The following is a 72,089-nucleotide window of genomic DNA, read 5'->3' as shown; positions in this document are numbered from 1 at the left end:
AGATTGGCATTTATAGTAGGACAGAACTTGAAGAAATTGTCTTAGTTGCAATTATGTGTGAGACAATATGAACATTTTTAATTTAGACAAATTTATAATTTATGGGTCTAATCATGAACTGAAAAATTCAAGAATCAAATTTTGAAAGGGGAGGATTATTTCTGAAATTCAAATCTGAGGCTGGAAGATGAGGGTCATTGGGTATCTCAAGGTATGTAGCTAAAGATAATGAAATGGAAAAAAATTAAAGAAAATAAAATAAGGGGGATAGAATCAGGAGGCATGATATGTAAAGCCAGTAGTTGTTCCAGAAGCACAAGAAGGAACTGATTTAATTTAAATGGCGCGACATGGGAGCAGAGGTGGAGAAAAGTATTTTAAAGATTTCATCTTAATTGTTGGGATAAGTAGGAAGGGAATGGAACATATTGGTAAGGAAAATAGTGTTATTATATTAAAAAAGAATAGAGCAATGTGTCACTGGAAAAGGGATAGTGGCCATGAAAAGAATAGAAAACTATGGTAGGACTTCCATGTCAGCAAGGGGGTAATGTATGAATACAATCTTATACCAGCAAAATTTTAAGATGAAAAGGTTTCCTCTTTTGTTGATGACACATGATTATAAACCTAGAAAACCCAAGACATATCACTAAACAACTTCAGAATGTTGTAAGGTGGCTGTGTACAACAGAAAAAGATAAGTAGCTTTTCCATTTCAATGCGTTTCCTGTTCTGTGAGATCTTTTTCATGTAGAAATTAGGGAGTATAAGTTTCTGTACTTCTGGTATACCACTCCTTAAAAATTTTTTGGTGCTTTGTTTATGTATTCCCCTTCTAGATGTACCATAAAGCCCAAACTAAATCTGAGGTTGTGTGAGAACATGATTCCAATGATTTAGGCATGGAAAAGTTTCTGGGGCTAGTTCTCTGTGACTCGAGCACAGTATAAACTCTTCACTCTACAAGGGCAAGGTGACCTTCAGTTTTTGACACCTGGGTCATTACTCCATAGCCAGGATGTCCTTTTCCATTTGAAAACTTTCCCCCTCCTCGTGTGCTCCTCAGGTAACAGTAACTGCAGGGTCATCCTTGCACTTGAAGTTGATGGATGGAGGAAATCACTCAGTGGTGTCTGAATTTGTGTTGCTGGGACTCACCAGTTCTTGGGAAATTCAGATTCTCCTTTTTCTGTTCTTCACGACATTTTATGTAGCAAGTATGCTGGGAAACCTTCTCATTGTGCTCACGATCATCTCAGACCGTCACCTACACTCCCCAATGTACTTCTTGCTGGCCAATCTCTCCTTCATCGATACAGGCGTGTCCAGCATCGCCACTCCAAAGATGATTTATGACCTCTTCAGAAAGCACAGAGCCATCTCCTTGAAAGGCTGCATCACACAGATGTTCTTCATTCACACCGTGGGAGGGACGGAGATGGTGCTGCTGACCGTCATGGCCTACGACCGCTACGTGGCCATCTGCAAGCCCCTCCACTACCTGACCAGCATGAGCCTGAGAACGTGCACTTCTCTCCTGGCTGTGGCCTGGACCATTGGACTCATCCACTCTGTGGTCCAGCTGGCTTTTGTTGTAAACTTGCCCTTTTGTGGAACCAACAAAATGGATAGCTTCTATTGTGATTTTCCTCGGTTCATCAAACTTGCGTGTGCAGACACTTATAGACTGGAGTTTCTGGTCACTGCCAACAGTGGATTCATCTCCATGGCCACCTTCTTCATCCTGATGGTGTCTTACGTCTTCATCCTGGTTACGGTTCGTAAACACGCTTCCGGTGGTTCAGCCAGGGCCCTCTCCACTCTCTCAGCTCACATCACTGTGGTGGTCTTTTTCTTCGGTCCTTGCATCATTGTCTATGTGTGGCCCTTCCCTGCCTTACCCATAGATAAATTTTTAGCTATCTTTGATGCCATTATCACTCCTTTTATGAATCCTATCATCTATACCTTTAGAAATAAGGAGATGAAAGTGGCAATGAGGAGACTCTTTGTTAAGGCTTTAGCAAGTTTTAGGAAAAGTTCTTTCATGCACAGTCCAAGAAATTCAGATTAATAGTAACTGTTCCTGGAAATTAATCTCTTTAATTGAATATTCACAAGTCTTCATTTTAGTTCAGGTTTCAATATCCACTATGAAAAGTCTCCTCACAGAGGCTATCCTGATATGGTCGGTTCTTCCCAGGGAATTGCTACTCTAAGGATTCTGAAAATATTGAAGAGGGAATAGGGAGGACCTCAGGTAGAGCACTGACCTAGTGTTCATGAGACCCTGGGTTCCATCCCCATCACCACGAAGAGAAAAAAATACGTCTGTGCTGTGGGGGAGTGAACCCAGCTATGGAACGTCGAGTTTGCTCCTGGAGATAGTTTCTGTCATTGAAGACTTTGGGGATGGTGATGACTGAAACCTCACATCCTGGACGCATTTCCCATTGATACTTGACGTTGGCGGTTCCTCTCTTTGACACTGATTCTAAAGGATCTCTCTCTTCCAATCCACGTGTGTAACTCTAGTCACACCCTCTGAGTTTCTCAGTGTCCTTACACATGGAGAGGAATAAACAAAACGGAGATAATTACCAGAGAACTTTGAGAATTGGAGGCTTTTTATCAACTAAGTTTATTCACCCATCCTGACATTGAGTTCGTGCTAAGGTTTTTAGATTTAGTTAGAATTGAAAACTGAAATTTAGTGTAAATCATAAACAGTTAGGAAAACTTTAATATTATTAATCAATATTTTTTTGAGGCCGGAAGATGTACATTTCCATACCGTTCAATGTATATTATAATTATATTTTACCCTGATAATTTCTAAGCAACGATTTATTTTTATAAGGCAAAGAAAACTATGTGACTATGAAATGATTGTAAATGTCTTTGAATATTTTGGAACTAAAAGATGAGAAATTGATTTATGAATTAAAAAAAACCCCAAAAATTCATTTAATGTGAATCAGGTTTACAACTAAATAAAAAAAACATAGAAATGTAAAAGAAAATTTATGGTGAAACTGTGTATAAATTAAGAGATATAAATATGTAATAAACACATTAAATATTTCATGCGATATAGTATATTATATAATAATGATAGTTTTTTATTTTTTTGGCAGTACTTGAACCCAGGGCCTGTGAATGCTAGGCAAGCACTCTATCACTGAGCTACTTTCTCTTCCCTCTTAAAAATTTTATTTTGAGACAGGGTCTTGCTAAGTTGTTGCTGGCCTTGAACTTGGATCTTCCTACCTTAGCCTCCTAAGTTGCTGGGATTATAAGTATAAACCACAGTGCTCAGCCTATGTAATTATTTTAAAAATAAATATATTATTCATAAATAGTAAAAATAATTATTCAAAGAGAATGTTTTACTGTTCTCTCTGTGTTACCAGATGAGTAGGAACAGGTATTACGTGTGCCCAATTCACGTGTAGGTTACAACCCAGCTGTTGGGAACCTGGTCTGCCATCTGTGAGCTCCAGAGGACTTGTAGCAATGCTTCTAAAGACACCCGTAGTAGACTGTTAGTAAAAGATGGGGAGAATAATGTTGAAGGCTGAAATTGATGTTTCTGATCAATCTTTATCCAGTTTCCTTCGCTGATTTGCAACTGAACCTCAGCAAAAAGATCAGATGCTCTTGAACTTGTATAGATTTGTAAACACTTCTGTTTTGTAGTTCTTGTTGTAATATATTAAATATTTCATCCGACCTGTTGCCTACCTCTGAAATATCCTTTCAAGTCACTGGTCTTGACTTTTATCTTGAACTCTAGACAATGTAATTTGGAAAAAAAATTCCATATATAACTTTGATTAAACTCGTAACCTTCCCTTAGAAACCTAGTTGTTCTGCTTTTCTACCCCAGCTTGGTGAAGCTTTCAGTCTTTTTAAGTTATACTCCTTGGAGATGCCTAGGTACTGTTCCCATCTGCTAAAATCCTACTTTGTTTTTAAAATTTTTTTTTAGATTTCTTTTTTAATTTTAGTGTTCTTGATTCATTGTACACAAATGGAGTAAGACTTTTCATTTCTCTGGTTGTACACGAGGTAGAGTCATACCTCTTGTGCAATCATACGTGTACATAGGGTAACAATGTTGGTCTCATTCCTTCTAATAATCTCTCCTTCTCCTACCCCTCCCCACCCCTCATTTCCCTCTACACAATTCATCCTTCCTCCATTCTTCCCTTACCCCCTCCCATCCTCTTTATGTATCATCCTCCACTTATCAGAGAAAACATTCAGCATTTGGTTTCTTTGGGATTGGTTTATCTCCCTTAGCATGATATTCTCCAACTCCACCCATTTACCTGCAAATGCCATAATTTTATTCTTCTTTATGCCTGAGTAATATTCCATTGTGTATATATACACCACAATTTCTTTATCCATTCATCTGTTGAAGGGCATCTAGGTTGGTTCCACAATCTAGCTATTGTGAGCTGAGCTGCTATAAACATTGATGTGGCTGCATTACTATAATATGCTAATTTTAAGTCCTTTGGCTATAGACCAAGGAGTAGGATAACTGGGTCAAATTGTTATTCCATTCCAAGTTTTCTAAGGAATTTCCATACTGCTTTCCAGAGTGTCTGCACCAATTTGCAACCCCATCAGTAATGTATGAGTGTAACTTTTCCCCCCACATCCTTGCCAATATGTATTGTTGCTTGCAGTCTTGATAACAGCCATTCTAATTGGAGTGAGATAAAATCTTAGGGTAATTTTGATTTGCATTTCTCTAATTATTAGATATAGTGAACATTTTTTCATATATCTGTTGATCACTTGTAGATCTTCTGTGAAATGTCTGCTCAGTTCCTTAGCCCATTTATTGGTTGAGTTATTTGTATTTATGGTGTAAAGGATTTTGAGTTCTTTATAGATTCTGGAGATTAGTGCTCTATCTGAAGTGTGTGTGGAAAAGATTTTCTCCCACTCTCTAGGCTCTCTCTTCACATTGTTGATTGTTTCCTTTGCTGAGAAAAATCTTTTTAGTTTAAATCCATCCCATTTATTGATTCCTGCTTTTATTTCTTGTGCTTTGGGAGTGGTGTTAAGGAAGTCTGGTCCTAATTTGACATGATGAAGATTTGGGCCTACTTTTTCTTCTATTAGGTGCAGGGTCTCTGTTATAGTGCCTATGTATTTGATCCATTTTGAGTTGAGTTTTGTACAGGGTGAGAGATAGAGGTTTAATTTCATTTAGTTACATATGAATTTCCAGTTTTCCCAGCATCATTTGTTAGATAAGTTATCTTTTGTCCTTTATTCTGTGCCATTGATCTACCTGTCTGTTTTGGTGCCAATACCATGTCGTTGTTACTATTGCTCTGTAGTATAGTTGAAGTTCTGGTATTGTGATACCTCCTGCTTTACTCTCCTATTCAGGGTTGCATTGGCTATTCTGGGTCTTTTGTTCTTCCAGATGAATTTCATGATTGCTTTCTCTATTTCTATAAGGTGTGTCATTGGGATTTTAATTGGAATTTCATTGAATTTGTATAGCACTTTTGGTAGTATGGCCATTTTGACAATGTTAATTATGCCTATCTGAGAACATGAGAGTTCTTTCTAGTTTCTAAGGTTTTCTTTCATTTCTTTCTTTACTGTTCTGTAGTTCTCATTGTAGAGGTCTTTCACCTCTTTTATTAGATTGATTCCCAAGTATTTTATATTTTTTTGAGGCTATGGTGAATGGGGTACTTTCCCTAATTTCTCTTGCATTGTATTCATCACTTATGAATAGAAATGCGTTAGATTTATGAGTGTTAATTTTATATCCTGCTTCTTTGTTGAATTCATTTATTAGTTCTAGAAGTTTTCTGGTCGAATTTTTTGGATCCTCTAAACATACAATCATGTTGTCAGCAAATAGTGATAGTTTGAGTTCTTCTTTTCCTATTTGTATCCCTTTAATATATTTGGTCTGTCTAATTGCTGTGGCTGGAGTTTCAAGGATGATGTTGAATATAAGTGGTGACAGAGGGCATCCCTGTGTTCTTCCAGTTTTTAGAGGGAATGCTTTCAATTTTTCTCCATTTAGAATGATGTTGGCTGTGGGCTTAGCATAGATAGCCTTTACAATGTTCAGGTATGTTCCTACTATCCCTAATCTAGTATTTTGATCATGAATGAGTGCTGTATTTATCAAATGCTTTTTCTACATCTATTGAAATAATCATGATTCTTAATCTTTAAATCTGTTGATGTGGTGGATTACATTTATTGATTTCCATATGTTGATGAATTTTGTTAAGAATTTTTGCATCTGTTTTCATCAGGGATATTGATACGAAGTTTTCTTTCCTTGATGTGCCTTTGTCTGAGTTTTGTATCAAGGTGATACAAGCTTCAAGTCCTTGTTTTTTGTGGTGCTGGGGTTTGAACCCAGGGCCCTGTACTTGCAAGGCAAGCACTCTACCGACTGAGCTATCTCCCCAGCCCTGATACTAGCTTCATAGAATGAGTTTGGAAGGATTTGTTCCTTTTCTATTTCATGGAACACTTTGAGGAGCATTGGTTAATTCTTTTTGACCGTCTTGTAGAACTCAGCTGAGAATTTGTCTGCTCCCAGGCTTTTCTTGGTTGGTAGGCTTTTGATGTCATCTTCTGTTTCATTTCTTGAAAGTGATCTGTTTAAATTGTGTATGTCCTCCTGATTCAGTTTGGGGTGGATCATAGGTCTCTAGAAACCTGCCAATGTCTTCAAGATTTTATATTTTTTTTGAGTATAGATTTTGAAAATAGCTTGTAATTATGTTTTCTATTTCAATAGTGTCTGTCGTGATATTTCCTTTTTCATCACGAAGTTTAGTAATTTGAGTTTTCCCTCTCCTTCTCTTTGTTAGTGTGGTGAAGGATTTATCAGTTTTATTTATTTTTTCAAAGAACCAACCTTTTGTTTTGTCCATTTTTTGAATTGTTTCTTTTGTTTCAATTTCATTGATTTCAACTCTGATTTTAATTATTTTCTGTCTTTGACTGCTTTTAATGTTCATCTGTTCTTCTTTTTCTAGGACTTTGAGCTGTAATGTTAGGTCATTTACTTGTTGACTTTTTATTCTTTTATTAATGCACTCCATGCAACAAATTTTCCTCTTAGTACTGCTTTCATAGTGTCCCAGAGATTTTGATATGTTGTATCTTTGTTCTCATTTACCGCTAAAAATTTTTTTATTTCCCCTCTGATGTCTTATTATCCATAAATCATTCAATAGTGTGTTACTAGTCTCCAGATGTTGGAGTAGTTTCTATTTTTTATTTTATCATTGATTTCTAATTTGATTCCATTATGATCTGATAGAACCCAAGGTAGTATCTATTTTTTTGTATTTGCTAAGAGTACCTTTGTGGCATAACTTATGGTCTATTTTTGAGAAGGTTCCATGTGCTGCTGAAAAGAAAGTGTATTCGCCCATTGATGGATGGAATATTCTATACACATCTGTTAAGTCTAAGTTATTGATTGTGTTGTTGAAGTCAGTGTTTTCTTTGTTAAGTTTTTGTTTGGAAGATCTATCCAGTTGTGAGAGAGGTGTGTTAAAGTTACCCAGTATTATTGCATTGTGGTCTATTTGATTCCTGAAATTGAGAAGGGTTTGTTTGACATACACAGATGCTCCATTGTTTAGGGCATAAATATTTATGATTGTTATGTCTTGTTGATTTATGATTCCCTTAAGCATTATGAAATGTACTTCCTTATTCCTTCTAATTTTGGCTTGAAATCCACTTTATCTGATATGAGGATGGAAACCCCTGCTTTTTCACTACGTCCATGTGCGTGGTATGTTTTACCCCATCCTTTCACCTTCAGTCTGTTGATGTCTTTTCTTATGAGATGAGTCTCTTGAAGGCAGCATTTTGTTGGGTCTTTTAATTAATCCAGTCTGCCAGTCTGTGTCTTTTGATCAATGAATTTAGGTCATTAACATTCAAGATTATTATTGAATATGATTTATATTCCTGGTCACGTTGGCTTATTTTTGGTTTTTAACTTGATTTATCCTTTGATTGGCTTTTCCTTTAGTGTAGTTCCTCCATTTGCTGACTTTCATTGTTGTTTTTCATTTCCTTTTCATGGGATATTTTGCTGAGAATGTCCTCTAGTGTAGCCTTTCTATTTGTAAATTATTTTAACTTTTATTTATCATGGAAGGTTTTTATTTTGTCATCAAATCTGAAGGTTAGTTTTGCTGAGTATAAGATTCTTGGTTGGCATCCTTCTTATTTTGGAGCTTGAAGAATGCAGTTCTAGGCCATTCTAGCTTTTAGGATCTGAGCTGAGAAATCTGGTGATATCTGTATTGGTTTCCCCTTATATATAATCTGATACTTTTCTCTTGCAGTCTTTAAAATCCTATCTTTATTTTGTATGTTGAGCATTTTCATCATAACGTGCCTTGGTGTGGGTCTGTTGTAATTTTGTGCATTTGGTGTCCTGTAAGCCTCTTGTATTTGATTTTTCATTTCATTCTTCAGGTTTGGGAAATTTTCTGAAATTATTTCATTGAATAGTTTGTTCCATTCCTTTGTTTTGTATCTCTGTGCCTTCCTCAATCCCAATAATTCTTAAATTTGGTCTTTTCATGTCATCCCATAATTCCTAGAATTTCTGTTCATGATTTCTTACCATCTTCTCTGTGTGGTCAACTTTATTTTTAAGATTAAATATTTTGTCTTCCTTTTCAAGGTTATGTCTTCCATGTGACCTATTCTGTTGGTAGGACTTTCTAGTTAATTTTCAGTTTGGTTTATTGTTTCCTTCATTTCAAGGATTTCTGTTTTTTTTCCCCCAGAATCTCTCTTTGTTGAAATGATCTTTTGCTTCCTATATTTGCTCTTTTAACTGTTTAATGGAGTGATCATTCATTGCCTGTATTTGCTCTCTTATATCATCCTTTACACACAGATCATTTTAATTATGTAATTTCCAAACTCCCTTTATGACATGACTTCTACCATGCTGTCAATGGATTCTATTATTCCAGCATCTTGGTTTGTTTGGTGTGCTTTCTTGCCTTGTTTTGTCATGTTGTTCATGTATCATCCCCTTTACCAGTTCAGATCCGAGGTATTACAGTTTCCCCCCCTGTAGGTTTATAGTGTCCCTGCAGATTTCCAATACTTCACCTTTAAGGGGGAGATCAACATTACCAGTGCTCAATACAAATAATATGGAGCCTTAAACCAAATAGCCCCTATTAAGACATTAACAGTATTGTCATAATAAACAGAGACGATGAGTTCAATTATTATCAACAGCAAAAACAATAGGTCTACAATTTCTAATGGTGGACAAAGAGGATCAGAAGGGGTGTAGGATGTAATGTTAATGAGATAACAAGTGAGTATATAGAGGTACTAGATCATAGGAAGAGTGAAAGTGACATTAAAAGAAGTTGGTAGCATGAGAAAAGAGAGAGAGAGACTCTAAGGAACAGATAAGAAAATAGAGTGAGAAAAATAATAAAAAACTTAGAAAGATAGGAATAATAAAAAAAAAAACTAAAATAAAACTGTAATATACTATTCAAGCCCTCTAGTTTTCAGTAGCCTGATGCATGAAAGGATAATGTGGTGTCCCAGAATGGGAGCTGCCCTAACTAAAGATGGTGGCATCTGGGTTGGGGATAATCCGTGATGGCAGACCGAGGCATCTCTACTTGCTGGTAGATGGGTTTCCCCAGTATGGCACTGATTGAGGTGGCACTGGAGATCCCTGAAGGTGAGCACCACTGTGCTGGCATTCCACATAGGCCCTATTTTCTTTTGTCTTTCTGTTCTCCTCTCCTCTTCCTCCTTTTCCTTCTTCCTTTTGGTACTGGAAATAAAACCTAGGGCTTCGTTCTTGCAAAGTAGTGCCCTACCACTGAATTAAGCTCCTGGCCCCTTATCTATTCTTTTTAATATTGCATATTTTTGTCCCTTTCTTTCCATTTTCAGAGTCTTTCCTTGGTTCAGGTCTCTCATTCCATACCTCTTAATTGATCTCTGGGTATTGAGCCTCCCACAAAGCCATCAGAGGGATTTTCTGTAGTGTAAATCTAATAATTTGACTGGTCTCTGTTACCATCTACCAGACAGGCTGAAGTTCTTATCCTTCTCCTTATTCTTAAATAGAAGCGATAAAATGTTGTGTTTGCATTAACTTGAATATCATATCATACGTTGGTGGAACATGTATACACTTGAGCACCAAAACCCGGAATCTCTGAGATGATTAGAGACCTTTAAGAACTGATTTTTCTGGTATACCTCATATAGCATGACATGGCCTCCGATAAATTACCGAGAACCGCTGCTTGCCCCAGGGCTGCTTCAAGCGGCTCCGGTTATGGAGGAAAACCGCGGCTTCTTTCCAAGCAGCTCCACTTACGGAGGAAAGCTGTGGCTTCTTTGTCTGGCTTGCTCCAAGTGGTTCGGCAAGGCTTCTTGCTCTTTTCGCTTACCTAAAACCGCCGCTTCTCATGCTTATGGCCCGACCAGCGGGACAGAAGATACATACACTTCAAAGGTTCATCAAGCAGCTTCCCCTTTATTCAAATAACACCCTCAATATATAAGCAGTCTCATGCATAAGCAATTGTAACCAAATATGTCCATCCAATCCTGTTAAAGGTCAAGCAATCACTCGAGCATAGATGTAAAGTATATCTGTCCATGCACTAGGCAGCTGAACTGATTATAATACAGCCAATTGTAAACGCATTCTGCCTTTCTCCATGCATAATCAGATCGCTGTTTGCTCTCTGCCAGTGGCCATCTTTGGATGCACGTGGCGTAACCCTGGGCCCCGGGTTCCATCCGCCACAATAAATTCAGATCATTGGATGTGACTTGGGAAGATGAACATAGAAAATTTGCTTTACTGCTTTTGGTGGGAGGTTGTATGGTTGTGGGAATTGAAGTGAGGGGCTTGCTGGTCTAGGAGGGCCCTGGGAATGCAGAAAACCAGAGAAGAGTTTTTGAAAACCATTCCTGTGGGCTGAGCTTGAGCTGACATGTAATATAATTTGACACCACTTACAGATGTCACGGAGTCAATAATATTATCCAAGACTTTTTTTTATCTACAGTGCTCTTTGGAAGGAAGTTGATCCCTCCCTAAAAGGCTACCAAGACTACTAATATTTATCAACTTTGTGTCTGAGTTTAAAATTTGAATTTGGTTTAGATATTATTTTTTCATGATTGTTTTTATAGGAGATGTTATTAAAATATCAATTTATTGATATCAAATCAGTGGATTTTCCAGTACTGCAAAAGTTATGGTCTAAATGTTTGTGTCAAAGAGCTTTTGGATTTTGACTATTTTTGAGGATTTCTTTTTATAGTAGTTTTCTATTATAAAAATATAAGTATTTTAAAGAAAATTAGAAAAATTTTTATCATATCTGAATAATATTTTTTACCAAGGACCAGAGGTAATTATGCAAATTATGTGTTGACTTAATGAAGAATAAAATCAGGAATATGACTGTATTTTCAAATAAAATTCATTATGATAGAGTGTAGTGGTACTAATAGCCAAAGTAGTTTCTTGAAGAAAGTGAAATACTCCTAATTCTAGTAGATTTAGATTTTGTTTTTCTGTTATGAACACTAAATACTAGCTTTTTCAAACATTATTAATTATATTAAATCATAAAATAAAGGTTATGTGAAGATTTATGAAATGTAGCTTATGAAAATTATATTATAAATCAACAGTATTAAGATAAAATATTCAAAAATTGTTTTCTACTGCAAAATAAATAAAATGAATTTTTTTTTTTTTTTTTTTTTTTTTTGCGGTGCTGGGGATTGAACCCAGGGCCTTGTGCTTGCAAGGCAAGCACTCTACCAACTGAGCTATCTCCCCAGCCCAATAAAATGAATCTTGAGACTTTATTTTCTAAGGAATTCAAACAATGTAATTAAAAAATAACTATCATGGGGCTGGGGTTCTGGCTCAGTGGTAGAGTGCTTGCCTAGCATGGGTGAGGCACTGGATTTGATTTTCAGCACCATATGTAAATAAGTAAATAAAATAAAGGTCCATCAACAACTAACAAAAATATAAAAAAAAATACCTATCATATCAGAGTGAAACAATAGAAGGCGTGCTTTGAAAATTCATGAATGATGTGAAAGTGAAAGATGCAGGATGGCAGAAAACCGCTACGAAAACATTCTTACAGACGCGCCATATTTAAGGATCATGGGTTTGAACAGGAAATGGAAATATGGGAAATTCTATATTTACATCTGAAAAACACAATTGCAGAAGCATAGGGCAGTATAAACAAAACTTTCCAGGAGTTTATTTGAAAGAATATGCATGGTTTTTATATTAGTGACAACCCATTATGTAGCTATATTATCTGTATCTCTTTAGGAAATCAAGTAGCATTTTAGCTATTATCTTCCTTAAAACAAATACACATCCAGACAATGGAAGTTAAAATCCCATTGTTTTGAGAACTGGCCAGACCACAGACAGAGATTGTGTCAAAGGATGAGCATCATATGTTATTAGACATACATTTAAAATTAAAAAAAAATTCTAAGCACTCATCATATATAATTGTCATAAAATATGTATAAATAATACATGTCATAAAGTTTTGATACATATATAAACAGATGGTCATTATAGAATATCAAACCACATGGAATGGTTAAAATAAAAGCAAAATTTGCCGATAATTACTTCTTTTTTTGGGGGGTGGTGTATTGGGGATTGAGTTCAGGGGCACTTGATCACTGGGCCACATTCCCAGCCCTTTTTGCTTTTCATTTTGAGACAGAGTCTCCCTAAATTGCTTAAGGCCTTGCTAAATTACTGAGGCTGGCTTTAAACTTGTGATCCTCCTGCCTCAGCCTCCTGAGCTGCTGGGATTCCAGGAGTGTGCCACTTGTACCCGGTCTGGATTATTTCTTAATAAAATTTTGATATGCAATTTCTGGGCAAAGAGTAACTGTTGAGTTTAAGAGTTATTTGTGCATTTTGGATAACAGCCCCTTACCACATATTTCTTCTGCAAACATTTTCTTTGAGTCTACGACTTTTCATTCTCTGGACAGTGTCTTTTGCAAAGGAGAAAATTGTATTTACTCATTTAAAAAATATTATTATTTTTTGGTACTGGGGGTTGAACCCAGGAGCACTTAACTCTGAGCCACATCACCAGCCCTTTTCATTTTTTTTTTAATTATTTAAACAAATGGGATACATGTTGTTTCTCTATTTGTACATGGAGTCAAGGCATACCATTTGTGTAATCATAAATTTACATAGGGCAATATTGTTTGATTCATTCTGTTATTTTTTCCCTTCCCCCCACCCCTCCCACCCTTCTTTTCCCTCTATACAGTCCTTCCTTCCTCCATTCTTACCACCCTCCTTATCCCTAACCCTAAACCTAACCCTAACCCTAACGCTAACCCCTCCTACCCCCCATTATATGTCCTCATCTGCTTATCAGCGAGATCATTCGTCCTTTAGTTTTTTGAGATTGACTTATCTCACTTAGCATGATATCCTCCAATTTCATTCATTTGCCTGCAAATGCCATAATTTTATCATTCTACATGGCGGAGTAATATTCCATTGTATATATATGCCACAGTTTCTTTATCCATTCATCAACTGAAGGGCATCTAGGTTGGTTCCACAATCTGGCTATGGTGAATTGAGCAGCTATGAACATTGATGTGGCTGTATCTCTGTAGTATGCTGATTTTAAGTCCCTTGGGTATAGGCCAAGGAGTGGGATAGCTGGGTCAAATGGTGGTTCCATTCCAAGCTTTCTGAGGAATCTCCATACTGCTTTCCAGAGTAGCTGCACTAATTTGCAGCCCCACCAGCAATGTATGAGTGTACCTCTTTCCCCACATCCTCGCCAACACCTGTTGTTGCTTGTATTCTTGATAATCGCCATTCTAATTGGGGTGAGATGGAATCTTAGGGTTGTTTTGATTTGCATTTCTCTTATTACTAGAGATGTTGAACATTTTTCCATATATCTGTTGATTGCTTGTACATCTTCTGTGAAGTGTCTGTTCATTTCCTTAGCCCATTTGTTGATTGGATTATTTGTATTCTTGCTGTAGAGTTTTTTGAGTTCTTTATAGATTCTGGAAATCAGCGCTCTATCTGAAGTATGAGTGGCAAAGATATTCTCCCACTCTGTAGGCTCTCTCTTCACATTACTGATAGTTTTATTGCTGAGAGAAAGCTTTTTAGTTTGAATCTATCCCAGTTGTTGATTCTTGCTTTTATTTCTTGTGCTATGGGAGTCCCGTTAAGGAAGTCTGATCCTAAGCCGACATGTTGAAGGTTTGGACCTACTTCTTCTTCTATAAGATGCAGGGTCTCTGGTCTGATTCCGAGGTCCTTGATCCATTTTGAGTTGCCTTTTCATTTTTTGAGACAGGGTCTCTCTAAAGTTGCTTAGGGCCTCGCTAAGTTGCTGAGGCTGGACTTGAACTAGCAATCCTCCTGCCTCAGCCTCCCAATTTGCTGGATTATAAGCACTGCACCAGGTAGAAATTTTTATTTTTAATTAAGTTTTTAATAATTTATTCCATTAATTATACCTTTGGTATTTCTCATTCCACCATCTTTCATACCCTCACTCTCTCCTCCCTCTCATTTCCCTCTACATAATCTAAAGTTCCTCCATTCTCTCAACCCCCATTATGTATCAACACCCACTTACCAGGGAAAATATTCCCCAAAAATCAAAGGTCAAATGTTTTCTCTACAGATCTTTCTGCTATTTACTTTTAGATTTTTAAAAAAAATTTTGGTTAGTGTCTCATGGATGTACATGATGGGGAGATTCACTGTGGTATGTTCATATATGTACATAGGAAAGTTAGGTTAGATTCATTTCACTGTCTTTTGTTATCCCATCCTTTCTTCCTCCCCTAGAATCCCCTTCATTTAGTCCACTGGTTTTTCTTCTATTTTGATGGAATCCCACCCTACCTTTTCCCTTTCTCTCTTTTCTTTTTCATCCTTACTTTGGACTAGCTTTGACATATCAAAAAGTCGAAGCTAGTCCATTCAGTTCTGAGTCTAATTTATTTCACTTAACATGATAGTCTCAAGGTACACTCATACATTGCTGGTGGGGTTGCAAATTAGTGCAGCCACTCTGGAAAGCAGTATGGAGATTCCTCAGAAAGCTTGGAATGGAACCACCATTTGACCCAGCTATCCCACTCCTTGGCCTATACCCAAAGGACTTAAAATCAGCATACTACAGAGATACAGCCACATCAATGTTCATAGCTGCTCAATTCACCATAGCCAGATTGTGGAACCAACCTAGATGCCCTTCAGTTGATGAATGGATAAAGAAACTGTGATATATACATATATATATATATACACACACACACAGTGGAATATTACTCAGCCATAAAGAATGATAAAATTATGGCATTTGCAGGCAAATGGATGAAATTGGAGAATATCATGCTAAGTGAGATAAGCCAATCTCAAAAAGCCAAAGGACAAATGATCTCTCTGATAAGAGGATGATGATACATAATGGGGGTGGGAGGGGGCAAGAATGGAGGAAGGAAGGACTGTATAGAGGGAAAAGGGGAGGGAGGGGTGGGGGGAAGGAAGAAATAACAGAATGAATCAAACCTCATTACCCTATGTAAATGTATGATTAAACAAATGGCATGCATTTACTTCATGTACAACCAGAGAAACAATATGTATCCCATTTGTTTACAATGAAAAAAAAAATTGATAGTCTCCAGTTTCATCCATTAACCACCAAATGCCATACTTTCCACTTTTCTTTCTGGCTGAGTAATATTCCACTGTGTATATATATCACATTTTATATGCCTTCCATTCATCTGTTGAAGAGCACCTGGGTTAGTTCCATAGCTTGGCTATTGTGAATTGTGTTGCTATAAAGATTGATGTGACTGTGTCAGTATAGTATGCTGATTTTAGATCTTGTGATTATATATTGAGGAGTAGGATAACTGGTTCACATGGTGGTTCTATTTCTTGTTTTTCTTTCTTTCTTTTTTTTATTTTTTTGAGAAAATTCCGTACTGTTTTCCAGAGTCGTTGCACTAATTTGCAGTGCCACTAAATATATATGAGTGTACCTTTTTTCCCACATCCTCATCAACACTTTGTATTCTTGATAATTGCCAATCTGATGGGAGTGAGATGAAATCTCAGTGAAGTTTTGATTTGCATTTCCTGACTGCTAGAGATGTACATTTTTCACATTTGTTGGTCAATTGTATTTCTTCTTTTGAGAATGTCTATTTAGCTCTTTTGCTTATTTATTAATTGGATTGGTTTTTGGTGTCCAGTTTTTGAAGTCTTGATATATTTTGGATATGCCCTGAGGAGCAGGTGGCATATATTTTTAAATCATAACTATTTTGTCTAACAAAACATGTAACAAATCATTAATGTCATCTAATATACAATCCATTTTCAAGTTTTCTCAATTTTCACAAAAATATCTTTGTAGTTCTGTCCCTATTTGTTTGTTATTCTTAGGAGGAGGTCAAATTTTTAAAATTTAAACTTGTTTGTTGACATGATTATCAAATTCAAGTTTTCTTAGATTGTGATTAGAGTGTTAAAGAATGTACCATTTCCGTTTTTGAAAGTTTATTCTGGTTCAATGTACACTCATCTGTGTTCTCAATGGGTTCCTGAAAACAAGAAAATAATCTCTGCTTTAGTTTTCGGACTATGATGCCACGTAGGTCGGCCTTATTTATATACGTTCTGTCTTTTATGTCCTAACATTTTTGATCTCCTCTCCCTCTACTCCCTCTTTGTGACTCTCGTACAGCTTCCTCCACCGGCTTGCCAGGATTCTGGTGACAATTCCCTTGGACAGATATCGGTGATCCCAAGGCTCAAGTTGGTGATCCCGTCTCTGCAGTGTCATTTGGTCAGTATTCCCCTGTGTTCCAATTAGTTCTATCTCCTACAAAAATAGCAGTTTTATAGAGTTTGTGCATAAAGTAATGCTAGATCTGACCAGGGGAAGGTTGAATGTGGTTAGGTTTTGGAAAGAGTTACACCTTTGGTCTTTAGATGAGTAGATGGCAAATACAGAAATAGCTTAGGGATATTGTAGCAGTGTTAAAGTCCCTAAGGGCAATTTTTATTAAATAGATGTTTCTAGTGACAGTATTATTTTGTAAAGAAATCAATTAGATATCACCTTGCACAAGGGAAGCAGCTTTAGCTGAGCTTAATGAGCAAGCATCAATAAAACAAGAAGAGAAAGGACACAGAAACTGGGATTTCTTTCTTGGTTTTTAGACATCGATATCGATTAGAGGTTGAAGTCAGAAAAGGGGGACTAGAATGTTAAGGAGAAAGTCTTGGAGCTGTGAATAGAACCTACTTGCATTCGTTCTGGAGTTCATTTTGACATAGAGACATGTTGTAGGTGTGCTAAAAACGTAAAAGCCTTAAGGGAAGTGAATATTTTAATACTTCAGTAAGTTCAGTGTGTCCATTGGGCTTGATGGGCATCCAGTAAATGTTCATTGATTGAGTACAAATTATTATAATAAATACAAAATAAATGATTCAGCATATTTGCAATGATATGTTAATTGAGTCACAAAATGAATTACAGAAAAGAAAGATTTGCATGATCAATATGAAAAGAGAGCCTTCTACGGGGTATGGAGACAGAGGGCCTTTGCTTCTTTATCCACTCACTAGAGAAGGTAAGAACTAAGTCTCTTCAGTGAAATGCTAAATGGTTCTTTGGGGATCAAGACATTAGGGTTCTGAAAGCACAGTCAGGATGCTCTGAACTGCAGGTAGTGTATGGATTTGCATTCTCCTACCATGTTTATTTAAAGAGCCAGAAAGAAAATCATGGATCCATTTGCAGTAGCTTAAGAAACACTCCTGGGTGAATGGTGGAGGACAAATCTGTCTTCTTTCTCACTTAGATTTGCCCAGTGTGCTGAGAGTAGAACACGGGCACCCAGAAAGGGTCTAAGGTATGTGGAACAACTGGAGAGTCATAAGAAAAAGCTGTCTATTACATGTTGGATGAGAGCAGCCAGGAGGATCAAATCAGGTCTACCACTCCCTGATCTGGCACCTCACTTCTTCTTGATCTTAATTACTGTTAACTATAAAAAGGAGTCAATAATATCCATTTTCATGGTTTTCATAGATATCAAACAAGATAGTGTCTGTAAAGGGGTAATTATAATGTCTTGCACATGGCAGTCACTATTTTTGTTTTTGTCTTTTATCATTATTTCCGTAGATAACTCAACAACCATTGTGGTAGACTGGGGGTGATTCAGCAACTTTTTAAAAATATTTTTTGAGTTGTAGATGGACACAGTACATTTATTTTACTTATTTATTTTTATGTGGTGCTGAGGATCAAACCCAGTGCCTCAAACGTGCTGGGTAAGCACCACTGAGCTATGAGCCCAGTCCCATGATTCACCAATTCTTTAGTAATCATCCCCCCAGACTTGAGAAATGATTTGGTAATTCTTTAAGCTTTGATATGATGCTGTATGTTGAACTAGATTAGATCCATCTCTTTTATTGCAGCACAGGTTATGATTTCGCTCTCAAGACAGCCCTAATCATCTAGATTCATGGGTATCTTTTATGTTTTAAAAATTATATGATCATATTACTCATTTGACATTTTTCTTTTTGTCCTGAGGATTGAACCCAGCAGTGTTTAACCACTGAGCTACATCCCCAGCCCTCCATAATTTTTTGAATTTTGAGATAGGGTCTCACTAAGTTGCTCAGGAACTTCCTAAGTTGCTGAGGCTGGCTTTGAACTTGTGATCCTCCTGCTTCAATCACCAAAATTGCTGGGATTACAGGTGTGTGCTACCATGCTGGGCCTTTTTTTTGACATTTTAAAATAGTTTATTTTATTATTTATTAGTGCAAAAGTCTTAAATGGTAGTTCAGGAAGTTCAGAGTGTGCACTTGGCATGATGGGCTTCTAAAAGATGTTTATTGATTGATTTAAATTGATTCCAATAAATGACAAAATAAATGATACAGCATATTTACAATCTTGTTAAATGAGTCACAGAATGAATTAGAGAAGAGGGAGATTAATTTGAAGAGAGGGCTTTCTATGGAATATGAGATATAGCCAACTGCAAATAAGGGAAAAGATGCCAATACAGTAGCAGTGGAATGAAGAGACTATCAACATTGTGGTGAGCTCCATTACATACTAGACTAGCACTGAATGATAAAATAATAGAAAAGTTACACTTGAAAGGATTCCTTAACATCACCTGCCTCAGCCCCTTTATTTCACAGATGATGAAACTGGGTCCAAGAAGTGAGTTGAGTTTGGAGGGATGGGAGAAAGAACTTGAGCACTTGAGTTCCCTCAGGTCAGGGTAGGACTTGTTCACATTCTTTTGATTTGAAATCTGAAGTGCTTTCCATCATTCCAGGAATCCTGGAAAGTTAACGTGGCATGGATGGTGATCTACAAGAATCATTCTTGTGTATTTTGTTCATTACCTTGTTTTTACTGCATCCAGGTTTAGATTCTGCATCATGAATCTCTTTTCTGACCTTGCACTTTACCAGAATGCTGTCATAGCCCAGGCTGTGTAATCCCTCTACGCCCTGGACTGAGCTACCAAAGTGGGAAACTTTAGGGCTTCTACATTATCTCCTCCCTCATGAGGAAAAAATGAATATGATGTGACAAAACATGAAGCTAACCATGAGAGAGTATAAGAAGAGTTAGAGTAAAGAGATGAGGAAAATCAAGGTCATGAGATATTGCTGGAGGCTTGGGAACTCCGTAAGCAGGAGTAATAAACTGTGAGGGAGAAATCAGAGTTCATTTCCATTTCCTTTTTCCCCTCATTGTATTATTGCAGAGAATTCCTAATCCTCCCATAATCTTGTGATTCATAATTTTTTTTTGCCTAATCTCTGTTTCAAATGTGGAGAATTTTAGGGAGTCTAGAAGTTAGAAGCAGTGACTTGTTTTTGCAGCTATAGGCAAAAACAAGTAGTTTTTCCTTGTAAGTTGAAAATCATGTAGTTTTGACTCCCCACAAAGCTTGATTTCTTTCTTTCTTTCTTTTTTTTTTTTGTTACTTTCCTTTCTCTTTCAGGTAATGTTTGAGACAGTTCTGCTCTCTGGGACAATGGATGGAGCCAACCACTCTGTGGTGTCCGAGTTTGTGTTCCTGGGACTTTCCAACTCGTGGGAGATCCAGCTCCTCCTTTTCCTCTTTTCTTCTGTGTTCTACTTGGCAAGTCTTATGGGAAACCTCCTCATTGTGTTCTCTGTGACTTCTGACTCTAACCTACACTCCCCCATGTACTTCTTGCTGGCGAATCTTTCATTTCTTGACCTGGGAGTTTGCTCTATTGCAGCCCCCAAAATGATTTATGACCTTTTTAGAAAACACAAAGCAATCTCTTTTGGGGGTTGTATAGCTCAGATCTTCTTTATTCATGCTATTGGGGGCACAGAAATGGTGCTGCTCATAGCCATGGCCTTTGACAGGTATGTGGCCATATGCAAGCCTCTGCACTACCTGACCATCATGAGCCCACGAATGTGCATTTTAATTTTGGCTGTTGCCTGGATCCTTGGCCTCATCCACGCAGTGGCCCAATTGGCTTTTGTTGTAGACCTGCCCTTCTGTGGCCCGAATGTACTGGACAGCTTTTACTGTGATCTCCCTCAGCTCATTAAACTTGCTTGCACAAAGACCAATAGACTGGAGTTCATGGTCACAGCCAACAGTGGACTCATTTCTGTGGGATCCTTCTTCATACTGATCCTTTCTTACATCTTCATTCTGGTTACTGTTCGGAAACACTCCTCAGGTGGTTTATCCAAGGCCCTCTCCACTTTATCAGCTCATGTCACGGTGGTAGTTTTATTCTTTGGACCATTAATCTTCTTCTACACCTGGCCTTTCCCTTCATCTCACGTGGACAAATTTCTTGCTATCTTTGATGCAGTTCTCACTCCTTTTCTGAATCCAGTGATCTATACGTTCAGGAACAAGGAGATGAAGGCAGCAATGTGGAAACTGTTCTATCAGCTTGTGGGTTACAGGAAGATGTCCTAAACACTCTAAAGATAAATCAAAATGCAACTCTGTCCTCGATGATGATTGGAAAAATAAAGTCATTGAAATTTTTGATCTCTCTTAATGCAGTGCACTAGGTTACATTTAGGTGTGTTACCGTGCTATTGTGTATCCCTAGTACCCTACCAAGTGAGGGGACGGGAGCTGGTAGTGGAGCTTCCTGTGCTTCAGACCTGAGCTGGATGATTAATCTAAGTCATTTAATATTCATGATAACTACACAGTATTTTTACTTGGATAGTTTTTAAACATAACTTAGAGATGCTTTCCGCTCATTCTCCTTATATTTCAATGTAAAATGTTTCAAACCAAAGCTGATTTTCACCTTTATTCCACTACTGCCAATATTCTTATACCTCAAAAGGTGCCAAGCAGTGCATTTAATTATTTAGCGTTAGAATAGTGTATTGCTTCTTTTCACTGTATGCTTTCCCTGTTTCGAATTGGTTAATGGTATTTGCTCAAACTATCTACCAAATTGCCATAACGACTAAGTAGTTGTTTTTTTCTTCCCTCCCTCCCTTTCTTTAGTATTTGCTTGCCTACCTCTGTAACTCTTGGTTCTATAATAGAATCATGGAATTTTAGAACTGTAGTTTGAGAGATCATTTGTTCCATGATAAATCAGGTGAAAATCAGGTCTGCTTGCTTTTAGATTAAAAAAATTGAAAATATATCTAAGGCTACTTGTTGATTTGAGTTCCTGAACTTTCTGCTACCAGATTGGTCCTCAGTTCCTTTTGAGTTTGTTTCTAATCCCAAGCAGAAATGACACAAATGAGGCTGTTGCTCTTTTTATTGTTATTAGTTTCATGTGATCACATTTCATTTCCAATTTCTTCTTTATTTGCAGCCCAATAATAAACTTCCTGGACTAAGTCCTGGTTATTTTATAACTGCAGGATTATACCTTATACATAGCATTTTAATGTCATCTACAAAAAATCTCCACAATTAACCAGTATTCCTCTGTCCATATTGCTTTTCTATTGAGCAAATCCTCTAAAGGGCATTCACCATCACTTTTCTCATTGAACCAAGATCTGTCAGTTTTCTGATAAAAGCTTCAAGAATTTTGGGTGTGTATGTTACTGCATTCATTTGTATGCTTCTGTTGGTGAATCGTGGTTTCCATGACTGAACAGCTGGGGTACTTTAGAAATTTTGGGACCTAAAGATAATATAAGGCACAGAGAAAGTTTGTTATTAGCAAACTCATCTACTGATTTATAATCTAATATTTATGATATGATACTAATATCAACTTATTTTAAGGAATCTAGAAAAATGTTACATTTACATCCATATCCCTGAATGTTTGTGATTTTATTTTTTTTGGCACTGGGGATGGAACCCAGGAGTGCTTACCACCATCCCCAGCCATTTTTATTTTTAATTTTGAGATAGGGTCTCACCAAGTTGCTTAGTTAGGGCCTTGTACTTGCAGTCCTCCTGCCTCAGTCTCCCAAGCCCTTGGGATCACAGGTGAGCGATATTTCTCTTTGGTAAAATTAGACATTGGGTAAGGATTGTCAATGGATGAAACTGTTCCTTTTCCCTTTTGTTAACTTTGTTTATACTTCTGTTTCTCCTGATAATCTCACGATAGCCCTCTTTGTGTATCAATGTAACAAAAGTCATGCGATTCTCTCACTTTCTGTTTGGTGGTTGGGGAATGTAGGTGTGCAATCATTCCAAATAAAGTTCAGGTCAGTTTAATCAACATTCTATTTGCCTTTAGCAAGCAAACCTAATTGAAACCGTCATAACTTTTTTCTCATCTGTTGGTATTCTCACAAGATATTTAAAGCCCATTTGTTGTTCTCATGGAAATACCACCAGCTCTACCACTGCTGCCAATTAGCAGTACCACCACCAACATTGACACGACCACCAACATTCATTGAACACTTATGATGTACCAGGTAACATCCTAGGTTGCCTACACACATTCCAACAGCAGTCAGTTAGATGATATTTCATTTTTATTTCACAGTTTAGGTAATAGGAGGCACAGAAATATTTAGCAAGTAGTTTAGGGACATGCAGTTGCTAAGTGATGGAGCAAAGATATAAATCGAGGTGGCTTCTGCTTCAGCATCTCACCTTTGAATCACCATATTATACTACCTCCCAGGATGGTGGGTCCTTTCAACTGTACTTCTAAAATCTAAATATTTTCCTCTTTACTTAACAGCATAAAATGCTCAAGATAAAATATGCATCAACTCAATAAAATATGCTGTTTGATTTTTTTTTTTTTTGGTATTGAGGATTGAACCCAGGTGCACTTAACAACTGAACCACATCCCCAACCTTTTAATTTAATTTTTAAAAATTTGGGACAGGGTGTCACTAAGTTGCTTCGGGTCTCACTACATTTCTGAGGCTGACTTTGAACTTGTGATCCCCCTGCTTCAGCCTCTCTAGTTGTGGGATTATAGGCATATGCCACTCTGCTGGGCTCCAAAACGTGATATCTGAAATTTATGTTCTGTCATTTTAATATATCATTAAAATATCCATGTATTTATTATTCAAAAGGGTTAAGATTTAGAGGTAATTTATGTAATAATTCCTAACATTTATATGTATAAAATAAATGTATAGGGTTTTCCTATCCAAACATCATTATGCATAAGTGGAGGTAGTGTGCTGTCTACCCCTTGTAGATACTTAGTCCATGATCAAGTCATGCCATTTGAAGAAAAGTTTGAAGCCCAAGTGGGCACTTCATGGGGTTTCCTTATTCTCATAGAATCAGAATTTAAATTAGTCCACTCATCAGTGGCAAAGAATGAGTCAATTTTCATGAGTGTTTGGTTCACAGCTGGAAATGACTGCCAGAGAGTCGCCTACACTGGAGCCCTCTGGGTAGCCCATTCTCTCTCTTAAGGGACAGATGCAGAAAATTGGAATGCAGAAATTTGGAATGTAATCAGAAGGTGAGAATTAGTCCAATTATCAATGTCTACAGAAATTAAGTAAGATTCAGAATAACTTGTTATGTGCCAGTTAGGGATGGAAATAATAATAAGAAAAATATACAATTATAAATTTCTGGGATATTTCTGCCTAGTGAAGGAGAAGGATAGGAAACAAATTACGCGATACAGCATATTAATGCCATATGCAAATGCATATCTATCCATGTATGTCTATCTCTGCATCTATTAATGTCTCAATCTATAATGGGGTATAGGCATAAAGGAGGAGATGAACTGCTCTGCTTAGAAGTCTCAAAAGAGAGAGTTAAGCTTGTTATTGAAAGTTGAGGAGGAAGATGAATATGTCCTGGTTCCTGAATATTCAGCATGGTGAATATGGTTAATAGTTATGTATTGTACCCTTGAAAATTTTCTGAGAGTAGATCTTATTTATTCCCAACAGCAATAAAGGTAACTACGTTATTTCATGTATAATTAATTAGAACAAGTAAAAAAAATTAAAAATGGTAACTATATGAGGTGATGGATGTGGTGACTAACTTGACTGTGGTAATCATTTCATTATGTGGATACCTTTATCAAGACATCCCATTGTGTACCTTGAGCATATACAACATTCCTTTCTCCATTATACTTCAATAAAGCTGGGGAGGAAGGTACATTTGCACAGGAGGTTGCCATCTAGCTGTGAGAGGCAATTCTTGCCAGGTGAACACCATTTGAAGGCGTGGGACACTGTGCCAGGGCAGGCCTGATCCATGAGCTCTGAAGGTGCTCTTCTGCTGCATCACAGCCACAGAGATGGGGTTGAGGGGTGGGCAGAGGCTGTACAGATGTAGTTGGCAGCTGGGACTAAGAGTAGGAACAGGCAAAGGGAGAAACATGAGCATGAGAGCAACATGAAATATTTCTTCTAACATCACTTTTATGACATGGTAGGGGGTGAACTTGAGGGGTCTAACTTGAAGTTAGAATGACTTCTGAGGTGCAGGCACAATTACCTGTACATGTGGCAACTTCACAGTGGAAATGAACTAAAGACAACTTTGACTTAGCAATGATTTCCATCAATAGTAAAGCAGTGGTGGTGAAGGTGAGTTCACCATTAATGCATTGTATGACTTAACCTTATAGTAGATAAATGATCAAACTGAAATTCTGTCTACCTGTTAATTGATTTAAAATCAGATATATATGAACATACTCTTATAAATGATGGCAAGTCTGGCAACTTGTGTCTTTCAAATTATAGTTTCGGAGTCTTGATTGTGGCAAGAGGGTTTTGGATTTATTCTAAAAGCATTTGGAGATATTTTGGCATGACCAGTATAATTAGAAATATCTCTTAGATTCTCCTGTAAAATCAGCATGTCACATTGTCAGAGTTCTTTTGATAAGCATTCTTAGGAATGAAGGCTGAGTGATCTGTAGAATGCTCCCTCTCATCTTCATTATCAGTAGTGGTACACTTAATGAATGTTTTCCATATACAAACTTATTGGTTCCTTACAACAATTCTGTGGAGCAGGCACTATTATTTCTTTATTTCTTTTCTTTTTGGGTAAATGGGGTGGGTAACTGGGGATTGAACCCAGGGATGCTTAACCACTAAGCCACATACCCAGTCCCCTTTTAAATTTGTTTTGAGACGGGTCTTGCCAAATTGTTTAGGTTCTCACAAGGTTCTCAGGCTGGAACTTGCAATCCTCCTGCTTCAGTCTCCAGAGTCATTGGGATTATTGGTGTGAACCACCATGCCCAACTTAATTCATTTTATTTTTGTGATAGGGTCTTGCTGTGTTGCTCAGGCTGGAATTAAACTTGGTACCCTCCAGCCTCAGCCTCAGCCTCAGCCTCAGCCTCAGCCTCAGCCTCAGCCTCCCACGGAGCTGGGATTACTAGCATGTTTCACCACATTCACTTTAGAAGTAAAAAAAAAAAAAAAAAAAAAGTAAAACTTGTAGAGAAAAAAATAACTTTATCATTTTAATAGCTTATCTGTTATGGGAGTTACATCCTTTTAGCTGCTGTGAAGGGTGGGACATGAGTTATGGTCATCTTTGTGTTCAGGTCAGCCTGTGCATCCCGATGGAGCATGTAACCCATAGATCTGAGATGATGTTACCTGCTGGAATCAAAGTTGTTTTTTTTTTTTTTTTTTTTTTTCTTTTTAAAGATTTGAACATTTTCAGAGTGATAATAAAAGTATGAAAATTGTACATATTAATGAAATATCATGTAGTGTTATGATGCAAGTACATCTTATAATGTTGGCTCTGTCCCTAAATTTTTCTTCCTATAGTACAGATATTACCATATTACACCTTGCTAAAACTCCAGTGCCTCCTTATAATCCTCAGGAGAAAGTTTAAGCTCATTAACATGGCTATAAATCTCTTCATCATCTGGCCCTTATTTAGTCTTGAACTTTATCTTTTCATATATCTGTCCCCCTTTCAACTCTATGCTGTTATTGGAAACCACTGAAAGGTTTCAAGCAGAGGAATGATAAGATGCTGTTGTCAACTGAGATTTCATGAGCCATTCTGATTTCTATCTGGAGAACAGAGTACTTTTATTTTTTTTCTGTGCCGGAGATCCAACCTGGGGCCTTGTGGGTGCCAGGCTATGCCATACCACTGAGCCACATCTCTAGCCCTGAAGAAATGATTTAAGGAAGTAAGAGTAGAAAAAAAAAATAAGACCTGTTTAGGAGGCTTTTGTAGTAAAGTAGGTGAAAATTGGTAGTATATTTGCCTAGAGTTGTAGCCAAGCAGATGCTTCAATATTGATAAGTTTGAGATTTATTATGAAAGAAGAGACAAATCCTCTGAGTGTGCACTGAGTATAATAGAATGGTCATTTATAAAGTGAGCCTACAATTGGGAAATGAACTTTTCCTGAAATCCTGATGAATTTTTATGGCTACAGTTAATAATCATAACTGTCACATATAATAACAAAGAGTAATCATGCATCTCTGTTGTATAAGGTATCTCTGTTGTATAAGTAGGTGGAATACATCAAATCTAAAATGAAAAGATACTGGCATGCTTTCTTCATAGTGTTTACATGAATGATGACTGCAAATGTTTTTGGCTGTAAATGAAGGGTTTTGTAAGTAAAACCTTCCCCATGTTGATTCATTCATTTTGTAAACTTAGTCCTTGAATATCTTTGGGTTGGTAAAGATGAAGAATAATACTTGGAGTAAGCAAAACTATTTATCTAGTTGTTCAACATTTTAACAAATGTTATGCTTCCCCGCACATTTGAACATAATCAGCACTGCCACTGGCCATGGCGTAGCGTTCTTCTTTAAGGACACAAACCATCTGTGACACACGGTTAGGGTTACTTAAACCATTGCCCGCATCTCAAGCTGCTAGCTGTGAGTTGCCCATGTCATGCTACCTGAAACCTTGTTGACTGCACTGGACTGTTAGCTCTTTGCTTGATTTTTGCTTCTCCTTTTGCCCTTTTCAGTTTTGAGTGCCTAGTTTCATAAGACTTTTCTTTCTATCACAGCCTAACCATCCTCCAAGAGTATGGAAAATTGTAAGAATCTGGGGCTGCGTAGGGAGGGACAGAAAGGCTGTTTCAGAAGGTGGTCATGCACACTTTTGCTCTGTTACTGCCTGTTCTGTCACCAGGTCTTGTTGCTTACTGTGGCTTATTCTGCTTGATATCTTATGCTTAACATCCCCAGCCCTTTTTATTTGTTATTTTGAAACAGGGTCTTACTAAGTTGCTTAGGGCCTTGTTAAGTTGCTGAGGCTGACCTCAAACTTGTGATCCTCCTGCTTCAGTCTCCTGAGTTGGTGAAATTATAGGGTGTGCCATTGTGTCTGGCAAGACATTTTCTTAGATGTATCAAATTTCCCTCTTTTGGAGTTTATATTGTCTATATAAACTTTAAGTTTATATAAATCTAATCTCATTTGTTGATGGTGAGAATTTTCTCTTCACAGGACCTCAAGCTCCTTTCAAATCAAGTTAAGTAGCTGTGTCTCTATTTCAGTGTTGCTGAACAACTTTGGCAATCAAGACACTGTTCAGTTCTGGGCACAAAATCCCGTAGGAGGTCATGGGACTGAGTTGAGATGCATGCAGTATCAAGATATAAATTCAATAAGAAAATAAGGCAAATAACTTTATAAAAATTAGTTGAATATAAGACAAAAACAGGAATGGAAGAGAGCTGATGCTCCTTTGAGTTAGTAAAATCTGGAATAATATCACCCTAGAGCTCTGGATAGACAAACATCAGGTCACTAAAGCAAAGTTTTTTTAAACTGAATGGGTGGTTATGGAATCTCTGGTTGTTTAAAAACATAGCTACACTATTTTATACTTCTTTCTGCCAACAGGTAGAATCTATTTCTCTAACTTAAATTTGTCTCAGTGTTGTACCTGGCTTTGACCAATGGAATGTAGTAAAGCCATATTTTGTAAGTTCTGGAACTTAGGCACATGTTGCTTTGCAGCTTCCACTTTTGCCCTCTTGTAGCACTCCCCACCACCATATAAGGAAGCTTGGGTAAAACTGCTGAATGACAATAACTCCTTTGAAAGAGAGGTCCAGTCTATAAGCTGCACTGACTACCTTAAACCCAAGTGAGGCCATCTTTAACTTTCCAACCCAGGTCAAGCTCCCAGGTGACTGACACCATTGGGGAAGCCCAAGTGAGACCAGTGGAAGAACTACCCAGCTAAGCTTAGCCTGGATTGCAGACTCAAGAGCACGTGAAATGTTACTAATGTAAGCTACTTTGTTATACACCAATAGAAAATTGATACAGAGTACTCTATATAGTTTATTAATGACCCTTTCATTGACTCTGAATACTTTTTGGGTAAATAAATAAAATATAACCAGGGGTTTTCTGTTCTGTTGATTTTTTATTTTTACAGAAAAAGAGACCTTAACCTATGAGAGGTTAAACTGTTAGTCATTTCCCGTATCCCAGCTCCACTAGCATTTTGAGTCTATCCCCTTGTGTTGCTCTTCTGATGCCTTGTTCATCTCTCCATATCTCATGCATAATAAAGAACTAAATAAAAGTTGAACAGACAGCTGTGCGTCTTACTACCTCTAATTTAGTTATCCTTTATTACTGGGCATGGATCACATTTAGATTTTCATGAAAGGACATTGTTCCTATTTTACTCTCCCTCCATTCCTTCCTATGGAGATGATATGCTTTATTTTTGCTTTTTGGAAATTATTTATTTTCATTTGTGTGTCATTTCTCCCCTCATAAATGAGAATAACAAATAGGCAAAAGATTAAAAAATATGTAATTTTCACACACACACACACACACACACACACACACACACACAATCCCTATTCTTTCCTATTTCCTCTCAAGTGCCCCTTTTTCTGTTTGATTCTGTGACCAAATTTCTGTGGTCCTTGGAAACAATTCCCTTGGGCAAATGTGCTCAAGAAGGCAATCCCAGGATTCTACAACAGCATTAAGTAACTTTTCAGTGCTGCTAATTAGCTACTTTCCCTCTATGGAGGTATTACATATGACTTTTTATGCCAGGCAATGATAACATTTCAAAGGCAAGAGCTCTGAATTTTGTGGTTTTCTAAGTCCATGATAATTTCAACGTTGGTCCAGGTAGGTTAGATGGATGGGAACTGCCTATGATGGGGATCAGAATTTCAAATTGAAACACAGCTATCTGAGGGAGAATTGATAAAACTCAAGTACAAAATGAACTCTGATTTAACAGGGGAATTACAGCAGATTTACCAACACTTGAAATGTAGAAGACTGAAGAATGAGTAGACTCAAGTCATGACTTTGTGGTCAATATTGCAGGAATTATTCTGGGGGTGTTTGCACAGATGTCATGCACGTAGATCTCTGGGAAAAGAATAAGAGTGGAAGATGTGTCTAGCTGGAATAAGTATGAACTTTGGACAATACTAAAGAAACACACACATATATATATACTTTTGGTTTTCTTTTTAAAAAAATTTAATTGACCTAATAATTGTACAGATTATCACAATGTGATGTTTTGATACATGTCTACTTGTATAATGATTAAATCAGGATAATTAGCATATTCATTACCTTAAACATTTGTCATTTTTTTTTGGTGGTGAAACTTCCAAAATCTTCTCTTCTTACAATTTTATAGATTTGGCATTTTATGGTTTCTTGGGTCACAGACAAGATGCAAAGGTTAGACCAATTATAGCAAAAGAAGATGGTATAGGAGAAATAACCTAGCCTGATGAGGCCAAGAGTCAAGCATATTAATTCTGGATTTGTCACCAACTAGTTGTGTAGCTTCATCAGAATAATTTCCCTCCATATAGTTTGTTTTACTTAATTCTAAAATAAAAGGATTTTACATTTACTAGTAAAATGTTATTTAGGTCATAGCAGTCTACAAGTCTTGCTGCATTGATAGCAGTAAGAACAAATATTTTTGAAGAACGTGGCTGTGTTTCCAGTTCCCATATATTGTTCTTATAGTTTGAGTAGGTTCCGAACTCTTTCTACTCATCTCAGGAAGAGCAAATTAGTGGACTAGTGGAGGAACTTCTATGATCATCAGACTGAAATGCTTCCTTGCAAATTTTAGTATTACCCAGGAAGTCTTGTTTTAACTAAACTTTGTTAGTAACTTGAGACCAAAGTTTAGAAAGTACAAGAGTACACATCTTTGTCTGAATGACTCCAAACACTGTTTAACTTTTTAAAAACTCTAGAATTATCAGCTTTGCTCAATTGGTGGTAAGTTCATGTGATTCATAGTTCATTTCCTCTTTATGCTGGCCTGCATAGGAATGAGCAGACCTGAGCAGAGGAGAGAGTCAGCTGCCAGTAGATGGTCTCTCTTTGTCCTCCTTCTATTCTTAGTAGTGGGAGTGTGGGCAGAGAAGGGTGCTCTGTGTTAAAACATAATCCTGGGGTTCAGGACATTGCAAAGGCTACTGGGCTTTAGTTGCTTATCCCCACTAATAACATATTTTCCTTTTCATATTACTGATCTAAATAGACAACTTCACTCTATATTCATTGAAAGCTCAGATTCAAAATGTGATTCTGCCTGAGTTAAAAAGGGATACCATTTAGCGAGGACTAATATAAGGTATGGTACTTAGATTTTTTTTTTTTCTCTTTTTGAGATGGAGTCTTCCAATGTTACCCAGGCTAGTCTTAAACTCGAGATCCTTTTGCTTCGGTCTCTTGAGTCGCAGGGATTACAGGTCTGTGCCACCATGCCTGGCTCAAAGTGTGGTAGCTAGAGACATCAAGTTTTTAAAAAATTATCTTTAAATTAGTTCTTTGTAGTTACACATAACATTAGGGTTCATTTGGAAACGATTATACAAATGTGGACTATATTTGCTCTAATTCAGTCCTAGTACTTCCCCTTTCACTCTCCTTCTCCTCCCCTCTGTTTCCTTTCCTCTACTTTCATGGACATATATAAAGGTGAAATTCACTGTGGTATATCCGTTTATATACATAGGATAGTTAGAGACCTCAAGATTTCAATATAAGTAGAACAGGGAAAACTGGCTAGAAAGCAGAACCACCCAGTATACAAACCTGTTTTCCAAATTTTTATCAACACTAATAATTCATCTAATTTGAAAATCTTTGTTAATGTGATATGCATGGAAATTCTAAAGATAAAAAAAGGTTTTGTGTAAAAATTAAAAAGGGTTTAGAATCGAGCTTGAAAGAATAATTTTCAAATTCTAGTGGAGTAATTCAGAATTCAATCACTTGCTTGGATCAACTGCTTCAGTGGGGAGGTTTCTGATGGTGACCACCATGAAAAGAATCTAACTCTAAGCCAAGCTGCTCTTTATGATGTGATTGTCATTTATACTGCTATGAGAAAGTCTGAAAAGGACTTTTTAAAGGCGGAGAGCCATTATCTACAGTAACAGGGAATTCCAAAGGGTCCTTTTTTGGAGCACTAAGAACTGTACTACTATTATTAGTGTTTTTGGTTTTGTTACAGAAATATATGAAAAATTGATGTCCATTTGGTGCACACAAAGGTAAGGGTATCAAAGAAGACTGAGGAAGAAGGAATTTTGCTGGGTGGGTGTTGAAGAGAATGAGAAGAACGAGAGAAGTGCAATGAGGGCAAGTGCGTTGCAGGCTGAGTGGATGGCGGGTGAAATGCGGCTGCAGTGTGTGGGGCGTGTGTGAGGGAGGGGGAAGCGCCACTCAGGAGCACAGCCAGTGAAGAGGAGACCCTTTAGCTTGGAGTGTGAGGTGTGAAGAGGAGTGGAGTAACGATGATAGGTTATGATTATATCTTTGGTCGTTCTGAAGATATGAAGGGTGTAATTTCAAAATTCACACACATTTACCTTGCTGTAAGAATGACATTGGTATATGCTCACTGCAAAATTTAAGATAGACAGAGTGAAAGGTAAAATTCTCTCCTCCTTCATTACTTTTTCAATATCATTTCTTAGAGACAATTACCGTTAACAGGCTCTTTTGTGTTGGCCTAAGTATTTTCTACCTATTTATTTTATTTGTGTGATTTTATTTTTAAAACTACATGGCAAAATGTAGTGTGGGAAACTACTGACCTCTCTTCTGACTGCCCTAATTACCATTAGGTCTGCCTCAGTGTCATGAATGGCTGCACAGCACTCCATGGAAAGTTATTTTCCTAGTCTCCATGTCTACACATTGCATTGCCGAGGTTTTGCTCTTAAAAACAATACTTGAGCAAAAATAACAAATACACACTATTTCTTTGCCCACTTTATTCACATGTAAGACAAATTTATACTCAGAAAAATTTACCCCTTTTGGAAGCAGAAGAGCTGAGTTAAAGTATCCTTAGCATATAATAATTCAGAAGGTGTTTCCAAATTGGCAAATGTTTTGCCAGTTTGCTTTTCCATTGCCAGGTATGAGACTGCTTGTCTCCTCCCTGCACCACAATACCCTGAATTTTGTGAAATGTGTAAATAGCTGTCAAACCAATAAGAAAAAAACCTAGTACCTTTCGATTTTAGTATGCATTTATTTCATGAGGTTAAACTTCTTTAAATACAAGTAGGAATATTTCTAACGCTTCTAACATTTTTATATTCCTTCTTACTTTTTCTCCTTCACTTGGATTTGTGACTCACTGCTGTCATTCTGGTTGCCTCTTTTACTTGATAGCTCACATTTTTCCTCCCCCGACCCTTAGTCAGGATCTCCTCCACAGTACCTATAATTGCATCATTCTCCATGGTGAGTGCCACCATCTGCCATCCTCTGCTCTTGAATTTAGCGCTGTCTTCTAAAATAACTCACTTTGTCCACTTTACAAATAAGGGTAATTTACGTCTCCAAAGGGAAATTTACATCTTAAAAATAAGGGAAACTATGACTTTAAAAATGCATAGAAGGATTTTGAAAGATCTTGGGGCAGTGGTTATACATATAGTATTAATATATTGAGGAATATCCAAGTTAGGAAACCCACTGTCACTTAAGTATTTCACATAGTTAATATATAAAAAGATTTTGGTTTGTATTTTTATATGAGCTATGACTATAAAATAATACTTAAAAACACAATGGAAGTTTCCATCCAAAGTAAGCGGAATTAGTTATTCTGTGCAATATATTTTTGGCAATAAAATATATAACAGAGGAATATGAATTGCTTTATGATTAAATAGTCTCCAGATGAATAAATTAACCATTGTCTGGTTTCCTGACAACTTTTGAATTGCCCATGATTTCACCAAGATCAGCGTCATTTGTCCTAAGAGTGTCTCCTTTCCTCTTTCAGGGAACATGAGCGACATTACTGCTGACAGAGGCAATGGATGAAGCCAACCACTCTGTGGTGTCTGAGTTTGTGTTCCTTGGACTCTCCAATTCATGGGCAACCCAGCTCTTCCTCTTCCTCTTTTCCTGTGTGTTCTATGTAGCAAGTCTGATGGGAAACCTTCTCATTGTGCTGACTGTGACCTCTGACCCTCATTTACAGTCCCCCATGTACTTCCTACTAGCCAACCTTTCCATCATTGATTTGATATTTTGCTCCTCTACAGCTCCCAAGATGATCTATGACATTTTCAGAAAGCAGAAAACCATCTCCTTTGGAGGCTGTGTAGTTCAGATCTTCTTTATTCATGCAGTTGGGGGCACTGAGATGGTGCTGCTCATCGCCATGGCCTTTGACAGATATGTGGCCATATGTAAACCTCTCCACTACCTGACCATCATGAGCCCACGGAGGTGCATTTTGTTTCTAGTTGCCTCCTGGATTATTGGCTTTATTCATTCAGTAACTCAGTTGGCCTTTGTTGTAGACTTGCCTTTCTGTGGGCCAAATGAATTAGATAGCTTTTTTTGTGACCTTCCTCGATTTATAAAACTTGCTTGCATAGAGACCCATACACTGGGATTCATGGTAACTGCCAACAGTGGTTTTATTTCTGTGGCCTCCTTTTTAATTCTGATCATCTCTTATGTTTTTATTTTGGTGACTGTTCAAAAAAAATCTTTGGGCGGTTTATCCAAGGCCCTTTCCACTCTGTCAGCTCATGTCACTGTGGTGGTTTTGTTCTTTGGGCCATTAATCTTTTTCTACATGTGGCCATTTCCCACATCACATCTGGATAAATTCCTTGCCATCTTTGATGCAGTTATTACTCCTTTTCTAAACCCATTCATCTACACTTTTAGAAATAAAGAGATGAAGGTGGCAATGAGAAGACTATGCACTCAGTTTGTAAATTATAATGAAATTTCCTAAATATACTGATGTTATATGAAAAAGCAAAGTATACTTGAATTTCAGATGAACATGTGTTATGTAAGCTGTGTTAAATTTAACTAGAATGCCACCATTTACTAATTTGTATTGTGCTCTGTCTTTTGCTTTCTGCCCATATCTAATTGTGATATCAGTCTATTAACTGCCTTATAAACAGACTTGAAGATGAACAGTTGTGGCTACTTCATCTCACTAATGGGCTTATCTGTATATAAGGGCAAACAGAGTAACTATAAATGTTAAAGTATCTATTTTTAGAGTCAGTATGTAGCTTATTATCTATTTTATATTCTTTCCATTTTAAGTAAATGATCTTACTGTAAATATAAATATTAATTTTTACTGACTCTGATTTGTCTTACTATTTAGCTAATTTGTTTTCATCTCTTCAGTTCATTACTTGTGAGCTGTTTATTTGTGATTTTTTTAAGGCCCGGTAAGGAGGCAGACCCATACCAATTTTATTGAAAAGAGAAATTTTGATGTAAAGAGTTGTTAACCAAGTATAATATTGTACTACATGATATTTGTGGGAAGCCATTGTTTTGGACTAGCTGCCTACACTAGGCCCCAGCAGACGAGACCAAACCAGAAAGGACTCATAGTGCTCAGTTCCATGCAATTAAACCTAACTTTGAAATGGGCCCGTTTTCAAACCAAACCAAACTGAACCCAACCCAGGAGATTCCAAATAACCTGAATCAGTGTAACAAGGAAATTCCCTCTGTTCTAATCCTGTAAGGAAAATAACTCTACTTTTTTCTTTGATTCTGATTTCTTCTAGCCTTTTTGCTTCTTGTAAAACCAACTTCCTCTGCTCAGCTCATCAGACATCTATTCTACTGGATAGAATGAGGTGTCACCAGATTCTAGAATCACAAATAAAACCCAATCACAGCTTTAAACAAAATTTGATGTAATTTTGTCTCTGACAGTTAAGTGGTTATTTAAAAAAGAATGAACTCTAAAGTCTTAGATGTAGCATTTGTAGCAAGCAAATTTTGCCTTATTTTTTAAATTTTTAAAAATTTTTACAGACTGCATTTTGATTCATTATACACAAATGGGGCACAACTTTTTATTTCTGTGGTTGTGCATGATGTAGATTCACACCATTTGTGTAATCATACATGTACATAGGGTAATGATTTCTGTCTCTTTCCACCATCTTTCAAACTCTCGCCCCTTCCCCCCTCTCATTTCCCTCTTTGTAATCTAAAGTTTCTCCATTCTTTTCTTACCCCCACTCTCCACCCCCATTATGTATCATCATCCACTTATCAGGGAAAAAATTTGGCCTTTGGTTTTTTTTGATTTAGCATGACATTCTCCATTCCATCCATTTATCTGCAAATACCATAATTTTGTTCTTCTTTATGGCTGAATAATATTCCATTGTATATATATACCACAGTTTCTTTATCCATTCATCTGTTGAAGGGCATCTTGGTTTGTTCCACAATCTAGCTATTGTGAATTGAGCTGCTATAAACATTAATGTGGCTGCATTACTATAGTATGCTAAGTTTTAGATTATTTTAACTCAAAGCCCCCAAACTATTAAATCCTTGAGGGAAGAGACTCCAGATATGAAACTCAAATATCTGAGGAGTGGATGCTGTCTGCTGGTGCAGATGTCTCTGTTTAAAGGAGGGCCTACGGGACAGGACACAGGCCTGAGGCAGAGGTGCCTCTGGTTGGTGTGGGTATTCTTGAGGAGGCTGTGGGATGTGTTCCTCTTACATTGGAAAAACTGCAACTAAATTCATCTACTGTTTTAAAAAGGAACCAAGGCTGCTGAGGTGAAGTGGGTGGTTGGGTGAATCTCAGGGGCACAGCAGAGAGGAAGTGCTCTGGAAGACAACAGGAAGGAGCAAGTCCCTTCTGCTTCTAGTCTTGCAATAGCACTCTATCACCCTCTAAGGGTACAGCTTAAAAAAGGAAGAGCTGGGAAAAAAGAAAGTTGACAGAATCCCAGTTCCTCTGCATCATAGGTAAGATACGTACCATAGAGCTGAAAGATTACATGCAGACATGCAGTTACTTAGAAAAGCATTAAACTTACTATAGATCATAAAGCTTTTGTAAAGTAAATTATACATCATCTCAGAGTTTTCACATTTTAGGAAGTTCGGCTACTGGAAAATTAAGTACTTAGCTCAAGATCTTAAAAGTAATGTACGGGTCAGGCCCAGTGGCACATGCCTGTAATCCCAGTGGCTCTGGAGGTTGAGGTAGGAGGATCATGAGTTTGAAGCCAGCCTCAGCAACTTAGTGAGACCTGTTTCAAAATAAAAAATGAAAATGGGCTGGGGATATGGCTCAGTTGTTGAATGCCCCCGGATTCAATCCCTGGTACAAAAAAGAAAAAAAAAAAAAAAAAAAAAAATAATGTATAGAAGGTCCAAATTTAGGATATAGCTTGACAGACTCCTGTTCTTTTGCTGTCTTCTATCATTTGAGAACATGTTTCCTTAGTTGGTAAGTATGGTGTTCCAACTGGGCTGTGAATTTTTCACTGACGTACACCATATATTATCCTTTTTGTACATTAAATATCTGTCAAGTAGCAGAATTTCAATAAATGTTCAAGCATGATTTTCACTTGATTTTGCTAATAGATATTTTCAGTTCTATTTTACATTTCTTTTTCTTATTCTATTTTTAAAATAAGACCTTTTAATGCTTTTATTAGTGCATTAGAGTTGAACAAATAATTATACGTAATAGCTGGGTTCATTCTGACATAATCATACGTGTATGGAAGTTCACTTCAGCCCCATTTCCTCCTTTTTTTGTCTCCTCCTCCCTCTTCTTACTGTCCTTCCTCTCCTCTACTGGTCTTATTTTGGAATAAACTTAGATTTACAAAAATAGTGCAAAACTGGTAGAGTGGATTCCCCTAACGTTATCATTTTACTTTTTCCCCAAACTGAGAAAGTAACACTGATACATTACTGTTAACTGAAGTCTAGACTCTATTCAGATTTTACCAGTTTTCCTTTAATGTCTGTTTTCTCTTCCAAAATTCATTCCTGGATACCACATTATATATAGTTATCGTGTCTTCTTAGTCTCCTCTGGTTTTGAGAGTTTCTCAGTCTTATTTTGTTTTTCATGGCTGTGATACCTTTGAAGAATATTAGTTGGGTATTTTTTAGGATGTCCCTTATTTTGAGTTTGTCTGAAGTTTTCCTTAAACATGAATTCTGAGTTTTTGTAAGGAATGCCTAAGAGGTAAAGAGAGCTTCTTATCACGTAATTTTGGGAAACAATATCCACATGACATCACTAGCGATGTAAAGTTGCCCTGTTGATTTATTATCCGATCTTAACAAAAGTGAGGTGACTTCTTAGGTGTTAGTTGTGGCATCTGCTTTCTTTCTTCCTGGTAAGTAGTCCTTCCCCCACAGGATACCTATGAGTTTGATGAAGGTTCATTATGATTTCTGCATCTATCACTTAGATATTTCTTGGGGTATAAACAAGGGTTTATTTCAACTCTATCCCCCTTTGGTCTGATTGCAAAGGCAGGCACGCTGGATACGTGAATGCTCCTGATCCTCTTCTCTTGGTTCTTCTTTGACTCAGTTACTTTTTGCTCCTATCCAGATGGAATGGAACTCTTGGCCTTTCTCTTTTCGAGTTTCCTAGTTTCATGCCTTTAGAATTGATACTTGAATCTCTTGACTATTGACTGTTAGTTTCTCCCAGAAATTTTTACTGAAGAATCTTTGGCTGTGTAATCACCTTGGCCAGCTCCTGGTCCCCCTATATTTTGCCCAGACCCTTGAGCCTAATTCTATTTGAGTGGGCATTTGCATACTCTGTCACAAATCTTTGACCTGTAAGTGTTAGCATGGTCACATAGATGAATTAATGACTGCTCTCCATGCCCTTACACTGGGATAAGGACAATGGGGGAGGAAGATGATTTTTCCCCCCATGATATTATTTCTAAGGCTGGAATTTGATCACCAATTTAGATCAGTCATTTGCATTATTTATATTATTTTTTCTATGTGATAAAATAGTGATTAATAAAATAATGATCACTGGTTCAAAGGGTCAATGCCTCATAGTGCTCTGAAATACACAACAGTAGTCATTGCGGATCCTCAGGGAGACATTCATGAAGGTAATCATTGCAACTTTGCTTTTATTAAAGAGCAAGTGTGATATGCAAAAGAGGAGACAATGGCATGAACAGATAAGGACCTCTTAGAACAGATGCTGGCTAGAGTTTGGAGCCGTCCTGAGAACTCCTGCTGTTCTAGGCACTAACTTTTATTTGTTGACTCATAAGGACTTTTGGGAAAAGAACTTGGGGATAGGTGAAACTCTAAGGGACTCATGAAAGTGACTGTTCTAACCAGCATACAAGTGTTAAAGAATTTTGACAAGTATTATTTTCCTGGTGTGCTCCAGGAAACAATAGTAACATTAGTGGGATGTGTGGGCTGAAGTTGGAGGCGGTCATCCAATTCTTCCAAAATCATATTGCAGTGACCCTGAAAAACTTGGAGGTAATGTGGGTAATCAGACATGTAGAAGGGGGTGCAGACCCACCTTGGAGTGCTATTCAGTAGAGGTGTACACAGAGCAACGTGGACTAAGAGGAAAAAAAGAATTCAAATGAGATGAATAAGATTATTGTATATGTGCATCAATACAAAACAATACATGTCTCATAATAACACACAAGACAATAGGGCATACTTTTAAAACACCAGTCTGGTTATCTTTGAGAGAAAGGGATTGGTAATGGGCAATGAGATTAAGGATTACAAACAAGTAAAAAAAAAAAGAGAGAGAGAGAGTGAGAGAGAGCACTTTATAAATCAATGCATATAATGAGACCTCAATAGAAAATATGATTACCTTAATCCTCTGAACATGAAGCAGTGATAAATGTTTAAGATGATGGATAACCTAAATACTTTGAGTTGATCCTTACACCACATATAAATGTATTAAGACATTATATTGTGCCCCATAAGTATGAAAAATTATGTCAATAAAAAATAAAAAAAGAATGTCCTGTAACTTCCTTTTAATATTTTGAAGCCAACCTTTATTTATATTATTTCTGTTTCCAAATGACAAGAATAATCAAGGGACGATGGAATTATTTTGGCAACTGGATCCCTTTGTTAAATTCATCAACTATGTTAGGTTCCTTTGACTGCAGGAAACTGCATAAATTTCTTTCAAAGTGAATATGAGTTAGATAAAGCCTGCATATTCAAAATGCTTATGACAATTGTAAAGTTTATAATTAAATAAAAGTCACAAGATAGTTTTAAGTTAACTTTTTGGTAATTTATTCTTTCACTTGTTTAGTTTATTTATGCACAGAGAAAATTGACATTTGTGAGAATGCTTCACATGATTTCTATAAATCTCTTGGGAAATGAATATAATCAGATTACCTGGAGATGTTTTAATTCACTATGCAAAGACTTAAACTGGCAGAGAAAGTGGTAGAGATTGATTTTTTAAAAAGATTTTCAGAGTCATCTTGTCCTCCTGTGACCCATTATCAGCATTTCCCCTTGTTGCCTTGATCATGTGAATACATTTTTAGGAGACAATTTCCTTGACTAATTGACTTTAGTTTTGCAGGTCATCATGGCTTTGTTTGGTCACTGGCCTCCAGCGCAGTTAATGAGCAATTTTTCATTTATACATTTGATACACTTAATGTCATTGAGATAACAGTCCATGAAGAGCTGTGAAGAACGCATGGCATGCTCAAGACAGGAAGATGTTAAACTATTTTAACTTTAGTACTAAGGAAGACTCAGGTAACAGCTTACCTTTTGCACACATCAACTAAGTTGGGGGCAGGCAGAAGCAGGTGGTGGTGGAGGGGGGCAAGATGATGATCACAGCAGAAAAATAAATATGAACTATTGTGCATATGAGAAGTAAGTTTAATTTTAAACTTGGATTTGGAAGTGATTTGGAGATCCAAAGGTGCAGCTGATGGTTGTTGGCAGAGGGGGAGTCCCCTTGTCTTGATTCAGGATAGGACAAGGATGAAGGTTAAGTTGTTAACCATACCAGGGATCTTTAGGAAATTGTATTAGCATTGAACATAAGGACAAATATGCTTATCGTCTTCCTAACAAGCTTGTTGTCTGCTTTGCTTTTCTTTAGAGGAGAGCTAAGACATAAAGAGGAGAAAGTTCATTAAGTACTATCAACAAGTACAATTTTAAAAAATAAAATCAAGATGGAGAAAGAGTGACTGAAAACTTGCTTAGAAGAAAAACATTGAGGGACCTAACTCACCCCAAAGTGAAATAATGTAGTATTAGTTAAAATGAGGTGATGAAAAAATGGAGAAAAAAGTTGGAAACTATATGTGCAGGGTTTAACAGCCAGGATTTCAATCTTCTGGTTCTTGTTTATGTTTTTAAAACATTTATTATAATTTTTTTCTAGGTCAATTCAATGAGAGGTTTGGTGGTGAAATGGGGTGAATAGGCAAGAGTGACAAAGGGAGAGAAGATGGAACCTATGAAGAAAACCTAAGGGAACTGAGATAAATAAAACTGGAGGTTACACAGGAGTGATCTTTATTTGATTTTATCAAGTTTAAGGATGTTAAACTCAGATAAATATCTCTCAGATAAATATCTGAGAGAGTTGCTGGCAACTTCTTTGTACCCACGGAGGATGAATTAAAAGGATGAAAGATTTTATTTTTGCAAAGGAGAGCTTTTTTATTATTAAGTTAATAAAAAGTAGGAAACCCAGGAAATAAACGAATTTTAAAACCTAGTTAACTGGGGAAGAGCTGACATGTCCTGGACGAAAAAACGAAAGAAAGGAACTGAGTCAGGATATAATTTTGTTTTCTTTTAGCTTAATTATTAATTAGGGATAATGAACATCTCTTTTTTTTACCCCAATTTTAAAATAAAAAGTTTTCATGAAGCAATTATAAAATGTTGCCCAATTCCATACCAATGAAGACAGAACTGGAAATCTCAGAGTAGCATCACTGCTGCTGGTAATGATCTTAGGAGGGGATGCACTCTTTCGTGAGGATGCGGAATGCCTTAAAGTAACCAAGTGCTCATAGCCCAGCATCTCCCTCTGGAAGACATTCAGAGACTGTCTCCCAGAGATGAATACTTAATACTCACAAGTTCTGAAGACTCAAAGACAAGAGCTGAGCAAGTTTCCAGGTATGCCAGTATTTCCTATTTGTATTATTTTCTCTTTGTTCTTTAAGGGATTATAAAGTGGTAAAATTTGTGTTCAGTTCCATTTCTCCTTTTCTTAGTTCTAGATGTCATTCCTGTCAAATGAATGACAGCCCTTCTGTTCATAACCTGTCACTAGCGGCAACCCATCCAAGCTAATCCTCTGTAGGTAATGACTCAGGCTTGAAAGGAATCACACACCCGAATTAGAGAATTCTTACGTCTTGCACGGGTAAAATCTCAGCTGAGGAAAGCCATCTGCTAACTTACTTATCTGTCTGTCACAGCTTAACCTTTAGCACTGTAAATCTAGGGCCTGTGATGTGTTAAGCTACCGGAATACTACTCTAGTCCTGGATGCTAATAGAAAATATTTTTGGGTTCTAGAGCTTTTAAGATGGCACATTTAGCATGTAAAAATATGTCTTAATGAATCCCACTATTATTTATAATCATAATGCACCAATAAAAAAGGTTTAAACATTTAAACAAACTCCCGTTTTGCCAGCTCTTCCTCTTTATCATAAATTTCCATCTAACTGATCATCTCGCTGCTTTCCATAATTCAACTTCCCTTTGTATTTCTTTTCTTCATTCTTCCATCCATTTCTTTCTGTTTTTATTTATTTTTTCTTTCTGAGTTTAAAAATACATTTAACTTTTAAGAAATATCTGTTTGCTCTTTGCCTAGGCTCTGTCTTTGTGTAAACTTTATATGGAATCTCATAGTTTTTTCCTCTGAATGATCCAATAAATTCTCTTTTGATTTTTCTCTTTTCCTTAGAAATTCATTAACAGTCAAGTGTACCATCATTTCTTTTCTTATTCTTATCTTTTTTTTTTTTTTTTGCTATCAGAATTTCAATTTGGAGGATCATTATTTATAATCCTACTTCATAGTTTATTCTCATTGTTCTACTTCATGGGAACCTTAATAAAATTTTGGTTAGAAGCATATTTTTTCACCTTAGTGATCAAAAGAGATTCTTTTACTTTGGCCCACTTTTAGAGATGTTTTGATTGGTTTACAGTTCATGACATAGAGGTGTGGATACAAATCATAAATTGGTTTTTACAGCTTTTAGTTAAAATTGTTCTGAAGAAGTCTAACCAATCATGCTATGTACATGTATGAATAAACCACATGAATTCTGTGTTTATATATAATTAGATGCATAAATTAAAAAATAGTAATAGAATAGAGACCAGTAGAATAGAGCAGGGGGATCAGGTGAAAGGAGGAGAGGAGGGAAAGGGAAGGTGCTAGGGAATGAGATTTTTCCCATTATGTTGTGTGCATATATGAAAATGTCACAATTAACAACACTATCATGTTTAATTATAATGCACCAATAAGAAAATAAATTGCTTTAACATCCTTAGGGTTTTTTAATTCTTACTTTGATATATTAAATTTCTTATTCCATTCATTTATTCCACATAACTGATATCTAGTTTTTTCACCTTCATATCATCTCAAATTTCAACACATCAGTTAGCACTTTTGTAGAAACAGTGTAAATATTTGTTGAATGAATGAGTGAATAAGCCAAGAAATATTCCCAGTGTTGTTCCTGAGTTGCTTTTCATTCATTCAGTACAAAGAATTATGATACATGAAACCCACTACTGGTGTTTCATAAATATATGTGGGAAGATTAAACCAATGCATATTTATTAGACAAAAATCACTGAAAAATTAGTGTAATAGAAGCTATCAATACAAGAGGTCATGTAAAAGAAGTCAGAGTCACCAAGAGGAGACTTCCTGAAAGTAAAAATTGACCTAGTAGCAAGAAGAGTGTTTGGGACTTCCTGGGTGTTGATGAATTATAGGATTTCTTCAAGTGTTCTTAACCTTTCTGGAGAAGGAAGATCTGTATGTAATACCAGAATTGCATTTTCTATGGTAACTGGATTACACAAATCAATAATTTTTGTCATTGGTATATCCTCAACTTCTGGAATTGTGTCTGGCATTCTGACTTTTCAAAATATTTATTGAATTAATGAGGAAAAATAATTCATAGAACTACTCAGGAGTCAATCATATAGCTTACAATTGCTTTTCTAAAAGATATTCTTTGACTTATCATTTATTCCTTATTGATGGGCATTAATGTCCAGTCTGGGTCTTACATGTAACTGGAGGCAAAGGTTATCTATATACAGTCACAGGACAGGAGTCAGGGCATACTACCTGTCTTTCATCGCTTGCTAGCTCTTCTAATGTCCTCTCAGGCTGCATGAAACCACTTTTTCAGATTAATTACTTAAATTAAGATCTAACTTTTCTTCTTAAAATACTGGGGTACCTAGAATGATGGCCTTCAAAGATGCCCATGTTCTCATCTCTGGATTTGTGGTCACCTTGAATGGCAAAAAGAGACTTTGTGGATATGATTAATTTAAGAATATTGAGATTTAAATTGTCCTGAATTGTCTGAGCCTGCCCAGTGTAGTCACAGGGTCATTGTAAGGAAGAGTCCAAGTCAGAGAGGAGATGCACTGACAGAAGTGGAGACTGGAATACGCACTCTGAGAGGGAGAAGGGGTCCATAAGCCAGGAGACGCAGTCAGCCTCCAAAAGCTGGAACAGGCGATGCAACCGACCCTCGCCTAGAACCTTCAGAAAGAGCACAGCTCTGCTGACGCTTTGGTTTTTAGCTCCAAAGACTCATACCGGTTTTCTTGCCTTCAAAAGTGTAAGATAATTGTGTGTGTGTTTTAAGCCATTAAATTTGTGGTGACTTGTTACAGCAGTGATAGAAAACGAATACAAAAGTTATTTATTGTAAAGAACTTTCAGTGGGAGTCAGGAGCTCTTGGTCTTAGTATCGACTTTTTTAACAATTACCTTTCTGATATCAAGAAGATTATTTCTTCTGTATTTTCCTATGTAAATTATTTCACTCGTGAAATGTAAATGTTGGGCTAAATCAGGAACACCCCATGGAACAGTGGAACTCTGTTGTTTTACCTCCAGCAGTTGCTCTTGATCCTAAAGAACTCTAACACTGTCTTACCTCCCCATGCTGGGCTCTAGTCTCCGCCCTTACTTCCGTTTATGAACTTTATCATTCAGTCATTGCCCTATCCCCACGGACAGACTTAGAAACTGTCTTGATCTTTTCACCCAATATTTTATTTCTGCCACTCTTTTTTCCATTCCAAATATATTTTGAAAAAAAGATTGTTTTTATGTAACAGTTTTTATCTTTGGGAGCCAAATGGGTGAGTCTCTCTATATTAGCGGACATTATTTGTTTCAGATTATATTTTATGTAAGAAACAGATTTTATAAAAACAGTTATACAATACATTGAATTCATTTATTTTTGAGACATACTATAAGCGCTTTATTGATTTTCACAAATTAATAATTGAGATTCCATATTTATTTTTATGACCGAATTTTCTTCTCCAACTATTTCCTTGTGTGGTTAAATATTTATAGGAATGATCTTGCAGTTTTGTGATGACTCTTTATTTACATAGTATTAATATAAACCTCACTGAATCACGATATACTCTCTTAACTCCAGTGCTATTCTTCAGTCCCACTGATTTATTTCTTCATTCAACAGGTGTGAAGTACTTATGTGACTGACTGTGTCAGTCACTGTTGGTGATTGTGATGGTGGTGGGGATTGCACATGTGGACCAGACCTGATTCCTGGACCCAAGGAGCTACATTTTAATTAGAGAGATGGATGTTTACATAATCATGAAAGGCAATGTGAATTGAATGCTAACAGTGCAGCCAGCATATTCAGCATATTCAGCATATTCAGGTAGATTGGGAAGATTTCACAAATGAGGGAGTTTTAGCTGGGATTTTGAAAATTGGATTTTGTGAGCTAGAGAATAGAATGAGAAAAAATTTGAAAGTTGAAGAAAGAGAAACTTTTGAAGTTCATTTGAGTAATATAAATAACAACAGAGAATTTGAAAACTCTATGCTGTGAATGAGTAATTGTTAGATGGCTTATATGACTGGTTGGTATCTGTCCATTCATAGAAAATCGAAGTCTAAAGCATTTGAAGATGACCTTAGATGTCATCCAGATAGAACATCCTGGTAACACTAAACAAAAGCAAAGGGGAATTTGGTCTGGAGATGGAACTAACTTAGCAGGGGCAGTTTTGAAAATCATAATGCCATTTGGGAGCCAGCCATTCTTCTAAGTAGAAGACGGTGTACATGTGATGAGGTTATTTTGCTGTGTGAGCTATTAATAGGATAATTATTTCCATGGTTAGTGGCTTGCTTTCTTGAGTACTAATACTTGTGCATTTTCTTTCTTCCCTTAGGGAACACAAAAAACTGCTGTTGTTCTCTGAGGCAATGGATGGAATGAATCACTCTGTAGTATCAGAGTTTGTGTTCCTGGGACTCACTAATTCATGGGAGATTCAGTTTCTCCTGCTTGTCTTCTCCTTGTTGTTCTACCTTGCAAGCATGATGGGAAACCTTGTCATTGTGTTCACTGTAACCTTGGATGCTCACCTGCACTCCCCCATGTATTTCCTCCTGGCTAATCTCTCAGTCATTGATATGGTATTTTGCTCAATCACAGCTCCTAAGATGATTTGTGATATTTTCAAGAAGCACAAAACCATCTCATTTTGGGGATGTATTACTCAGATCTTCTTTAGCCATGCTGTTGGGGGCACTGAGATGGTGCTGCTCATAGCCATGGCCTTTGATAGATATGTGGCCATATGCAAGCCTCTGCACTACCTGACCATCATGAGTCCAAAAATGTGTCTCTACTTTTTAGTCACTTCCTGGATCATTGGTGTTATCCACTCATCAGTGCAATTAGTTTTTGTGGTAGATTTACCTTTCTGTGGCCCTAACATATTTGACAGTTTTTACTGTGATCTTCCCCGTCTCCTCAGACTTGCTTGCACAAACACTCGAGAACTTGAGTTCATGGTCACTGTCAACAGTGGACTCATTTCTGTGGGCTCCTTTGTCTTGCTAGTCATTTCCTATATGGTCATTGTGTTCACTGTTTGGAAACACTCTCGTGGTGGTTCATCCAAGGCCCTCTCTACTCTGTCAGCTCACATCACTGTGGTTGTCTTGTTCTTTGGGCCACTCATGTTCTTCTACACATGGCCTTCTCCCATGTCACACCTGGATAAATATCTTGCCATTTTTGATGCATTTATCACTCCTTTTTTGAATCCAGTCATCTATACATTCAGGAACAAAGACATGAAAGTGGCAATGAGGAGACTGTGCAGTCATCTGGTGAACCATAGAAAGATTTCATAAATGGGCTGCCTATAAAGACATAGAACTAGATTCTTCCTCATGGTGGCTGCTGAAAAGATATTATGCAATTTTGGAGAAATACTGAAGATGTATGCCATGTTATGTGCCCAGAAATCTACTAAACACTAAAATGTGGTGTCCATTTTACCATTAAATTAGAAGTGATGCTATTGTTTGATACTCTGTACATTAAAGTGTTAAAAATAAAATCATACGTCTTTTGTGATTCATCATGTTGAAACCTGTACTCTAGGATGGTGTCATGTAATTGAGCAGAAAATAAATAATATTTTATCTTTTTCCTGTATTGGATAGATTAGTCTATAGATATACAAACTATGTGTTTATATGATCTTTAATCTGTTTATTAGTTATCTTGATTTCAATCCTTTTGTTCCTAAATTTTTTTTTTTTTGCTTTCTATTGCCCCAGTGTGTACATCTTTATCCTCTTTGTCAGGTTCCTCTGTCTCATAGTTGGGAAAATTGTTATTTGTATATATAGACTATTAGAATTTAAAATTGGAATGAATTACTGACAACGTTTCTCCTGATCTCCTCAAGTTATACATGTGAAAAATTCAAAAAAATAAGAGGAATGAATGCATTTTGTTCAAAGGCACATCATTAGAAATCATCAGGGAGAGCCAAGCACCAGAAACTGAGTCTGGTTACTAGGTAATCATAGGTAATCAGTGTCCTTTCACTTTCAAATCAATTTTGTATTTGAATTTATGCTCACATTTCACTCTCACAGTTTTTGGAGGCTTAATTTTGAGAAGTAGAGCTGTATACACTTTTTTTTTTTTTTTTTTTTGGGTACTGGGGATTGAACTCAGGGGCACTTAGCAACCGAGCCACATCCCCAGCCCTATTTTGTATTTTATTTAGAAACAGGGTCTTAGAGGTTAGTGCTTTGCTTTTGCTGAGGCTGGCTTTGAACTTGTGATTGTCCTTCCTCAGCCTTCCATGCCATTGCCCTCAGCTATATGCCTCTTTTTAATTCTTTCCTCTAAATAAGTTGTCATTAGGTTTTCTTTTTTTAAAAATATTTTTAGTAGTTGTTGACGAACCTTTATTTTATTTACTTAACTTTTTAAAAATTTGTTCTAATTTCTTATACATGACAGTAGAATGCATTTTGACACACTGTACACAAATGGAGCACAACATCTTATTCCTCTGGTTGTACATGGTGCCAAGTCATACCAGTAGTATAATCATACATGTATATAGGGTAATAATGTCTGTCTCATTCTACCATCCTTCCCATCCCCACATCCCCACCACCTTGCCCCTTCCCTTACTCCCCTCTGCATAATCCAAAGTTCCTTCATTCTCCCTACCCATGCCCCACTATGGATCAGCATCTGCTTATCAGAGAAAACATTTGGACTTTGGATTTTTGGGATTGGCTTATTTCACTTAGCATGCTATTCTCTAGTTCCAACCATTTACCTGCAAAATGCCATAATTTCATCCTTCTTTAAGGTTGAGTAATATTCTACTGTGTATATGTACCACATTTTCTTTATCCATTCATCTGTTGAAGGGCATCCAGGTTGGTTTCATAGTTTATCTATTCAGAATCTAGCTGCTATAGACATTGATGTGGCTGCATTACAGTAGTATGCTGACTTTAAGTTCTTTGGGTATAAACTGAGGTGTGGGATAGCTAGGTCAAATGGTGGTTCCATTCTATGTTTTATGAGGAATCTCCATACTGCTTTCCATAGTGGTTGCACCAATCTGCAGTCCCACAAACAATGTATGAGTGTACCTTTCCCCCCATATTCTTGCCAACACTTGTTATTGCTTGTATTCTTGATAATTACCATTCTGACTAGATTGAGATGAAATTTTAGAGTGGTATTGATTTGCATTTCTCTAATTGCAAGAGATGATGAACATTTTTTCATTTATTTGTTGATTAATTGTATTTCTTTTTCTGTGAAGTGTCTGTTCAGTTCCATTGTCCATTTATTGATTGGGTTATTTGTTTTTATGGTGTTAAGTTTTTTGAGTTCTTCATATATCCTGGAGATTAGTGCTCTGAAGTGCATGTGGTAAAGATTTTTTCCCATTATGTAGGCTCTCTTTTCATATTATTTATTGTTTCCTTTGCTGAGAAGAAGCATTTTAGTTTAAATCCATCCCATTTATTGATTCTTAATTTTACTTCTTGTACTTTAGGAGTCTTGTTAAGGAAGTCAGGTCCTTAGCTGACATAATGAAGATTTGGGCCTACTTTTTCTTCTATTGTGTGCAGGGTCTCTGTCTTTAGTGCCTAAGTCTTTGATCCACTTTGAGTTAATTTTTGTGCTGGGTGAGAGATAGAGGTTTAATTTCATTTTGTTACATATGGATTTCCAGTTTTCCCAGCATCATTTGTTGAATAGGCTATCTTTTCTCCAATGTATGTTTTTGGCACCTTTATCTAATCAGATAATCTTATTTATGTGGGATTGTCTCTGTGTCTCCTATTTTGTACCATTGGTCTACCTGTCTATTTTGGTGCCTATACCATGCTGTTTTTGTTCTTATTGCTCTGTAGTATAGTTGAAGGTCTGGTATTGTGATGCCTCCTGCTTCACTCTTTTTGCTAAGGATTGCCTTGGCTATTCTGGGTCTCATTTTTCCAAATGATTTTCATGATTGATTTTTCTAATTGTATGAAGAATATCATTGGGATTTTAATAGGAATTGCATTGAATCTGTATAACACTTTTGGTAGTATGGCTATTTTGACAATATTAATTCTGCTACCTGAGAGCATGGGAGCTCTTTACACCTTCTAAGGTCTTTTTCAATTCTTTCAATTTCAATTCTTTTTCAATCTCTTTCTTCAGTGTTCTGTAGTTTTCATGGTAGAGGTCTTTCACCTCTTTCATTAGATTGATTCCCAAGGATTTTATTTTTTTTCGATGCTATTTTTTTTTTTTTTTTTTGTGATGCTGGGGATTGAACTCAGGGTTTTGTGCATGCCAGGCAATCACTCTACCTACTGAGCTATATCCCCAGCCCTTGAGGCTATGTGAATGGGGTAGTTTTCCTAATTTCTCTTGCAGTAGATTCATTGCTTATGTATAGAAATGCACTTGATTTATGGGTATTGATTTTATATCCTACTACATTGCCAAATTAATTTATGAATTCTAGAATATTTCTGGTGGAATTTTTCGGCTCCTCTAAATATATAGAATCATGTTATTGGCAGATAGTGATAGTTTGAGTTCTTCTTTTCTTGTTTGTATCCCTTTAATTTATTTGGTCTGTCTAATTGCTGTGGCTAGAGTTTCAAGGATGATGTTGAATAGAAGTGGTGAAAGAGGGCATCCCTGTGTTTTCACAGGTTTTAGAGGAAATGCTTTCAATTTTTCTCCATTTAGAATGATGTTGGCTGTGGGCTTAGCATAGATAGCCTTTACAATGTTGAGGTATGGTCCTACTATCCGTAGTTTTTCTAGTGTTTGAACATGAAGAGGTGCTGTGTTTTGTCAAATGCTTTTTCTGTGTCTATTGAGATATTCATATGATTCTTGTCTTTAAGTAATTGATGTGTGATGTATTACATTTATTGATTTCTGTATGTTGAACCAACCCTGTATCCCTGGGATGAACCCCACTTCATCATGCTACACTATCTTTTTAATATGCTTTTGTATGCAATTTGCCAGAAATTTTATCAAGAATTTTTGCATATGTGTTCATCAGGGATATTGGTCTGAAGTTTTCTTTCCTTGATGTATATTTGTCTGGTTTTGGTATCGGGGTGATACTAATCTCCCAGAATAAGGTTGCAAGGGTTCCCTCCTTTTCTATTTCATGGAATGATATAAGGAGTATTGGTATTAGTTTTTCTTTGAAGACCTCATAGAACTCGGCTGAGAATCCATCTGGTCCTGGGCTTTTCTTGATTGGTAGGTGTTTGTTGGCTTCTTTTCTTTCATTACTTGAAATTGATTTATTTAAATTGTGTATGTCCTCCTGATTCAGATTGGGTAGGTCATATGTCTTTAAAAATTTGTTGATGGCTTCAAGATTTTCTATTTTATTTGAGTAGAGCATTTCAAAATAGTTTCTACTTATCTTCTGTATTTCAGTAGTGTCTGTCATGATATTTCCTTTTTCATCACAAATTTTAGTAATTTGAGTTTTCTCTCTCTCTGTTAGTATAGCTAAGGTTCATCAATTTTATTTATTTTTTCAAAGAATCAATTTTTTGTTTTGTCAATTTTTTCAGTTGTTTCTTTTGTTTCAATTTCATTAATTTGAGCTTTGATTTTAATTATTTCCTGTCTTCTGCTTTTGGTGTTGAATTGTTCTTTTTCTAGGGTTTTGAGGTGTAATGTTAGGTCATTTATTTGTTAACTTTCTATTCTTTTAATGAATGAGCTCAATACAATTAACTTTCCTCGTTGCCCTGCCTTCATAGCATCCCAGAGATTTTAATATGTTGTATCGGTGTTCTTATTTACCTCTAGGTATTTTTTATTTCTTCTGCTATTCATTCATCATTCAATAGCATGCTATTTAGTCTCCAGGTGTTGGAGTAGCTTCTATTTTTTATTTTATTTTTGATTTCTTGTTTCATTCTGTTAAGATCTGATAGGATGCAGGGTAGTATTTCTATTTTTTTTTAATTTGCTGAGTTGCTTTGTGGCATAACATATGGTCTATTTTAGAGAAGCATCTAAGTGTTGCTGAGAAGAAAGAGTATTTGCTCATTGATGGATGAAATACTCCATGTATGCCTCTTTTTGGTTCACTGCTCTAATAATATCATGATAACTGGGCTTTACGGCCTGGAAGTAGTAAGTATCCTAGATGCCTTAATAAGACATATGTGTTCCAGATAATGGAAGATGAATCCTGCATATATTCAGGGATCTCCAACACAGTGACTTCTACTTTTAAGTGGTTTGAGGCATTCCATGCTGTCTTTTCTAAAGTTGCCACAGAGAAAGAAACTCAGTCTTCACCTAATCTCTTTGGATTTTGGAAGCAATGTGTACTGTACTTGTGTACTGTTCTCCAAACTATTTATTGGGGGAATTCATAAGCTTGCAGGTTTGAGTTGTGCCTGGAGCAAGAAAAGTCTCCCTAGACAGCCCGAAGGCAAAAAATAATCTTTATGAGTAGCAGACAGCAGACTCAGATTCCTATGGTGTCCAACTCCTTCAACACCTCTTTCTGTCCCAGTGAACATGTTCTATATGACCAATTAACAGTGAGTTTGGATTATGAATGGATAAACATGTCATGCAAGTGAATGTTCACTGCATTATTAAAAGAGACTGAGGTTGCCCTGAGAAAAATGGTGAAGTAAAACCCTTTTAATTCAAAGCACTTCAGGGAATCCATTGTATACTTACAACTCTTTCTAATTTGTAGATAGGACAAAATGATTGGTTGGTTTGGTTGTCAGAGTCAGAGAATGAAGATCATAAAATTACAGATATGAGATTCTGCAGAGGCAGGGGCAATGGTACATGCCTGTAATCCAAAGACTCAGGAGGCTGAGACAGGGAGATTGTAATTTTAAGGTTGGCCTCAGCAACTTAGCAAGGACCAAGCTACTTAGTGAGCCCTATTTCAAAAACAAAACAAAACAAAACAAAACCCCCAAACACCCCAAAACCCCCCCGAACAAACAAACAAACAAACAAACAAACAAATGAACAAAAAAATTCCCCCAAAGGACTGGGGGCTTAGCTCAGTGGTAAAATACCCCTGAGGAATAAAAAAAGGAATGAAGTCCTGTAGAAAAACTGTACTGGATTTTTCAGAAAGGCCTGGTGAATTAAGATTAGGTCCTATGAAAAATGATATTAGAAGTTGTTCTCTGTATAAGAACAAGATGATTCATTCCTATAATGTCAGTCAGCTGCTTTCTGTATCTATCCTAGGACTCATGGCACTAAGTATTACTTTGGTATCTAATTGGTGCTTAATTGGTTTTAAATAGTGACCATATAGCATAGACAGAGTCTTTGTATAGAATCAACAAGAGTTTCCCCTCACTAAGGGTAAACTGGTGTTGTTATTGGAGATGGGGGTCTGCAGAGAGTGAGGGCCAACGACGCCTCCCAGTAAACAGACATCAGAGACCAGACTTGGAAGGCACAGATCTAATTTTACTTAGGATTGTACAAGACGTATCTAGGCACATTATCCAATCAGGTTAAGATGCTTGTTAAAATGTAACAGAACCAACCTCTAGGTAAGCTCTATGTCATACTAATGTAAACAAACCAAGCATCCCTAAGTGATTCTGTCTGGCAACAAGTCTGAGACAAAGTACTCGGGGAAGGCAAACTCCAGCACACAGCATGAGGCGAGGCAGCACAGGCGAGCTCACACCACAGCTTGCTGAGCAAGGCTTTCCCTCAGCTGGTAGCTCAGCCTCAGTAACTGCAAAGGCCTACAATCCATGGCGAGTCTTTACCATTTCCTCTGTTTCTCTGTCCAGACTGTTTGGTTTATTTAGACCATGGTGTCAGTGACTGCTGACAAGCTTGAGGAATGTTCACTACAATCTGGTACCGTCACCATTGTGTGTTCAAACTACCAATATGAAGGTAAATCCTTTGACTACCATGGGGTACCATATTCATCATGCCTTTGCCAGACTTGCTGTTCATGTGTGGCAAGTGGAATAGAGTTAAGCCCTTATTTTCTGGAAGGCTTAAAGATGTGTTTTCATAGAGATATACATTTATTCTAGGTCCTGATTTTTCCTTCCTATCCATAATGCTTCTTCCAGCACTACAGTTTCATGAACTTGTAGAATACCTCTCCTGCCTTATCTATTACTAGTGTGTAATTTCAGTTCTGGATACATTTTTATAGGAAATGAAGTATAACAATGGACTGATATGCATTGAATTCACTGGCTTTATTTTTGCTCCTTAAGTCAAAACCACCCACTGATAAATTTTTGCATATTGTCTAATTGATTTGGTGCATCCTTTAAATCAGTGTCAATATATGTTGACATTTGTACTATATCTATTTATATGGCCAGAATATACAGAAGATGAAAAAAGTCATAATGAAAACTGAATAATGTATGGGCAAAATTTATGCTTTTTTTTTTTTTTGCTTCATAAGACTTTTAATTCCTCTATGACATAGAAATAAGATAACATACCATAAATGCTATGTAAACTCCAATATGCACTAAAGTCTATGTTACTTGACTTTAGCCTATGGTCAATATAAAGTTAGTAGGATAATTTTTATCTTTTCTCTATACATATTATGTGTCTTGATTCTAGGGAAATCTTATATAACCTCACTTGTGGCTAACGCCTCTTGTTCTACAGCACCCAGACCAAGGCAATTAACTATTTTATATCTGCATAAAATTGATTAGTAGTCTATATATTGGGCATCAGGAGGGCACTTTCAAGCCACTCTAATACACCCTTGCCTTAAACTATGTGTGCCAATCCCTAGGTGGAAGAGAAGTTTCAGGTGAAAAAGAGATGCTCTGTTGAACAGCAGATCCTCCTGCCTCAGCCTCCTGAGTTTCTGGGTTTATAGGTGTACACCACAGTGCCTGCATGCCTCCTATTCTTGTGAACTCTGTTTAGTGGGATTGGAGGTCCTTGGGCCCCAGGGAAGAGACTTCCACAGGGGACACAGCTGATAATGGTTTCTGACCGCTTCATATCGTGAACCAAAGTTCAAAATGTATTTGTCTCTGACAGTTTGTGGTCTGAGGAAAGAGTTAAAATGGAATCTCATGAGTCATTTGTTGAAATATTTTAAGTTATGCATCAAGGTAATTAAATCTTGGGTATAGTATGATCTATCCTGTGTTGATAAATCTATGTTATAATGACATATGCATATTTGTGTGTAATCCTGAAAAGTCCCATTTATAGATTTGGTGATGTTTGGGATTAGAAAAAGGTTAATAAGGAGGGAAGTGGGGGTCCAGATAGGTATCTCTATTTTGCTTGTCACTTTAGGGCCTTTATGACATGGATCCCAGGCAGTACATTTTTTTTTTGTTTGTTTGGGTAAAGGATAGTAATTGGGATGACAAATCCCAATTACCAGGGAGTGATTTGATTTCTCCTGTATACCAGGAACAAGGAATATTAAATGCAGAACTCAGGGGATTCATGGGATGCTTCTTAGTACTCCTTTCCCTAATAGTTCTCACGACTAGAACAGTGGCATCCCATCAATAAAGGATCATGTCAAGACTACTATCCTATATGAAAGAAGCTCTGTTCATTCCACCAAGTAGAGTACAGTCTCTAGGTAGGTACTGATGGAAGATAATGTGAAATGAAAGAAATTCTCTTGTCAGAATAGCTCTCATGAGCAGCTACACAGGGCTGGGGATATAGCTCAGTTGGTAGAATGCTTGCCTTGCATGTACAAGGCACTGGGTTCAATCCCCAGCACAAAAAAAAAAAAAAAAAAAAAAACCAAAAATAAAACCAGCTACACAAAGTGGGGACTAGGACAAATATGTGTTATGTTAATTATATTTTCCTCCTTGCTAAATTCATAGGAAGTACACTCACGATGGTTCACTTTTTTGGATTAGATCACTAATAATTCTTCTCCTTCCTCTTTTTTCCTTCTTTCTTCCGTCCCTCCCTCCCTCCCTCCCTCCCTCCCTCCCTCCCTTCCTTCCCTTCCCTTCTTTTCTTTCTTCTTGTAACACTGGGGAATTAACCCTGGGGTCCTCTACCACTGAGCTATACCCGCAGCTCTTTTTAAAATTATATTCAAAGGCAAAGTCACACTAAGTTGCCCAGTCTGGCCTTGAGCTTGGGATCTTCCTGCCTCAGTCTCTCTCTCTGGGATTACAAGCATGTGCTGCCATGTCTAACCAATAATTTATTATGTTACTCAGTTTCCTCTTTTCTTTCCTGTTTGTTTCCTTGATAAAAGAGGAATGGGCTGCTATAAACATTGATGTAACTGCATGACTGATGTGATCCTATAATATGTACAATCAGAAAAGTGTGAAATTTTACTCCATTTGTGCATGATTTATCACAATGTATAAATGCATTCTACTGTCATGTACAACTAATTAGAACAAATAAAAAATTAATTAAAAAAAGAAGAATGGGTGCAGATATTACGTATAGCCTCCATTGTTCCTCTAGTTTCAATCTCAATACTTCTTTCTTATGTGCCTTGGGAATCTGACCTCACTGGGCTGCATAAACAGGTCGCATTATCCTCTGTTTTCTGTTCAGTTTGGTCAAAGTCTAACTGTTGCAAGAGATATGAGATCCAAGATCAGATCATTTTATTTATTTCTCCTCTTCAGGGACACAGTGGGCTGACAGTGTTATACTTTAATGACCATCTCCATCCACAAATGCTTTATTTCTAAATTTTTTCAACTACTCTTTGCCTCTGTCCCTTTACGCTCAGAAGAGGTCATGTTCCCCCCCTGCTGTCTTTAACCTAGGATCCCTCATTTTTCCTTATGTTGTTCACAGATTTGTGCATATTCTCTTTATTAAGCTCTCTCCAGTTATTTAATTTAACTTTCATCTCTAGTCCTGGTGGGATCCTGACTGATACAAGTGTACAAAATTGAAAGTCACAATCTTTGTTTGTTCCCTTAATAATCCTACTGTGCTGAATCATTTATTGAAAAAATTATTCTCTATTTGTCCAGAAAAATAAATATTAATTAATTAATTAATTAGCCATACTGGGGATTGAGCCCAGGGCCTCACGCATGCTAGGCAAGAGGTCTACCATTTAGCCACACCACAGCCTTTTTAAAAAAATCTAATTTGAGTCAGGGTCTTGCTAAGTTGCCCACGCTAACCTTGAACTGGTGATCCTCCTTCCTTAGCTTCCTGAGTGGCTGGGATGTAGGCATGGACCAGAGTGCCTGACTCAGAGGACTAAATATTTACATGGCTGGCAACATAGTATCCATGCTGGTTTGCTCTCCTCTGTTCTACTCAATAGTGTGTGGTTGAGTTTTAGAGTCTGAACTTCCTTTGTAATGACTATTTTAGGAATTGCTTCTAATAAGCCATTATCTAGATTTGTAAAATGTTGAACAAAATAGTACGATATATTTAGAAGGCAATAATCTACTCTCATTTCCTCTTCTCTAGTGTCTCATTATGAGTTGTTAGGACCTTTGTTTTTTCTGGTAAAACCAAATAGGTCTCTGGGGACAAAGTCCTTTGACCCATGAGGATGGTCTCCACTCAGGTCTATGTAATGTCACTTGGCCACTGTCCTTGAGCTGTAATCAGCTTCATTTCCACCCATGGCAGAGTGTAATGGCCCTTAGTGGTAGAGAACACAGGATGATCTCAGACTCCTTGAAGTTGCCCTTTTCTTTCTGTAGGTTAAATGGAGGATCGGAAATAAATTTAATAATAAGGTGAGTAGCTTTAGCTCTCTAGTCAGACATGGTTCTGTGTAGGTCCTGTGGACATGCATCATCTCCTACAGTGCTGAGTGTCATCTGAAAGCAGAGGAGATAGTGTCCTAGCATGACACACTGAACTACTGGAGAATCACTGTGATGAGAGGAAATAATTGTGAAAATTGGAAATGGTGAACTCACCTGGACTTTCAATTAGACCCATATTGGGTTGGAGTTATGTGAAAAATATTACAAAAAGTCAAACAGCTTTATGATGTTTTGGTTTCATTTTGCAGTTAATTAATCACACTGTTTCCAGTGATGACTGTATGAATGATGCTCATTTTCTGTAAACAGGTAAGAAATTTTTTGTGGCACAGGAAACTAAGAAAACAAAGGTTGGTATAACTTTGCCTTCCTTGTAACTTCCAAAGAGTTGAGGTATGTATGTCTTGTCACTTGTATGTGGAATGTAGAAAAGTTGAACTGACAGACACTGAGAGTAAAATTGTGGTTCTGGAGGTTGAAGGTTGAGGGGTTGGTTAGATATTGGTTCAAAGGACATAAAATTTAAGTTAGAGCAAAGAAATAAGTTTAAGAGATGTATCATTCATCAGGATGACTATAGTTATTAGTGATATGTTGTACTTATAAAAGAAAGAGTAGATTTTAATATTTCTCACTTCACTAAATAAGTACATGTGCTAATGTGTATGTTAAATAGTTTGATTCAGCCATTCTACAATGTATCCAAACATCATATTGTACATTATAAATACATAAAATTTGTATTAGTCAACTAATAATGAAAAAAAGGAGATGAGGCACAAACTGTGAAAACAGAAGTAAATTTATTAAGACATGTTTAAGTTTGCAGGATGGAAGAGACACCCAAAGAATAGAAGAGATATCCAAAATTCAAAGATGATTTTGCCTTTTCAGGGTGGGGTGGTTTATGGGAGATTGTACTCAGAGGCACTTGACCACTGAGCCACATCCCCAGCCCTATTTTGTTTTTTTATTAGAGACAGGTTCTCACTGAGTTGCTTAGCACCTCACTTTCTTTCTTTCTTTCTTTCTTTCTTTCTTTCTTTCTTTCTTTCTTTCTTTCTTTCTTTCTTTCTTTCTTTCTTTTTTTTTTTTTGCTGAGGCTGGCTTTGAACTTGTGATCCTCCTGTGTCAGCCTCCCAAGCTGCTGGGATTACAGGCGTGCGACACTGTGGCTGGTCCAAAATTCAAAGATGAATAAATTGCTGCCAGTGTAGATGTTATTTAAAATAAGATGTGGAAGATTAAAATAAAATAAAATTATCAGGAATTGAAATAGTTCTTCTGTTTTCTTATGTGCTTTTGAATTTCAAAGTGTTTTTGTATCATTTTTTTGTTCTGGAAAAACTCTTTGAAAACATACTTTTTCCCTATTATTTTTATTGGTCCTTAATAGCTGTACATGTCGGTGGTGTTTAATGCTACATATGTGTATATGCATGCACTATAACAACATGATTTGGTCAATATCAATCCACAGCACTTCCCCTCCTCCCGGCCTCTTACCCCATGGTCCCGTTCCTGTACTGATCTTCCTTTGATTTTCAGGAGATTCACCCCCCCTTTTCTTTTCCTTTTTCCTCTCTAGCTGACCCTAAATGACCCCTGAACTTCTGAGTTTGACTCATTTTGCTTAACATGATGGTCTCTAATTTCATCCATTTTCCTGCAAATGCCATAATTTCTTTTTTCTTTATGGTTGAATAAAAGTCCATTGTTTATATATATTACATTTTCTTTATCCATTCATCTGTTGCCAGGCATGTGGGCTGATTTCATAACTTGGCTATTGTAAATTGTGAATTGTGCTAATGCAAACATTGATGTGGCTTTATTACTATAGTATGCTGATTTTAGTTTTTTTGGATAAATATGATGGAGATAGCTGGGTCATATGGTCATTCCATTCCTAGCTTTTTGAGGTATCTCCACCATACTGCTTTGCAAAGTGGTTGTACTAATTTGCAGTCCCACCAACAATGTATGAGTGTAACTTCCCCCCACATCCTTTTCAGCATTTATTATTATTTGTAATTTTTTTTAGAATTTATAATGCTCTTTATTGAGTTTATTATTCAGAATATTAGGATGAGGGAAGAGGGGTTAATATTATTTGAATAATATTTTTTCTTTTCTAAAAATTTAATTTTTAAAAAATTAATTATTTATTTTTAAATTTTTTACAGACTGTATTTTGATTCATTGTACACAAATGGGGTACATCATTTCATTTCTAAGATTGTACATGATGTAGATTCATATCATTCATGTGATCATACATGTACATAAGGTAACGATGTCTGTCTCAACTGTTTTTTGTATTCTTGATGACTGCCATTCTGAGAAATGAAGTCTCAGTGTAGTTTTGATTTGCATTTCCCTAATTGCTAATTATGTTGAACATTTTTTCATGTATTTCATGGCTATTTGTATTTCTTCTTTTCAGAAGTGTCTGCTTAATTCATTTGCCCATTTTTTAATTGTCTTATCTGATTTTATTGGTTTAAGGTAAAAATGTTCTTTCTTGAGAACAATTAATCTCTAAGAACTTGTTTCAGAGCATAATCAACAGGATTGTGAGGGAGTTTCCCATCATGCTTGCCACATAAAACATGGAGGAGAACACAAAGAGGAGAAGCTGGATACCCCAGGAGTTGGTGAGTCCCAGGAACACAAACTCGGGCACCACAGAGTGATTTGCTCCACCCATTGGTTTTGTTGGCAGTGCTTGCTACCTGAAGGAGAACAACAGAAGAAAATACAAATTATGACAACTACATTAATAGACCATTCTGGGAAATGAAGTCAAAATCATGGAAAGAGAGAGAGAAGTCAAAATCATGAAAATCTCTTTTTACTTTAGCATTAAAACCAACCTAAAAGACATGGCTCGCTGGCCCTCTAACTAGGCTCTGACTGAGACCGACCACCCTCCCGACGCTGGACCCAGCACCTCAGCTACTCGAGGTCTGACTGAAGTCGCCAGCAGTGCTGTGGGTTGTAGGGTGGACCCAGGAGAGGAAATGACAACATCGACCCTCCAGGAAGCCACCGATCTGCTGACAAAAGCCCCAGAAAAGGATAAAGCCAAGAATTACAAGGAAGCACTACAGCTCTACCAGCCTGCAGTGGAGCACTCTCTCCACGCAATGACGTCCGAGGCTCACAGTGACAAGGCCCAGGAGAGCATGCTAGCCGTGTGCAGTATTGAGACTGGGCAGAGAGGCTGAAGGATTATTTATGAAACAGAGAAACACGGCGAGAAGTCAGTAAAAGAAAATCAGAGTGAGGGCAAGCGCAGTGATGGTGACAGCCAAGGGGATAATCCAGAGGAAAAGAAATTGCAAGAGCACCTGAGGGGTGCCGTTGTGATGGAGAAGCCCAAGGATGGAGTGATGTGGCTGGGCTGGAGCGGCCATGGAGGCTGTCAAAGAAGCTGTCATTTGTTAACTAAATTCCATTGTGTGTATATACTATATTTCACATGATTCCTTTAAAAATATAGAAATGATAGAAATAATTGTTATTAGATCTTGTAAGAGCTAAAAATAGAGATGCATTCAAAGGAAGACACACTTAGAGCAATTAGAGCTTGCTGGACCCTCTCTAGGGGTTTTGGTTTCCCTAGAGACAGAGGGTTGAGTATTAAACTGGCATTTTCTGTTATGAACCTTTCCAGTAACCCATCTGTTTCAAATAAGAGTATTTGCTTGAACAGTGAGGATGATAACAAATATTTTAGCAAACGGTCATATTTTTCAAGACACCAAGGTACATTAGAAAGCTTAGAGTTCTTTGGGATGGTTAATTTTGGTGGCCAAAGCAGCCCTCATCAGTGTCATTAAGTGGCAGTGAGGAACTGTAAAATGGGATTTTCTTTCCCCAGCAGTTTGTTACCACCTGGGTCACTTGGGTTCTAGGTGAAGCTCTATCGTGAAGTAAGTTTATTGTTTTTTTCAAGTTATTTAATATTTTTGGGAATGAGTTTCCTGATATGAAACTCAGAGACTTAGAGACTTTCCTAAATTGGTGATCTTCAATTTACCCATATGTCCTAAAGCTGACCTCATTGATTTAGGTCTCCTAGATGAGGCTGAAGACTTCCTTTGAGTTCTATTCTGACTTTTGGTAGGACAAATTTTTCATTCCACCTTTTATTCTATCCTCATCTGGTAAATACATAACTGCAAACAAGAGGATTTTATTCATCTCTTCAGCAAATATTTATTTGCCATATTTTATATCAAGAATGATACTAAATTTTTGTTACTTTGGGCAGAATAGGACAGATATGGTTCTTAGTGTTATGTCTGTAGACTTAGGGGATGAGAAATTAAACAAATAATGAATTTTATTCGTAGTAAGTACTAGTAAGAAGTACAGTGCTTTTTGAAAGCCAATACATGATACTCTTAATTTGTATAACTAGAAGAGTGTGAATATTATATTAATCATATTATGTTTTTGTTATCTTTAGATACATGATAGTAGAGTGTATTTTGACATATCACACATACATGGAGTATAACTTCCCATTCTTGTGGTTGTACATGATGTTGGAGTTACACTGGTCGTGTGTATGAAACTAGGAAAGTTATGTCTGATTCATTCTACTGCCTTTCCCGTTCCCATCCCCACTCTTTCCTTCATTTCTCTTTGTCTAATGCAGTGAACTTCTATTCTTCCCTCCCTCCCCCTTATTGTGTGTTAGTACACATATTCCTACCCTTCTACCCTCCTACCCTTCCCCACCTTTCCTTATTTTGGGCTAGCTTCTGCCTATCAGAGAAAACATCTGAACTTTGACTTTTGGGATCTGGCTTATTCCACTTAGCATAATAGTCTCCAGCTCCATCCATTTACTGGCGATTGTCATAATTTCACTTCCTTTGTGGCTGAGTAATATTCCATTGTGTGTATATACTATATATTTTTTTATCCATTCATCCATTGAAAGGAATCTGGTTGGTTTCATAGCTTGGCTATTGTGAATTGAGCTGGAATAAACAGTGATGTGGCTGCAACACTTTAGTATACTGATTTTAAGTCTTTTGGGTATATGCTGAGGAATGGGATAGCAGAATCAAATGGTGATTCCATTCCAAGTTTTCTGAGGAATATCCATACTGCTTTCCATAATGGTTGTACCAATTTGCAGTCCCACCAGCAATGAATGAGTGAACATTTTTCCCCATATCCTTACCAACATTTATTGTTACTTGTATTCTTGATAATTGCCACTCTGAGTGGCGTGAGATAGAATCTAGTGTAGTTTCAATTGTAATTTCTCTAATTGCTATAGATGTTGAAACTTTTTTTTAATATATATTTGTTGATCAATCATATTTCTGTGAAGTGCAGCACTTCTCAAATTACCTGTGGCAAGGGCCCACATATTTTCCCTATTAATTTGCAGCCCTTCATGAATGGAGATTTTTGGAAAAATACAAAATCAGAAACATTGGTGTCATTGTAATGCTATTTGCTAGAGAAAATTTTTAATATTTATTCTCAATTTTTTAACCTAATGTGATGCAAAATGGTAACAGTTCATAGAACTGCACTTTTCAGTGGATCATTTTCATTGTTTTAGAAGCCCAAATATGGATAAGTCATAACTCCTGCCTTCAGGGAGCTTATGGTCTCCTTGATGAGTTAGATTTGTACCAAGTTCATCATAATATAAGGGACAGCAAAATAAATACTAGTAATAATAAAGACAGATTTCATAGATGTGGCAAATGTAAGTTAATAGTGAAGATAACCATATTCCCAGTGGTAGGGTTAGAAATAAAGAAATAAAAGGAGTGTTTTCCAGATTAAGGATTATTGTCTTAAAAGTGTATGAAATAGTGATTATTTCCATGTGACTGGGGCTGACCAGAATCAGAAGGGTTTGGTGTGAGTTCTTATTACTTATGTTCATCATCTTTTTTCAAATGACAAAGATCATCTAGCTGGGAGGAAACAGGGTGTTATATTAAAGAGAGACAGAACATTAGTGATAAAGAGGAGATCCACACAATAGTGACCGACTTTATATTTCAAAGACTATCAGCATATGAAATCAGGTTTAGTGCAAAGGTATAAATAAGCTTTCAAAACTTTGACTTCTCTCCTCCTGGTCTATTTACATAGATGTCATAATTTACATTTTCTCCTGTTGTTCCTCCACAGGCAGCACCACTGATAAAGCCAATGGAAGGAGCAAATCACTCTGTGGTGTCCGAGTTTGTGTTCCTGGGACTCACCAACTCCTGGGGTATCCAGCTACTCCTCTTTGTGTTCTCCTCCATGTTTTATGTGGCAAGCATGATGGGAAACTCCCTCATTGTGTTCACGGTGGCTTCTGAGCCACATTTACATTCTCCCATGTACTTTCTCTTGGTCAACCTCTCCTTCATTGACCTGGGTTTTTCTTCTGTTGTCTCCCCCAAGATGATTTATGACCTTTTCAGGAAGCACAAAGTCATCTCCTTTACAGGATGCATCACCCAGATCTTCTTCATTCATGTCATTGGTGGTGTGGAGATGGTGCTGCTCATAGCCATGGCCTTTGACAGATATGTGGCCATTTGTAAGCCTCTGCACTACCTGACCATCATGAGCCCAAAAATGTGCATCTTCTTTTCAGTGGCTGCGTGGGTGGTTGGCCTTATGCACTCAGTGGTTCAGTTGACTTTTGTGATAAAGTTGCCCTTCTGTGGCCCTAATGTGTTGGACAGCTTTTACTGTGACCTTCCTTGGTTCATCAAACTTGCCTGCACAGACACCTACCGACTGGAATTCATGGTTACTGCTAATGGTGGTTTCATCTCTGTGGGCTCCTTCCTCATACTGATCATTTCCTATATTGTCATCATTCTCACTGTTCAGAAACACTCTTCTGCTGGTTCCTTGAAGGCTCTGTCCACCCTTTCAGCTCACATCACTGTGGTCGTCTTGTTCTTTGGTCCTTTAATATTCATCTATACACGGCCATATTCTTCCACACACCTGGACAAGTTCCTGGCCTTCTTTGATGCAGTTCTGACTCCTTTTCTGAATCCTGTCATCTACACACTAAGGAATCAAGAAATGAAGGTGGCAATGAGCAAAGTATGCAGACAGCTAGTGACTTATAGGAGGATCTCCTAAGTGATTGGTGGCGTTGTGAAGAGTGTTCATAGAATACTGAAGTTCACTGTGATGGTCAGACTCAGATGAAAGCTTCTCTTTGTCCTCCCTTGATTTGATTATCCATATTGTATTAGGTGCATTTTATCTTTTACTTAAGAGAGAGGGACGTTCACTTCTGAAGGGAGATGAGGAATTGCATACAAAGTATTTAGAAACCAAAGACTGATAATTTCGAGACTCAATTCCAAAGGGATATTATTTGAAGTAATTATTAGAAATACATAAAAGGGCACTTTACCTTGAGGCCTTCTGAATGGGAGGCCTTCTGAATAGAACTCTGTAATCTAGTATGGCCTCATCTTAACTTGACTCCATCTGCAAAGATCCTATTTGCAAATAATCTCCCCTTCACAAAACTGCCAAGTATCTATCTGGTGGACACAAATCAGCCCAAAGTAGTAGTATAGTAGTGAAGCTATCAGGGAACTGAAATGGTTCAGGTATAGCTACAGAGTGAAAATGGATTTGAAATTAACATAATAGAAGTAACTTAGAGAAAACTGAGTTCTAGTCTTGCTTCATTATGACATGTGGTAATTAAGTATTACTAAGTGCTTTTTATTTTAATAAATTCATCAAAGCTGCACTCTGTAAACTTTGCCCAAAATTTAACATATATCATTGCCATTCTTCAGTCTCATTATTTGAAGTTATATCTATACAACAAAGGAAAAAGAGAATTTACTTCCTAAACTTTCTATATCCTTGAGGTTTTATCTTTTGCTAAAACTGGGCAGTGTATTCATCAGCAAAGGGGGCCAAGTTCAAGCGCTCCATTTTTATATTTTGATCAGGATTATTTCTCATCTCATCACCCCTTTTAATTATGACTTTAAACAGAGTTACTTACTCTTATTTCATAGAGAATACTTTTTTAAAAAAACTTGCAGCCTGCTGGGCATGGTAGCACATTCCCAGTGGCTTGGGAAGCTGAGGCAGGAGTTCTGTGAGTTTAAAGCCAGCCTTGGCAACTTAATGAGACCCTAAACAACTTAGTGAGACCCTGACTCTAAATAAAATATAAAAATGGGCTAGGGATGTGGCTTAGTGGCTGAGCACCCCTGGGCTCAATCTCTGGTACCAAAACAAAACAAAACAAAACAACAACAACAACAAAAACAACCCCCCGTAGCCTGATGATAGTTAATGTGGTAAAATAATTTTGTTGAGGCACTATTTTAATAATGGAATAGAGACCTTGCAGCATTGAACTGGGTTGAATTCTCAATACAGTAAGGATAAGTGGAGAATTACATAGGTAAGGAGCAGGTTCTGGGTCAGTGGATTGAAAATTATTAAGAGACGATATCAAGGGTGGGATATTCTCTCTCTTTCTACATAGCAAGATTTTTGCTAAAACTGAGTCTACATACCATCAGGAAAGGGCACCCAGGTAGAGGCCTAGTTGAGAAGAGGCCTCAGAGAGGTCTGAGTAATTTTCGTCAGGGAGAAAATCTTTGAAGAATTGTCTGACATATACAATTATTTTGGTAGATGAGAAAAGCTCATGAACACTCAAAATATAACCTCCTATTTCTGCAAATATCCTATCCATATAATAAAGGCAGCAACTGCTATTTTTAATCTGTTATGTCCTATAATCCAATATATAGGACACTTATAAAAACTATATATTGGATGATGGGACATAATGGGTTAAAAGCAGAAAAAATGAATATATTTTACTAACATGATCTGAAGATACAGAAGTTCTGTACAAGTATAGGTAAAATGATACATACACACACATGCACTCACACGTATGTAAGTGTGAAATATTTTCCTATGCAATTTCATACCACATCTCTAAGAGCTGTTCTGTTTCCCATGGAAGCAAGAAAAATTTTGCACAAACAGACCAATAGATAAAAAAAGTAAACTAAACAAGTTGTCTATTATCTTCCATCTAATACATATTAGGTTCCCCACCATCACGATAGAGATGACCAAATGATCAGATCTTGAAATAAAATTTGTAATCCTTATTGTCACCAGTGAGGAATTCTCTACTTATCAGGCATGTTGAACCAGAACCAGAATCAAATTTTCCCCAAAGCCAGAAAAATAAATAAAAATCAACATATCAGAAAACAAAGCAGAGGTCAGAGTGCAGCTTGATAATCAGTGTAGGAATCTGGAGGAGACATGACTGGACTTAAACCAAGGGGTGCATTGTTCGGGAAGCAGACTAACTAACTCCAGAAGGTATGCTCTCTTGGTTATCTTGATGGGACCTTCAGAGGGAAAAGAAGATGCTTTTCAAAAAATTAAAGACACAGTTCCTACACGGTGATCCTTTGTCATTTATTCATTTCCCTGGTGAGGGAACCAGCAAGATCTTAAGCTGGTTCCAAACGGGTGATGGAATCTGTTCCTAAGACTGAATGAATCCCCATGAAAATGCTCTTCAAGTCCTCTTGAGTTCACCAATTTCATGATTCTGACAGTGACAATGTTTTATAAATGAACTAAAGAACTGTTACGACCTCAGAACCCAAAGGGGGGGAATAAATTATATTCTCATTTATAATTATAAATTATATTTCTCATTTATTCCATTTTCATATACAATTCTTTTCTGTTGGTGGGATCCTATTTGATAGAAGCACAGTATTTGATACATGATATAGAAACAGCCTATATCTTAAGAAAGATTAGAGAGGCAGTCAGATTGAATAATGCTCAAATTTACTATTAACTAGGGAAATTCAAATCAAATCAATTCTCTAGACTGAAAGCCACTATGCTGTGTACAACATGGTGTATTATTTATAAAAGCTGGGTTGGAAAGTTCCCCAGATGTATGACACAATGAGAAATTCCATTCTTGCACCGTGGAAACAAGGTCCAGTGTGACAGTGTGTAGTTTGTTGGTTAAGGTGTTGATGAGATGTCACTGGTTTCATAAGGGATATGAATCCCACAGTGATGACACCCAGAAGCCTTGGATCTGGTAGTTACAAACTTTAGTGGTCATGAATCTACCAACCAAGCAGAAAGGAAGGCATCAGTAACTGCGTCCACCAGGTAATGTAGCTTGTTCTTTCCCCTAATCAATAAGTATCTCATGTAAGTAAATATGTGAAGGTGCTCATCCTGTTGCCAAATTAACAAGCATGCTCATGGACTTTTATATGTGACTAGTTAGCAGTATTCCTTAAACGTGTTTTCTAGAAACTCCACTTGTCATTATATATCCTTTGGAAGTACTTGCACATGTGTACGAAAAGACATCTAAAAATATCTGCCTGCTGTTTCCTTACAAAGAAAATATCAGAAAATTTCCCAAACCTAAAGAATGTAATGAAAAATTGACTACAGGAGACTTACAGGACCCCAAATATACAAAATTACAACAAAGCCACATCAAGGTACATCATTATGAAAATGTCTATCATCCAGAATAAGGATAGAATTTTAAAGGCTGTGAGAGAAGAGTATCAGATTACATATAGAGGGAAACCAATTCGGATTTCAGCTGATTTCTCAACCCAGGCCCTCAAAGTTAGGAGGTCCTGGAACAACATATACCAAGCTTTGAACAAAAATGGATCCCAACCAAGAATTTTGTATCCAGCAAAATTAAGCTTCAGATTTGAAGATGAAATAAAAACTTTCCATGATAAACAAAAGTTAAAAGAATTCACAATTAGAATGCCTGCACTATAGAACATTCTCAGCAAAATATTCCATGAGGATGAAATGAAAAAAAAAAGTAAATATCGACAAAGAGAGGAACTATACTAAAGGAAAAGTCAATAAAAAGGAGAAACTAGTCAAATTAAAAATCCAAAAATAAACCAAAATGACTTGGAATACAAATCATATCTCAATAATAACCCTGAATGTCAGTGGCCTAACCTCATCAATCAAAAGACCTAGACTGGGAGATTGGATAAAAAAACAAGACCCAACAATATGCTGTCTCCACGAGACTCACCTCATAGACAAATATCCATAGGTTGAAGGTGACAGGATGGGTAAAATCATCACTCACATAGATTGTGTAAGCAAGCAGGATTTTCTATTCTCATAACAGATAAAGTGGACTTCAAGCCAAAGTTAGTGAGAAGGGACAAAGGACATTTCATACTACTTAAAGGAATTATACATTAACAAGTCACAGCAATCATTATGCCTAAACAATGGAGCATTGTACATCAAATAAACCCTTCTCAATTTCAGGAATCAAAGAGAACACAAGACAATAGTACAGAGTGACTTTAACACAAAAATCTCACTGCTGGATAGATCTTCCAAACAAAACCTAAACAAAGAAATTATAGAACTAAATAATACAATCTAGACTCAATGGAAATATGTAGAATATTTCTTCCATCCATGAGGGAACACACATTCTCAGCAGAACAGTGATCCTTCTTTAGAATAGTTCACATCTTATGCCACAAAGCAACTCTTAGCAAATGCGGGAAAATAGATACTATTCTACATTCTATTGGATCATAATGGAATGAAATTAGAAATGAATGATAAAGTAAAAAAATAGAAGATACTCCAACACCTGGAGTCTAAATAATACACTATTGAAAGTCAAATGGATAGCCAAGGAAATTAGAGGTGGAATAAAAAAATACTTAGAGCTAAATGAGAACACTGATACAACATATCAAAATCTCTGGGACCCTATGAAGACAGTGCTAAGAGGAAAGTTCATTGCATTGAGCTCATTCATTAAAAGAATAGAATGTCATCAAATAAATGAAGGAATGTTGGGGGCTGTGCCATGTTGACGATGCCAGAATGGCGCCTGATCACATCGGCAGCGAGGAGGTTAATTGACATAAGCACACTCAGGTGATTTATCGTCCACGCACACAATATATGCGCATGTGTTCTCGAGCACTCCTAATTGTGCCTGCTCGGACTTCTAGCGTCTGGCCTAATCTTTGCATAAAAGGCGTGGCCCTACTCTCCGCCTCCTGGAGGTGATATAAGTGTAGGCGGAGCGAGACAGAAAAACACACACAGCCGCTAGTAGGAAAAAGCGGCGGCAGCTAGCAAGCACAGCAGCTAGTAGAAAGAGGAACACAGCAGCTAGCAGGAATAGGGCAAGAAGAAAGAAAAGATAGCGGAGCAGCAGCTAGTAGAAAGAAGAACACAACAGCAGCTAGCAGAAAGCGGCAGAAGGCAGATCATGGAGCGGAGAACTGAGACGCATCACTAAAGCACCTTAGGTAGATGCACCTTTAGTTCACAGGATGCAGGACGCACCAGTAAGAAGCAGCAGACCTTAAGTGAGGCGTAGCAAGTCTCTCTTCCTCTAAGCTCTAAGCAAAGCCTGTCCTTCTCTCAAAGTCTCTCTTAAGCAAAGTCTCTTTCTCTCTGATAAGCAAAGTCTCTCTCTCTCTCCTCTCAAAGCAAGTAAAGCTCATTTCCTCTATCCTCTATAAACAAACAAGAAAGCAGCACACTAAAGAGAAAGATAGAAGTAGCTCAGTTTCCAGTCCACCACCCGTAAGACCCGTGCAAGTTGTTGCTGCAAGCGGTGACAAATATCCACGGATTTTGTACCGCAAAGAGCCAGCGACAAAGGAACATTAAATCTCAAAGTCCTAGAAAAAGAACAAATTAACACCAAAAGTAGTAGAAGATAGGAAATAATTAAATTCAGAGCTTGAATCAATGAAATTGAAACAAAAGAAACAATTAAAAAATTGACAAAACAAAAAGTTATTTGAAAAAATAAAATTGATAAACCCTCAGCCATGCCAATGAAGAGAAAGAGAGAGAAAACTCAAATTACTAAAATTCATGATGAGAAAGGAGATATCATCACAAATACTATCAAAATACAGAAGATATTTATAAACTATTTTGAAAATTTCTACTATAATAAAATAGAAAATCTTGAAGACATCAAAAAATTTGTAGAGACATATGATCTACCCAATCTGAGTCAGAGGACACACACAATTTAAACAAATCAATTTCAAGCAATAAAAGAGAAGACACCATCAAAAACCTACCAATCAAGAAGAGCCCAGGACTAGACAGATTCTTAGTCGAGTTCTGCAAGACCTTCAAAGAACAATTAACACCAATACTCCTCAAATTATTCCATGACATAGAAAAAGGAAGGAAACCTTCCAACCTTATTCTTGGAGGTTAGTATCACCCTGATACAAAAACCAGACAAATACACATCAAGGAAAAAAACCTTCAGACCAACGTCCCTTAAGAATGTAGATGCAAAATTCTCAATAAAATTCTGGCAAATTGCATACAAAAACATATTTAAAAGATAGTGCACCATGATAAAGTGGGGTTCATCTCAGGGATGCAGGGTTTGTTCAACATATGGAAATCAATAAACGTAATCCATCTCATCAACAGACTAAAAGACAAGAATCATACTATCATCTCAGATTCAGAAAAAGCATTTGATAAAATACAGCACTGCTTCATGGTCAAAACACTAGAAAAACCAGGGATAGTAGGAATGTACCTCAATATTGTAAAAGTTACCTATTCTATTACAAGGCCAGCATCATTCTAAATGGAGAAAAATCTAAAGCTCTAAAAACTGGAATAAGATAGGGATGCCCTCTTTAACCACTTCTATTCAACATAGTCCTGGAAACCCTAGCCAGAGCAATTAGACAGAAGAAAGAAATTAAAGGGACATGAATAGGAAAAGTAGAACTCAAACTATCACTATTTGCTGATGACCTGATTCTATATTTAGAGGAACTGAAAAATTCTACCAGAAAACTTCTAGAACTAATGAATGAATTAATCAAAGTAGCAGAATATAAAACCAACATCCATAAATTATTCCTATACATTAGTGATGAATCCACTCCAAGAGAAATTAGGAAAACTACCCCATTCATAATATCCCTCCCCCCAAAATACTCGGGAATCAATCTAACAAAAGAGGTGAAAGACCTCTACAATGAGAACTACAGAACACTAAAGAAAGAAATTGGGGAAGACCTGAGAAGGTGGAAAGATCTCCCATGTTCTTGGATAGGCAGAATTAATATTGTCAAAATGTCCATACTGGGCTGGGGCTGTAGCTCAGTTGTAGAACACTGACCTCACCTGCATGAG

At 36.9% G+C, this 72,089-nt stretch overlaps 4 protein-coding genes across 4 annotated transcripts; all 4 read left to right on the top strand.

The window, feature by feature from the left end:
- Window positions 1-1,108: 1,108 nt before the first annotated feature.
- LOC306653368 (olfactory receptor 4F3/4F16/4F29-like) lies at window positions 1,109-2,077 on the top strand (the record flags this gene model as incomplete). Its single annotated transcript, XM_079126370.1, has 1 exon — window positions 1,109-2,077. One exon carries the CDS (start codon window positions 1,109-1,111, stop codon window positions 2,075-2,077), a length of 969 nt encoding a protein of 322 aa, XP_078982496.1.
- Window positions 2,078-17,724: 15,647 nt separating this feature from the next.
- Window positions 17,725-21,147, top strand: LOC306653366 (olfactory receptor 4F15-like; the record flags this gene model as incomplete). The annotated part of the gene is made up of 2 exons (XM_079126368.1): window positions 17,725-17,760; window positions 20,176-21,147. Exon 2 carries the CDS (start codon window positions 20,179-20,181, stop codon window positions 21,145-21,147), a length of 969 nt encoding a protein of 322 aa, XP_078982494.1. The 5' UTR covers window positions 17,725-17,760; window positions 20,176-20,178.
- A 25,322-nt stretch (window positions 21,148-46,469) lies between these two features.
- On the top strand, window positions 46,470-47,411 carry LOC306653426 (olfactory receptor 4F15; the record flags this gene model as incomplete). The annotated part of the gene is made up of 1 exon (XM_079126429.1): window positions 46,470-47,411. The coding sequence occupies exon 1, from the start codon at window positions 46,473-46,475 to the stop codon at window positions 47,409-47,411; it is 939 nt and encodes a 312-aa protein (XP_078982555.1). The 5' UTR covers window positions 46,470-46,472.
- Window positions 47,412-64,031: 16,620 nt separating this feature from the next.
- On the top strand, window positions 64,032-64,973 carry LOC306653425 (olfactory receptor 4F3/4F16/4F29-like; the record flags this gene model as incomplete). The annotated part of the gene is made up of 1 exon (XM_079126428.1): window positions 64,032-64,973. Exon 1 carries the CDS (start codon window positions 64,035-64,037, stop codon window positions 64,971-64,973), a length of 939 nt encoding a protein of 312 aa, XP_078982554.1. The 5' UTR covers window positions 64,032-64,034.
- Between the last annotated feature and the right edge of the window lie 7,116 nt (window positions 64,974-72,089).

The sequence above is a fragment of the Sciurus vulgaris genome, assembly GCF_902686455.1.
Source record: "Sciurus vulgaris genome assembly, chromosome: 2".
Classification (NCBI taxonomy): Eukaryota; Metazoa; Chordata; class Mammalia; order Rodentia; family Sciuridae; genus Sciurus; species Sciurus vulgaris.
Note: the sequence above shows the minus strand (reverse complement) of the source record. Positions and strands in the feature narration are given on the sequence as shown.